Source organism: Aegilops tauschii, chromosome 6, assembly GCF_002575655.3.
Source record: "Aegilops tauschii subsp. strangulata cultivar AL8/78 chromosome 6, Aet v6.0, whole genome shotgun sequence".
In the NCBI taxonomy this organism is placed as follows: domain Eukaryota; kingdom Viridiplantae; phylum Streptophyta; class Magnoliopsida; order Poales; family Poaceae; genus Aegilops; species Aegilops tauschii.
Window position 1 is genome coordinate 369,125,087 of NC_053040.3, and position 72,089 is coordinate 369,197,175.

The 72,089-nt window shown below is 46.4% G+C and overlaps 2 protein-coding genes and 3 pseudogenes across 5 annotated transcripts; 2 read left to right on the top strand and 3 right to left on the bottom strand.

Moving 5' to 3' along the window:
• The first annotated feature begins 17,726 nt into the window (after window positions 1-17,726).
• LOC109747849 (tobamovirus multiplication protein 3) lies at window positions 17,727-21,056 on the top strand. The gene is made up of 8 exons (XM_020306893.4): window positions 17,727-18,174; window positions 18,732-18,822; window positions 18,911-18,963; window positions 19,051-19,215; window positions 19,982-20,100; window positions 20,320-20,437; window positions 20,529-20,606; window positions 20,713-21,056. The coding sequence occupies exons 1-8, from the start codon at window positions 18,019-18,021 to the stop codon at window positions 20,809-20,811; spliced, it is 879 nt and encodes a 292-aa protein (XP_020162482.1). The 5' UTR covers window positions 17,727-18,018; the 3' UTR covers window positions 20,812-21,056.
• A 6,149-nt stretch (window positions 21,057-27,205) lies between these two features.
• On the top strand, window positions 27,206-32,620 carry LOC109747852 (uncharacterized). 4 transcript variants are annotated; one of them, XM_020306898.4, is made up of 2 exons: window positions 27,206-28,061; window positions 32,296-32,620. In XM_020306898.4, the coding sequence occupies exon 1, from the start codon at window positions 27,337-27,339 to the stop codon at window positions 28,030-28,032; it is 696 nt and encodes a 231-aa protein (XP_020162487.1). In that variant the 5' UTR covers window positions 27,206-27,336; the 3' UTR covers window positions 28,033-28,061; window positions 32,296-32,620. The 4 variants fall into 4 exon arrangements, with proteins under 4 accessions (XP_020162487.1, XP_040248588.1, XP_040248589.1 ...); XM_040392654.3 differs by lacking the exon at window positions 32,296-32,620 and adding an exon at window positions 30,264-30,578; XM_040392655.3 differs by lacking the exon at window positions 32,296-32,620 and adding an exon at window positions 29,895-30,191.
• On the bottom strand, window positions 28,412-29,888 carry LOC109747851 (probable methyltransferase At1g29790; annotated as a pseudogene).
• On the bottom strand, window positions 30,693-32,280 carry LOC109747853 (probable methyltransferase At1g29790; annotated as a pseudogene).
• A 548-nt stretch (window positions 32,621-33,168) lies between the features above and the next one.
• LOC109747854 (uncharacterized) lies at window positions 33,169-37,244 on the bottom strand (annotated as a pseudogene).
• Between the last annotated feature and the right edge of the window lie 34,845 nt (window positions 37,245-72,089).

A 72,089-nucleotide genomic window follows, 5' to 3' on the forward strand; every position in this document is an offset into this window, starting at 1 on the left:
GGTATCCGGCTCCTCAAGCTCGGAAATCCGAACATAGTTCGTCCCCAATATAGAGGAAGAGCTATTGTCTTGCTCCTCCACTACCGCTATATGATGGGTGATCGGCGGAGATCTGATTTCTCTCTGGTCAGGTTTAAGCCCAATCCGATCATAGTCTGTAGCGACCCCCAAGGCGGCGATGCGATCTAGGAGTTCGTTTAAAGACGACAACTCCGTCGGATCCATCCGTTTGGAGTATTCGGAGTCAACACGGAGACGATTTTTGATGACTCGAGAGGTCATCGTCGGCTTTAGGGCCGAACAGGCGGTCATGGTAAAGCCGCCAAGTCAGAGGGTTTGGCCCGGAGCCAGGGCTCCTCCGGAGGTGATATTATCCTTGACAACAAGGCGAGCCATCAACCCTGTCTTTGATGTCACAGTGGAACTCTCAATGAAAGCACCAATGTCGTTGTCAAAACCGGCAGATCTCGGGTGGGGGGTCCCGAACTGTGCATCTAAGGTCGATGGTAACAGGAGACGGGGGACACAATGTTTACCCAGGTTCGGGCCCTCTCTATGGAGGTAATACCCTACTTCCTGCTTGATTGATCTGGATGAATATGAGTATTACAAGAGTTGATCTACCCCGAGATCGTAATGGCTAAAACCCTAGAAGTCTAGCCTGTATGACTATGATTATGATGATTGGCCTCTACGGACCTAGCCCCCCGGTTTATATAGACACCGGAGGGATCTAGGGTTACATAAGGTCGGTTACAAAGAAAGGAATCTTCATATTCGGTCGCCAAGCTTGCCTTCCACGCCAAGGAGAGTCCCATCCGGACACGGGAGAGAGTCTTCGGTCTTCATATCTTCACGGCCCATCAGTCCGGCCCATGTATAACAGGTCGGACGCCCGAGGACCCCTTAATCCGGGACTCCCTCAGAGGCCCAGACTTAAACTCGGGAGGGGCGGCCCATGTGGCGTCACGAGGTTCCGTGATATAGAACCACTCCTGTTGCCATCCCTTTATGGTATCCACAAAGGTGCCCTTGGGCCAGGTGACGTTGGGAAGCTTGCTCACCATAGCGCCACCGCACTCCGCGTGTTGACCGTCAACCACTTTTGGGTTCACATGAAGAACTTGAGCCATAGGCCGAAGTGGGGGGATGCAGAAGAATGCCTCACACAGGACGATAAACGTCGAATTGTTGAGGAAGGAATTCGGGGCTAGATCATGGAAATCTAGCCCATAGTAAAACATGAGACCGTGGGTGAAAGGATGGAGGGGAAACCCTAATCCACAAAGAAAGTGGGGGATGAATACTACCCTCTCGTTGGGCTCAGGAGTGGGGACAATCTGCTTTTTGGCCAGAAGCCGGTGGGCGATTTCCTTGGCTAGGTACCCCGCTTCCCGGAGTTCCTTGATGTTTCCCTCCGTGACGGAGGAGGCCATCCACTTGCCCTGCGCTCCAGATCCGGACACGGCTGGAGTGTTTGCTAGGAACGAAAAGGATTGAAGCTTGGGCGCTGGAGCTCGAGGGCGGAGGGGCTGAGGAGGAAGAAGGCGTGGGGTAAAAAGGTGGATCCTTATCCTCTTATAAAGGCAGTGAATGTCAAGCGCCCCCTCCCCGGCCTTAAAATTTGCCTACTGCCAAGGGGTCGTGCGGATGGCACGGTTGGATTACCCAGGCCCTCATTCATGAGAATCCCGTAATAAGGGGGCACGATCTTTGCTTTGACAAGACGTGTCACCAGAGGTTGCGTCTCGAGACGCGAAATGGGAGGTCGAAAAACGATTTGAAATAATGAAGTGGCCGGACGTAACGTCTCACTAGCAAAGCTGTCAGCGAAGACATACCATGTTTTTTGATTAAGTATTATGCCCTCGCGGTTGTGTATTGTAACTGTTAAACAGAGCCGGATATAGTTCTTTTGATCAACTACCTTGAAGTGTTCGGAGGAGGAACCTGCCTTGCAATGCCGAAGACAATCTACGCGCCGGATATATCGTCATTGAAGCCTGGTTCAGGGGCTACTGAGGGAGTCCCCGGGCGTCCGGGCTATGTGACATGGGCCGGACTGGTGGGCCGTGAAGATACAAGATAGAGGGCTCTTCCCCGTGTCCGGATGGGACTCTCCTTGGCATGGATGACAAGCTTGGCGTTCGGATATGAAGATTCCTTTCTCTGTAAACCGACTCTGTTCAACCCTAGCCCCCTCCGGTGTCTATATAAACCGGAGGGTTTAGTCCATAGGGGCAATCATAATCATACAGGCTAGACATCTAGGGCTTTATCTATTACGATCTCGAGGTAGATCAACTCCTGTAACCCCTATACACATCATAGTCAATCAAGCAGGAAGTAGGGTATTACCTCCATTAAGAGGGCCCAAACCTGGGTAAAAATCGTGTCCCCCGCCTCCTGTTACCTTCGATCCTCAGATGCACAGTTCGGGACCCCCTACCCAAGATCTGCCGGTTTTGACACCGACACTCATGTTCTACTACGGGCTAGATTTCCTTGATCTAGCCCCAAATTCCTTCCTCCACATATCGACGTTCATCATCGTGTGCGAGGCTCTTCTCCACATCCCGCCACACTTCGGCCTATGGCTCAAGGTTTTCAATCTGAAGTCAAAGGTGGTCGACGGACAACATGCGGACTATGGCGGAGCCATGGTAAGCAATCTCCCCAATGCCGGCTGGGGCATTTGTGGAGACAGTCAAGGTGTGGCAACAAGAGTGGTTCTACATCACCGAACCCCGCAACGCCAACTGGGCGGCCACACCCAACTTCAGATCCAGACCCCCCCCCCACGAGACTCACCTCATGGACCGCCAAGGGCCTTGACTGGGGGTCCCAACCAGAGGTGCAGATGCTACAGAAACACGTCTCCAATATGTTGAGCAAAAGCGTCGGTCTCACCGATGTAATTCAAGTGATGCTCTTCCGCCGCATTCTTCCCTGCCAGCTCCGGGCCTCCCCCATGTGGGAGTTCAATCCGGAGGAGCCGTGGACCCTGAAGCGCTTCTTCGACACCACGGACGAAGATATATGGAAGCGGCTATTCAAGGCCCAGAAAAATTGGCCGAAGAAGTCACAGGACATCGGACTCGACATTGAGAACCCGGCCTCAGCGGTAAGCATAATCCTTCCGAAGACTTGTTCGGTCAATACGTCGAATATAATAAAGATCATATTGCCTGCCTTCTATACAGGGCTGGACGGCGAAGGCGGAGAGGATCAACTGTCCGGCACCGCTGCCCGAGAACCCGGCCACACCACAGCTAACGAAGATGCTGGTCTCGGCGCCCTATCAAGCGCCGGAGAAGAAGGCCAAGAAGAAGAAAGGCAAGGAGGCCAAGGGTGGGCCCTGCCATAAAGGTCCTTCGGACACGATGTCCGGAGAGATCGAAGCCCTCTCTTCCCACGACGGAGACGAGGAAGAAGAGGAGGAGGAGGTGGAAAGCGACTCCCCGCGTAAGGGGAGAAGAAGAAGAGGGCGGCCTCCGAAGACCCGAAGGGGGAGGCGCCCAAAAGAGGGAAGGTGACCCTCCCAGATAGTTTGGATTCAGATTCTGAACTAGTCTCCAAGAGACCTCCCAGGGTGAAGCCCCTGGCCGAATCATAAGTATTAGGAAACTTACTTGTTCTTTGGTCTTCCCACTTTCATTATATAAGTTATTTTGTCATTTGCCTTTCAGCCCTCCTCGCGAGCTCCCGCAAACTCCATTGTCAGAGGGGAACTCTCTGCCACCCAAAATGGCAGAGAGTGAAACGCCACCGCGAGCCTCCTCGCCTATCACCATAGAGGACACCGAGGTGTTGTCCCAAAGGAGCTCTCCTAGCCGAGGAGGGACGAGCGGGGCCGTCGAGAAGGCGCCCGAGGTTAATACCTCAGTTGCCGAAGACCTAGGGGTGGCGGCCCCTATGACAACCGACGGCGGGGAGCCCCAACTATCCGGGCCCCAGCCGAACACCGTTTCGGAGACCAACACGGCTTTGGGATCGGGTGAGCAGCCCCCTTTGAAAGAGGGGAGAGGAGCATCAGCTCCATCGGCGACCTCCACTAATCTGGAGGCGCCCAACACCCTGGAGGAAGCACTGCAGCGTGCTTCCATCGTGGCGGAGCACCGCACCCTGATGGGTGCGGTGATGGAGAAGGTTCAGTCTGCTAAGAGCGGACTGAACGACGCCTTCACCAGCCTACTGATAGGCTTTGAGGTATGCGATGTAATGTTCTAAGAACTTTTTTATATATAAATGAATGTACCTGTGTATAGACAATAGCGTCCGGTTTGAAGAAACCAGTCAAAGGATCCGCATAGTATTCGGGAGAGTAACATGCCGTGTTGTTATTGTGACAGGCTTCCCTGTTGGCGGCCACTGCCCAGGCCGCAGAAGTTTTCGAACTCAATCGGAAGATTCAGGTGGCAGATGAGGAAATCGACCGCATTAATAAGCGGTTCGACGAAACGCAAGGTATGCATACTATGTTAAAAACTTAGTTGTATATCAGAATTGATATGTATATGTAGAGGTTAACTTATGTAGTGTTTTGATTATGGGCATAGTTGGCGCAGCCGAGGTCGAAACCCTCAAAGGCGCCCTCGCCTAGGCCAAGAAAGAGGCGGAGGCGAATAAGGCAGCCGCTGACAAAGCGGCTGCAGAACTGAAGACCGAGCAGGCTGCCCGCTGCCAACACGAAGCTCGGGTGGCCGAAGTCGAGCAGGAGCTGAAGGATGCCATCAGCAAATGCGAGACCCTGGAGGAGAAGACTTCGGCCCAGTCGTCCGAACTTGCCAAGGATCTCCATGATGCCAAAGAGGCGCGGATCGAGTCCTGGAGTGGTCGCAAAGAGATCCTTCAGGCGAGGCAGATAGCGGCTAGTAAGGCCTTTCTTTTGCAGAGTATTTTTGAAGGTCAAAGATTTGCTTTGCTCACTCGAATATGGAGTTCTCCAGACGCGTTTGCGAATCTTCCGAGGAGTGCTGTCGATGCCGCATAGTTCTTCCGAGCCCAGGAGGGGAACTCGACCGAGAAGCTATTCTCATCGCAATTTCTTGCGCCGGAGCACCCGACACCTCTGAACGACCAGCTGAAGCAGTTGATGGAGCTGCATAGGGTGGCAGATGTGGCCATGAAGGATCTACTAGTCCAGCTTTGGCCGGCCGAGCCAATTCCCAGTAGCTACTTCGGTTTTGGTGAAGCGGCTCATCGACGCGCGGCCTCGGATTGATGCTGTGAAGCGCTCGGCCTGTATAGAGGGTGCCTGGATGGCCTTCGCCCATGTCAAGATGCAATGGGCAAAGATGAAGGCCACCGAAGTGGCAAGCGCAGGCCCGCCCGAAGGCAAAGATCATCTGAAGCCGGAGAGGTACTTCGACGACGTCCTAGAAGGGGCCCGAATAGTAGAGGCCAATGTTCTAAGGACGTAATATTTGATTAGATGTGTTCGGTTGTAAAAACTATGTTATGAACCCATGCTTGTAATATATCTATGTTTGCGCCTTTTGTTTCAAGCGATTTTTTCTCCTGTGTGGTCGTTTATCTCTGAAAGTTGCCAGTCGTCGGCTTCAGCCCCCACGTAGATGTTACGGGGGTGTTCGACGTAACGTGGGGCCATGCTTTACCCAACGTCTTGGTCCGCCAAGGAGGTGTCCACAAGGTGAACCAGGCAATCAGACTATGCGGCTTTATTGCTTTCACTTAGCCATAGGAGTTTGATTGTGGAGCTAAGTACTAGCCCCTAGTGGGTGTGCTGCAATCTGGACTGTGGTGCCTTTTCCACGCGGTTGGACTAAGACCAGCCCCTCATATAACACAGAGTGAATCGCTAATGATTTGTAGTATAATACTAAGTCGCCGAATCGCCGACTAGCTCTCGCTTATCATGACAGTCAGTTTTCGGCTTTCTCTACTGAGGTACTTGACCGGACGAACCAGAATTACAATCGCAGTAGTTCTCCCTTTACTACCTTAGCCGAACGAGCGGAACGTAAGGTGGTAAGCACAGGAGCCGGGCAACCCAACTATAGACCAAAGACATGATTCGGAGTCGATGCATATAATGCAATATCCGGGACGCTGAAGAGTACCCCGTAGGTGTACGGACTTGAAACTGTGCAGGGCCGAATACAGCCCCTGGTGAAGGCCGGACTAAAGCACGTGTGGCAGTCTGAAGTAGGGAGGGAATATAGATGATAATATAAAATAAATGAGTACCAAACAAAAGTGGTGCTCAACTGCTTCCTTTATGCCCTGATTAATATGTCGAGACGTGTTATTACAGATAATGCCATAAATCCGAGGCCATTTTACATGCCAAAAGTTTACACAAGGGAAAGGTTTATACAGGGCTTAAAAAATAGTGGTTTGAAGATCCCAATGATGCCCTGTTGCACGTCTGTGCCGTTTCTCCTTGGTGAGAAATCCTTTGAGAGGAGTAGTCAATGGTCATCTACAATAAAGAGGGACCTAGAAAAGAGCCCCTATACAATCGTATAGTAGGCAGGTTTTAACGAACCTGCAATTGGAAAAAAAATTAAGGTTCGAATAGGGTCAAGCCGTACTATGGACCTTTTCCTTACTGTGCCTCCGGCGCTGCCCAAGGTATTTTAAGTGCGTAGTTATGTACGCTGGTATGTATGCGGCAACCTTATAGGGCAATCGGCGGAGGCTAAACTGCTATTCAATCTCGGGATCCACCGAGCTGCCGCACTATAATGCGGATTGGACTCTCTTAGCAGTGTCCTGGGTCTTGATGACCGATGAGCTGTTCGGCTTGATAAGGCCGCCTTGTACCTCGGCTGCTAGGGCCGCAGTGTGCTCCTCTATGCGGAGGGAGTGCTCCATATTTCCATTTACTGTGATGACGCCACATGGTCCGGGCATTTTGAGCTTCAAAGAAGCATAGTGCGGGACTGCATTGAAGCGGGCGAAAGCAGTTCGCCCAAGCAGTGCATGATAACCACTGCGAAAAGGGACGATGTCGAAGATCAAGTCCTCACTTCGGAAGTTGTCCAGAGAGCCGTGTTAAGGAACCCATGCAACGGGCCTCCACGCCGGGTATCAGTCCTTTAAAGGTAGTGTTACTAGGCTTGATTATTGACGGGTCGATATCCATCTTACGGATAGTATCTTGATAGATCAAGTTGAGGCTGCTGCCGCCGTCCATAAGGACTCTAGTGAGATGGTATCCGTCGATGATAGGATCGAGCACCAGGGCCGCCAAACCTCCGTGATGGATACTGGTTGGGTGGTCCCTGCGATCAAAGGTGATCGGACAAGCCGACCATGGGTTGAATTTTGGGGCGACAGGCTCTACGGCGTAGACGTCCCTTAATGCGCGCTTGCGCTCCTTCTTGGGGATGTGGGTGACATATATCATGTTCACCATTTTCACCTCAGGGGGAAACTTCTTCTGTCCCCCAGTGTTCGGAGGGCGAGGCTCATCATCGTCCTCGCTTTGAGGTCCCTTCCCCTTATGTTCGGTGTTTAATTTACCGGCCTGTTTAAAAACCCAACAGTTTCTGTTGGTGTGGTTGGCAGGCTTGTTAGGGGGGCATGGATCTGGCAGGGCCTATCCAGTATTTTGTCTAAATTAGATGGATCGTCCCTATTTCCTTTGAACGGCTTCTTCCGCTGACCAGGTTTAGAGCCACTGAATCCGGTGTTTACTGTCGTATCCTCTGTTTCTTCATTGTTGTTCCGACGCTTGTTTTTGCTGCGTCGTGGCCTTCCATTGCCATCCCTAGCCTCGGAGGTGCCGGGGTCGGTGGTACTGTTGCTTCTACGAGCTAACCAGCTATCTTCGCTCGCACAAAAGCGGGTCATAAGTGCAGTAAGAGCTGCCATAGTCTTTGGCTTTTCCTGATCGAGGTGTCGGGCGAGTCATTCGTCATGGACGCTATACTTAAATGCCGCTAAGGCTTCAGCGTCCGGACAGTCGACGATTTGGTTCTTTTAATTAAGAACCGAGTCCAAAGTTTGCGGGCTAACTCTCCGGGTTGCTGGACTATGTGACTCAGGTCATCAGCGTCCGGTGGCCGGACATAAGTGCCCTGAAAGTTGTCCCAAAAAGCGTCCTCTAAGTCCTCCCAGCTGCCAATGGAGTTCTCTGGGAGGCTATTCAACGAGTGTCGTGCTGGTCCTTTTAGCTTTAGAGGGAGGTATTTAATAGCGTGGAGATCATCTTCGCGAGCCATGTGAATGTGGAGAAGAAAATCCTCAATCCATACGGCGGGATCTGTCGTTCCATCGTATGGCTCGATGTTTATGGGTTTAAACCCTTTCGGAAACTGGTGATGCATTACCTCATCGGTAAAGCACATAGGGTGTGCGGCACCTCTGTATCAGGCGACATCGCGACGGAGTTCGGATGACGTCTGTGTTCGGTGCTGATCCTGGACTTGGTTGTGCTTATCGCGCCAGGCTTGATGGTCGTCATCTCGTGCTGGGGCACGTCCTCTTGATCCGTAGGTTGATCTGGTCTGGCCGGCTCTATTATCCAGGTCCTGACGTAGGTCATACGTGTATCCCGGAGCCGCTGTCTCCTTGCCTCTATGGCGAGGGGGTGCGGGCTGGTGTTCGGCATAATTAGCCGTTTTGTCCCGTCCACGTGGTGGTCGGTCCGGTTGATCATCCTGATTGTGTTTTGATGGTATTGGCTCAAAGGCCTCGTTGTCGAATTGTGGCAGTAGCCTACGCTTTGGATAGATTTTTTTGGGCGCTCAAAGCCATATCCTTCTTCGGTGGCTAGGACTTTGGTCCATCTGTCGTTGAGCATATCCTGTTTGGCTTGAATCTGCCGCTCCTTCTTTTTTAGGCTCCGTGCAGTAGCGATGAGCCGTCGCTTGAAGCATTCTTGTTCGAGGGGTTCCTCTGGGACGATGAATTCTTCGTCACCGAGGCTAACATCCCTTCGGAGACAGGTAAGTAGTTACTATCCTCTGAATCCTCGTGATCGGCGTGTCCGGGGCTGTATTGACCCTCTTCCCTTTCATCCTGCTCGAACGCAGGCTCAGCCGGGTGATCGGGGTCTTCGGCGTTCTCTGGAGTGTCATTATCTCCGGTGCGGGTATTGCTTTCTCTTGCCCAACACGATCATGAGCGGCGCTGTTGACGCCAGCGTTTTGGTGGTTCATCGACGGGCTTGTCCTCATCTGGATCTTGAGTGCCATCGTCGTCCTTCTTCTCAGGCGTGTCCACCATGTATGCATCGTAAGTAGAAGTGGCCGTCCAACGCCCAGTGACCGGCGGGTTTTGACCTGGCTCGGCTACGACATCGTCGTCCATGCCATCGATGTCTTCGGAGGCGTAGTCTAGCATGTCGATTAAATCCTCGATAGTGGCTATTAAGTGGGTGGTGGGTGGGACGTATAATTCCCCACTATCAGCCCCCCGTCTCAAGCTGGGCGTAGTTCGGAGGTGATACTTCCGTGATGGTGAGAGATCGCATTAGGTCCAGTGTTTCGTTTAAGAGTGAAAGCTGGACAGGCGTCTGGAGGTCTGCGGGGCTAGGTTTGGTGACAACCACTTGGCCGAGCCTGATAGGTGCAGGCCTCAAGAGATCGGAGTTGACGTCTAGAGGCAAATCCGGCTTCCTGATGATGGGGAGAGCCCCGTTTGAGTCCGGGTCTGTTGACGACGTGATCACGTCTGGGTATCCGACTGGGAGCTCCTTGACGGGAGAGAGTCCGGCGGGGTTCACCCTCCCATCTGTTGGGGATCGTTGTAGAAATTAAAAAAAATTCTACGCATCACCAAGATCAATCTATGGAGAGACTAGCAACGAGAGAGAAGGGAGTGCATCTTCATACCCTTGAAGATCGCGATGCGGAAGCGTTACAAGAACGCGGATGAAGGAGTCGTACTCGCAGCGATTCAGATCGAGGTTGATTCCGATCTAAGCGCCGAACAACGGCGCCTCCGCGTTCAACACACGTACAGCCCGGGGACGTCTCCTCCTTCTTGATCCAGCAATGGGAGAGGAGAAGTTGAGGGAGAGCTCCGGCAGCACGACGGCGTGGTGGTGGAGCTTGCAGTTCTCCGGCAGGGCTTCGCCAAGCACTACGGAGGAGGAGGAGGTGTTGGGGAGGGAGAGGGCTGTGGATCCCATGCACCTCCCCACTATATATAGGGGTGGAGGGGCTGGTTTCTTGCCCTCCAAGTCCATTGGGGCGTTGGCAAAGGTGGGGGAAAGAAATCCCATCATTTCCCTTCCCCACCGATTGTTATCCCCCCTTTTAGGGATCTTGATCTTATCCCTTCAGGATATGATCTTATTCCTTCTAAGGGGGGATCTTGGTGTGCCTTGACCAGGGGTGTGGGGCCTTGCCCCCACTACCCACGTTCATGTGGGTCCCCCATGCAGGTGGGCCCCACTCCGGAACCTTTTAGAACCTTCCTGGTACAATACCGAAAAATCCCGAACATTTTCCGGTGGCCAAAATAGGACTTCCCATATATAAATCTTTACCTCCGGACCATTCCGGAACTCCTCGTGACGTCCGGGATCTCATCCGGGACTCCGAACAACATTCGGTAATTGCACACTAATTCCCATAACAACTCTAGCGTCACCAAACCTTAAGTGTGTAGACCCTACGGGTTCGGGAATCATGCAGACATGACCGAGACAGCTCTCTAGCCAATAACCAACAACGGGATCTGGATACCCATGTTGGCTCCCACATGTTCCACGATGATCTCATCGGATGAACCACGATGTCGGGGATTCAATCAATCATGTATACAATTCCCTTTGTCAATCGGTACGTTACTTGCCCGAGATTCGATCGTCGGTATCCCAATACCTCGTTCAATCTCGTTACCGGCAAGTCACTTTACTCGTTTCTTAATGCATGATCCCGCGACTAACTACTTAGTCACATTGAGCTCATTATGATGATGCATTACCGAGTGGGCCCAGAGATACCTCTCCGTCATACGGAATGACAAATCCCAGTCTTGATTCGTGCCAACCCAACAGACACTTTCGGAGATACCCGTAGTGTGCCTTTATAGCCACCCAGTTACGTTGTGACGTTTGGCACACCCAAAGCATTCCTACGGTATCTGGGAGTTGCACAATCTCATGGTCTAAGGAAATGATACTTGACATTAGAAAAGCTTTAGCAGACGAACTACACGATCTTGTGCTATGCTTAGGATTGGGTCTTGTCCATCACATCATTCTCCTAATGATGTGATCTCGTTATCAACGACATCCAATGTCCATGGTCAGGAAACCGTAACCATCTATTGATCAACGAGCTAGTCAACTAGAGGCTTACTAGGGACATATTGTGGTCTACGTATTCACACATGTATTACGGTCTCCGGTTAATACAATTATAGCATGAACAATAGAAAATTATCATGAACAAGGAAATATAATAATAACCATTTTATTATTGCCTCTAGGGAATATTTCCAACACCATCTTCGGACAGAGTGGTCCGCCCCGGATCTAAGGCCAGGGCGGGCATGGGAGTCGACCCCTGAACGGGATTCAATGATGAATCCGAAGGGCCTTCTTCGTACGGGTGGGGAGCGGCGGCTGAGGTCGTGAACCCCTCGAAGATCAAGTCCCCTCGGATATCGGTGATGTAGTTCAAACTTCCAAACCTGATCTGGTGACCAGGGGCGTAGCTGTCGACCTGCTCAAGGTGACCGGTCCAGTTGGCACATAGCACGAAGCCGCCAAACACAAAGAGTTGACCAGGGAGAAAAGTCTCCCCGAAAACAGCGTCATCATTGATGACAAGGCGAGCCATCGATCCTTCTATCGACAACACAACGAAACTCTCAATGAAAGCACCAATGTCGGTGTCAAAATCGGCAGATCTCGGGTAGGGGGTCCCAAGTTGTGTGTCTGAGGATGGATGGTAACAAGGGACAGTAGGGACATGATGTTTACCCCAGGTTTGGGCCCTCTTGATGGAGGTAAAATCCTACGTCCTGCTTGATTATATTCGGTGTGTATGAAGGTTACAAGAGTAGATCTACCTCGAGATCGTAATGGCTAAACCCTAACTGTCTAGCCTATGATTATTCTAATAGCCTCTACAGACTAACCCCTCCGGTTTATATACACACCAAAGGGGCCTAGTGTTGTACAGAGTCAGTAAGTAGGGAAGGAAATAACATATCCAGACACCAAACTTGCCATCCACGCATATAGGAGTCCTACCCGGACATGGGGGAAAGTCTTCTGCCTTTATCTTCACAACCCATCAGTCCGGCCCATATCAAATAGTCCAAACACCCGAGGACCCCCTAATCCAGGACTCCCTCACTTGGGAGCCCTAGAAGGTTGGTGATGTCTCGGAGCTCAATCATTGTGGGGTAAAGCTCCGGGCAAGCGTTAGGGTCTCCAATTAGGTTGTGGAGATTGCCCTGAGCAATTTGTACGGGTTCCGTTGACCGCCCCCAAGGGTTGCCAAAGTGTACGGGTTCCGTGACCGCCCCCAAGGGTTGCCAATTGTACGGGTTTGGTGACCGCCCTCAAGGGTACCTTAGTGGAATCATGGAATCTTGCATTGCGCAAGGGCGTGAGGAGATTTCGGTGGCCCTAGTGGCTTCTTGGGGAGCATTGTGCCTCCACACCGCTCCAAACGGATATTAGCATCCGCAAGAGTGTGAACTTCAGGATACATCATCGTCCCCGCGTGCCTCGGTTATCTCTTACCCGAGCCCTTTACTTATGCACTTTACCTTGTGATAGCCATAGTGTTTCATGATATATATCTTGTTATCAGTTAGTTGTTTATCTTTCTTAGATAAGTTGTTGGTGCACATAGGTGAGCCTAGCTGTTTTAGGTTTTGTGCTTCACAAATTAAACGCTAGTTTTATTCCGCATTTGTTCAAGCCTAAACTGTAATTATTTTAAAGCGCCTATTCACCCCCCCCTCTAGGCGACATCCCACGATCTTTCATCGCGCAACTGGCCTAAGAGTGGTACTCCCCCACCCCTCCCCCCGCCCGCGCCGCCCTCCCCTGGCGGTTCCACGGGGAACCCTAGCCGCATGCTGCCACCCACGAGCGACCTCCCGCCATTTCCCTCGTCTTGCCACCACCATAGGAGCCGCCAGCGAAGCTCGGCTGGTCCCCAGGACGGTGGCAGTAGGGCATCTCCTTCCGCATGGTGGATGCAGCAGTTACGGGCATGAGGGGTGGTGGCGGCGGCTGCTCGAGACATTGCAGCAACACCCACTCTGTGGCACTGCTGCTGCTCGGTGACATGGTGGCATGCCCTAGGGCTGATGGCGCAGGAGTCCTACAGTGGCACGGCAGGGCGGGCCTGATCATGGCAGTCGTCATTGGTGTTGGTAGCGAGTGGCGGCGTCGGTGGGAGCGGCTTGGAGGGTTGGTTGTGGCGGATCCGTTTTGTGGCTGCTCTGAGGTGGTCTTATGAGGTGCTTTGGCCCTGGCCGGGTCACGCTGAGTTTGCATGGGGAGGTGCGGCACAAGGGTCCGGCGGCGAGGATCTGTCGTCGTGAGGTTGGACAAATGTGCGGTGAGAGGCTGCTGCTTGGGCGGCGGGGCAGCCAGTGGGTGGCGTGGTGGAGCAATGCGTAGTGATGGAACAGGAGCGCGCATGCGGCTGTTGGTTCTTCTGCGTTCTCCAGCGGGTGCACGTGCGCGTGGGATCTTGGTCACGGCTGTGAACCAAGGTAGTTCATGGCATCGGTCGGCTTATCTTTGGTCCCTGTCGGCGTGGTACTCGGCAAGGATAGATGGTTCGTGTTGCGTCCGGTGACCCGACTTCTATCGGCGGTTGGGGGATCTAGCAACTAGTGTTGGCCGGTGGCCTTTGCAAGGTGCGGTCGGCTGCTCCGACGATGGGATTCTTCAACTGTGAGTTGGCTCGGTGGTGGTGCTAGGTGGACGCCATGGTGAGATGATGCGTGGATGAGGTGATGTCGTGAGCTTGGGTGAAGAGCCTATATCGGTTGTCGCCATGACCAGCGTTGGCGGTGCCCATGGTCGTCGCTTACCTTCTTGGAGGCATCGTTCCACACCCCTCCCACGCGGATCGTTGCACTCTGGAGGAAAACTTTGATCTTGTTTGATCGGACGATGTCGCTGCCTTGGTGCCCTATTCCTCCTTGGGGGTTTTGTCTTTGCAGCCGAGTATTGGCGAGCGGGCCAGTGGAAGATGGTGGTGTTGGCGTCGAGGCCTCTGTGGCAACGATGATGGGGGAGCAATGTCGGGCACGTGGCTATGGTTGAGGTAGTTGGCTCTTCTCTGGCGTGTCCGCGGGATTGCCTTGGCTGGTTTGTTACTGTGAAGTCAAAGCTGCGGTGGCGGGTCCCAGTGGCGTACGATGAAGGGCAACAGGTTGTTTGTTCGATGATCTTCCGTGGCGCCAGCCATGTCTAGTTCTCCTTGATGACCTACAAGTATAGGGGATCAATCGTACTCCTTTCAATAAGTAAGAGTGTCTAACCCAACGAGGAGCAGAAGGAAATGACAAGTGGTTTTTAGCAAGATAATTTTTGCAAGCACTGAAATTGTCGGTAATGAGTAGTTTGATACCAAGGTAATTTGTAACGAGCAAGTAACGGTAACGGTAAATAAAGTGCAGAAAGGTAGCCCAATCCTTTTGTGGCAAAGGACAGGCCAAAACGGTCTCTTATGATAAGCAAATCGTTCTTGAGGGTACACGGGAATTTCATCTAGTCACTTTCATCATGCTGGTTTGATTTGTGTTTGCTACTTTGATAATTTGATATGTGAGTGGACCGGTGCTTAGGTGCTGTTTTTATTTGAACAAACCTCCTACCTATGATTAACCCCCTCGCAAGCATCCGCAACTACAAGAAAAGTATTAAGATAAAAATCTAACCATAGCATTAAATTTGTGGATCCAAATTAGTCATTTATGAAGCAGCGCATAAACTAGAGTTTAAGCTTCTGTCACTCTAGCAACCCATCATCTAATAACTACTCCACAATGCATTCCATTAGGTCCTAATAAGGTGAAGTGCCATGTAGTCGACGTTCACCTGACACCACTAAAAGAATCACAACATACATATCATCAAAATATCGAACACATATCAAGTTCACATGATTACTTGTAATAAAATTTCTCCCATGACCTCAAGAACTAAAATAACTACTCACAAATGATAATCATGCTCAAGATCAGAGGGGTATTAAATAGCATAATGGATTTGAACATATAGTCCTCCACCAAATAAACCATACAGTAATCAACTACAAGATGTAATCAACACTATTAGTCACCCACAAGTACCAATCTAGGGTTCCGATACAAAGATTGAACACAAGAGATGAACTAGGGTTTGAGAGGAGATGGTGTTGTTGAAGATGTTGATGCAAATTGCCCTCCCAAAGATGGAAAGGTTGTTGGTGATGATGATGACGATGATTACCCTCTCCGGGAGGGAAGTTCCCCCGGCGGAATCGCTCCGCTGGAGGGCAAAAGTGCTCCTGCCCAAGTTCCGCCTCGAGATGGCGGCGCTTCGTCCCGAAAGTCCTCCTCTTATTATTTTTCCAAGTTAATAAATGACTTATATACCAGAAGATGGGCACCGGAGGTGGGCCGAGGATGGAGCAATTAATGCTGAATCCTACCATTAACACAAAACAATACAAGGGAGAACCGAAGCTCGAATGATTCTTGTTCTGTGGTCACAAAGACAGGCCTAACTAGTCGAAAGTGGCTTTTGCATATGAAAGTTACGTATCTTCTCGTTCTGGTTAGTTGATCGTTGGTTTTGTCTGAATGTGTGCCGACGGTGACACAGACCGGTGAGATGGTAACCTCTGTGCTGAATACTCCTTCGGAACTTTCAGCACTCCAAAAAAAAAACCCCCGAAACAAACAACTTGGCAACATGTAGCAGAACAATTCAGCAGTTCACGAGTCGCCTGGCGACAAGGTCCGTCTCCCATCGCACTGGCTGCTACACCAACAACAACGCAAGTGCCGTAGAATATTGGCACGATGCTCATCAGGTTTGACCTGCATTGCTAACACGCTGTAGATACTGAGGTTTGTGGTAGGTTAGGAGGTTGGCGAGTTGCGGGCGTGCTACATGCGAACAAAATCAATCAACACATGGTAGGTAATCGCGAGTTACCTGCTAAAAAACAAAGTAGTATGATCATAATTAAGGTGAGTGTTACTTATCAACTATAGTACTCCGTAAATCTGTGGACAGTGGACTGGACGCTGTCTAATTTCCTTTTTTTGGCCAACCAATACATGAAAGAGACAACAAATATCCAATTAAGCTGGACCCTGGACCTGACCGCGTCGGATTATAATAACCAAACACAAAAACGGGTGTTTTCATGACTCGCCCCGCCAACAAGTATCCAAATGCTTATTTCTTCTTCTTCTTTTTTGCGAAAAGGACCTTAGGATTATATTGATGATTTAGATGTAAATACAAAGCACCCGAAAAGTAAATAAATTTACAACGAGGTCCTCAGACCACCTCACGAAGACTACCCTCACCCGAGCGAGTTGAGGGCGTGCCGCTGCCACTTCTCCTGGAGCCAACACCTTCTTGAAGACAACCATGGCAGATGGGAAGTCTTCAACTTTGGCCACCAAGGACCAGCACACCAGAGCAATAGCCATCGCCGAGGAATCAACACGCAAATCCATAGATCCTCCCACACTTGCACACCAGGACCCTACCACCACGGTGATGATGGGGAATACGCCGGCACCACGACGGGGAGGGAAGGGAGAACAAAACTCACAAGGCCAAGACGTCGACGCCGCTTCGCCGCCCTGTTTGATCAAAGAACCCAAGCGATTGTTGTTCTGCTGCGCTGATCCTACGGGGCCTTAGCACGACAACTTCCCGACTGTCTATCAAAACAAGTTTTGCCTGGCTCCGGCGATTGAGGGGCAATGACGGCGGCGCGTCTTCGACTCGCTTCAGTGCTTATAGTCGTCGCTAGCATGGTCTACGGATCTGGATGTATTTTTTTTATTTTTTGTGTTCGTTGTACTGCCATGATCGAAAATGAATAGACCGAAAGTTTTCTCGCAAAAAGAAAAAGAAAGAACCAGGGCGATCCAGAGACTCACGAGGAGCAAATTTATCCTGGTGTACGTCGCTACCACCAGCGGACATGGGATCCAAACTACCGCTTGATACACAGATCAACGGAGAGCAACGCCGCCCTCATGACGGCACCACCAACACCGACACGGGAGAAGGGAAGTGGCAGATTTATTTCTCCAGATCGACGACGAACCCTTCTCCAAATCGACACTGACATGGCCTAATCCTACCCTATCTACACGCCTAAAGAAGATGAGCGAGATCCTCACCTCCTCCCGCCGCCGAAGCAAGCGGGGAAGGCAGGGATCCGCTTCCTCATGCGGCGGGGAGAGGGGCCTCTTGCAGACACTCCTTATTTCGCTTTCGAATCTCTCGCACACTGAGTTGGTCTGTTTATTTCTTCTTCTAAATGTTAAAAATTCGACGTCGGATTTTTAGCTTTTGCCAGCGAACATCTAGATTTGACATATGAAACAGATAAATTTATCACGCCGCCGTGTAAAATTTACCAAGTTCTAAAATAAAACTATCATGTAGTGTAAAAAATTATCAGGAAAATTGTCGTGCTACAGTAAATAATTGTACTCGTTTGATCAGGATCCGACGTACCTGAGGATTCTTTCCTTTTCTTTTCTTTTTAGGACAACAAGAACATAAAAGCTGATGTTTCCCCGGACTCGGATGGGCTCCCGAGCCGGAGTCCTAATTCTAGCCAAGAACGCGGGCGCAGATATAAGCAGAGCGCGGCTGTACCTGCACTACAAAACTGTACCAAACACGTCGGCTCCGATCCAACCTGTGTTCCCCCTCCCGTCCGAGCTACGAAGGTGACGCGAGCCGCCCCTACAAATCCACGTCGCCGCCAGCGGCACCACCAGATTCCCCAAGCCACCCAATTTTTTTGATTCTACTACCGGAGAGGAAGGCCGTCTGTCTCTCTTTTCCAGGGATCTCCGTGCAGCCTGGCGGCGATGGCGGCGGCGGCGCTGGCACCGGCTCTGGCGCCGGTGCCCTTGCCGGCGGCCTTCGCGGGGTGGTGGGAGCACGTGAACGGCTCGCCGGCGTGGCAGGACGGGATCTTCTGGGCCCTCGCCGCACTCTACGGCCTCATCGCCGCCTCCTCCTTCGTAAGCATCCAATCTGTCCTCGGAACAAACCTGTACCCCTTCTACTGCTAGGTTGGTGCCCTGGTGGCAAGGCAAGAGAATATTTGGCAGGAGTACCGATGAATAAATTTGTGATGTCACAACCAGCGATTTCACTAGAGAATAAAGGCTGTTTTTATTTGCTTTGTCGCTTCAGCATAATACTAGTGTTTTGTGTTAAAGCCGATAGTGCCAACGAATAGCATCTCACAGAGCTTTAGATCAATCAAGGGAAAACTGTGATTCCGAATACGGATTGGTGGCCAAGGACCTGTGTTGCTTTCATGCTTATCTCTCTAATCCATGAAAACCTTGGCGGATAAGAATGCGTTGATATCATCCGAATTATGCATATAATTCTATGAACTGTCAACTGTAAATACCTCGGTTCCTTGCAAATGAATAAATAAATATCTTAGGTTCTACTAGTAAGGTTTATACTTGCCACGTGCACATGCCAATGTTTACAGCTTGATGAATAAATTTACTCGAGGAAGAGAAGGCAATATTAAAACTGAGCTATGTTTGTGTATATGCAGATCCAAGTTGCCAGAATACAGCACAGAGTGCCTGAATATGGATGGACAACACAAAAGGTCTTCCAGTTCCTTAATTTCTTGGTTAATGGAGGTACATTGTTCAGTCTCAACTGGGGTAAAAGTTGCATCCTCATTTATATCCTGTGTAATGCTAATTTTACTCCGTTGCTAATCTGCAGCAAGGTGTTCCATCTTTGCTTTTCGTCGCCAAGTGCAACTAGTGAACCCTCAGGTTTGGATGCCTTCATTATTTTCTGTCACTCGAATGAAATATTCAATTTGATTGACCAGAGTTCTAATCGTGTTTATTTTATTTCAGATCTTTCAGCATGTTATTCTTGATCTGCCGGGGCTTGCATTCTTCACTACCTATGCAATGTTGGCACTTTTCTGGGCTGAAATATCTTATCAAGCACGTGGTCTAGACACTGATGGCCTCAGATCAGGTTTCTATATTATTAATGGTGTCGTTTATGCAATGCAGGTAAAGTAGTTTTTTTAATATAAATTTGCACTATTTGTTACTCCCTCTGTACCAAAATATAAGACGTATGTAACGTCTTTTGAACTGCAAAAATGTCTTATATTTTGGTACATAGGTACTCCCTCCGTATTAAAATATAAGATGTTTTTGTTGTTCAAATTGAACTGCAAAAACGTCTTATATTTTGGTATAGAGGTAGTAGTATTTTGTATAGTTATACGAGAACTGTCTGACCCTAAACCCTATACATGTCAGGATGTTTTCCCTTTTATCGTACTGGTTTATTTGTGAAAACTCTTTTTAATATGAAAAACTATGATACACTTGACCATCGGTTAGACCAATAGTATATGTGGGTCATGTATGTCATGCATTTCGAGGTTTAACTTTGACCATCAATGAGACCGATAATATATATGGGTTCTGTACTTATCTGCAATGGAAATTATAGCATTGAGGCAGATAAATTATATTGGTGGTCAAAGTTATGTGTGGATGCCGTATGTTTTGTCAGAGGGAGTAGTGGATATCTGGAACAGTATAACAGAAACAATGCATGAAGGTAATAGGGAAATAGTTTGCACTTAGTCATTTATTGTAGTCTTTGATGGTTGATGTTTTTTAATTAAATACTGACCCCTCACATGCCTGTTCTACATGAGTTCTTCTCACTTAACTAACTGCTCTGTTCATCTGTTTTTATTATGTGTGCTCAATCACCGTTTGACTGCCTTGGCTGAAAATACTCGAATACATTTGCTTTCAGGTTTTGGTGTGGGTATTGTTGTGGTTGAATCCAAATCCATCTATGCTTGTGCTTTCAAAGTTATTCATTGCGGGACTGTCATTTTCCGCTGCCCTGGGTTTTCTGCTGTACGGAGGGAGGTAAGAATACCTCTTTCATAAAGTTTGAATTATGATTCATTTAGATCATGTTTACAGTCAAATTAATTAGTGAGGCTAGCCGCAGTCTAGTAACGGTTCTGTAGTTTGGTACTGTAGACTATACCCATTTGGTTCAGGGTTTGATCTATTTAATTATACAATACAACTATAACACTATGGTTACTAACTGTATCCGTGTGCTTCTGATTTGTTTGGCAGGCTATTCCTCATGTTGAAGCGTTTCCCTATCGAGTCTAAAGGGAGGCAACAAAAGCTGAGCGAGGTCGGCAGAGTGGCCACTATTTGTTCCTGTTGCTTCTTGGCAAGATGCGTAATGGTAAGGATGTCTGTCCTCCGATCCTTGAACGAGATTGCAAGTCATATGGTTCATTTCTCACTTTTGCTGACGCACTTTTGTTTTTCTGCAGATGTGTTTCGCTGCCTTCAATAAAGATGCTGATCTGGATGTTCTTGACCATCCAATTCTGAATTTCATATATTACCTCGTATGTGTGACTTTTGCAGCCCATAGTCACCACCTCGTTTTATTTTTTGCCTAGTCTATAAATTGAAACCATCATTGGCATTGATGTTAACCTCTTTTTTCTACAGCTTGTCGAAATTGTTCCTTCGGCTCTTGTCCTGTACATTCTGCGGAGGATCCCTTCGAAGCTAAAGCTCGCACATTACCATCCCCTCAGCAGCGGCTAGAGATAAAAGCGGTGTCCCCTTCTGAGCTGAAATATAGAGATGTTGCTGCAAACATAGCTGATTGCGACCCCAAGACTTAAAAAAGGCTGGTCTATGGTCTGATCGTTCAAAATGTGTACAGACAGGGATCTGAAATCTACGCGTTAACTTACCTTGTGTAGCCGCTAACTTGGTAGTTTAAGGGTGCTAATTCCATGTACTTAATTAGAGATAATTGCACGTATAGTCACGGAAGTTGGCGGCAAGGTCCAACATGGTCTTGGATGTTGAGAAGTGATCCAATACGGTCCTGATACAAGGAAATACGTTGCCAATACGGTCCTTGATTTTGGACCGACAGTCCTGGCTCTACTTGTCGCATACATATCGCGTATTCTCTCGTATGACATGTCTGTACGGGGCCATGCCTGCCAGGGACCCACATGTCAGTGGCGCCAGAAATAACAAAAATAATATGGGCCGGCTTGGCGAGGATCTCAAACTGGCGACCCCGGGCTAAACTTCGCCCTGCGCTAGCCACCGCACAAAGTATATTTCTCTGTTCAATATAGGATGCACCGCCTAGTAAATAAATCGCGTAGTCTTTTTCGCTGTAGCACGCACAGACTTGTAGATGCACATGGTTTCGAACCATAATTTTTTTCTTTTCCGTTTTTTCTGCTTCATTTTTATTTACTTCCTTTTCTGTTTATTTTAACGAAATATTTATATGGTAACCGTGTGGTAGATTGCGAAACTGCCACACGCATCCAGCTCCGTCAGTTCCCTCCCGATCTCATTTCTTTCCCGCACGTCCTCCCTGACCGACCTCCCGATTTCTTTCCTTTCCCGCACGCCTCCCGATCTCCTTCCTTTCCCGCACGCACCTCGCCTATGACACTCATTGTTGAACAAGCTAAGAGAAATACTGTTTTTGACATGTTTTTGCCTTTAATATGTTAGCACTGAAAAACTTTTTGTTTCAAGCATCGTGGTAACTTTGATTACTGGGAATAAATTTGTTGAACCCGCCCCCCGGTAATTTCTGTAAATAGCACGATAACATTCACGCCATAGACCTGATAATTTAGATACAAACATCGTGATAACTTTAACCATCGCGGAAGACAAATGTGAAAAGATACCCGATAATTTATGTGTAAATAGATGATAATATACGCAGCGCACATCTGATAACTGAGGTAAAAACACCATGGTAACTTTGACCGTAGGGATTTTTTTTGAAAAGATACTCCAGTATCTTCTGTGTAAATAGCACGGTAGTATATATACCTCCCTCCCCTGGCATTTTTATGTGTAAATAGCATGAAAAACATATGCACTGCGATAACTAAACACCATGATAAGTTTTTGACCTGGGGGGGGGGAGGGGAATTTGCTGAAACATACCCCTGATAAATTTTGTGTAAATAACATGATATTTTAGCACTACGGGCTTGATAGTCTACCTAGAATCACCATGATAACTTTTTGTCCCAGGAAAAAGTTATTTAAAACATCCCCAATATTTTTTGTGTAAATAACATGATAATATAAGCACCGCATAACCGATAACTTGCAATATAAACATGATGGTAACTTTTTTACCGAAGAAAAATAAGTTGTTAAAAACATACACTCGCCTTGCGCGTGGGCCTCTTGGATGAACACAACACATGGCGTGCCACCGGAAAGTCACATAATGTTTAGTGTCATGAAGGGAACACGTGCTATAGGCATGATAAGTTACGCAAAAACATCGTGGTAATTTTTGACCTATGGAAAAAGCTACCGAAACACACCCAGGTTTTTAGGTGCAAGTACCATGATAATATACGAACTGTAGACCCGGTAACTCATGTACAATCTCCCATGGTAACTTTGACCGGGGGGGGGGGGGGGGGGAGGTTGATGTACATATACCCTGATAACTTATGTGTAAGTACCACGGTATTTTACACATCAAAGACCTTATAACTTGTGTACAAAACACAGTGGTAACTTTGAAGGGGTGTAGTTGTTGAAGCATAGTACCTAGTACGTTCTATGTAAATAGCACGGTAAGTTACGCAACATAGGCCTGATAACTTGCATACGAATACCATGGTTGAAGGAAATATGCCCTAGAGGCAATAATAAAGTATTATTTATTTCCTTATATCATGATAAATGTTTATTAGGCTAGAATTGTATTAACCGGAAACATAATACATGTGTGAATACATAGACAAACAGAGTGTCACTAGTATGCCTCTACTTGACTAGCTCGTTGATCAAAGATGGTTATGTTTCCTAGCCATAGACATGAGTTGTCATTTGATTAACGGGATCACATCATTAGGAGAATGATGTGATTGACTTGACCCATTCCGTTAGCTTAGCACTCGATCGTTTAGTATGTTGCTATTGCTTTCTTCATGACTTATACATGTTCCTATGACTATGAGATTATGCAACCCCCGTCTACCGGAGGAACACTTTGTGTGCTGCCAAACGTCACAACGTAACTGGGTGATTATAAAGGTGCTCTACAGGTGTCTCCAAAGGTACTTGTTGGGTTGGCGTATTTCGAGATTAGGATTTGTCACTCCGATTGTCGGAGAGGTATCTCTGGGCCCACTCGGTAATGCACATCACTATAAGCCTTGCAAGCATTGTAACTAATGAGTTAGTTGCGGGATGATGTATTACGGAACGAGTAAAGAGACTTGCCGGTAACGAGATTGAACTAGGTATCGAGATACCGACGATCGAATCTCGGGCAAGTAACATACCGATGACAAAGGGAACAACGTATGTTGTTATGCGGTCTGTCCGATAAAGATCTTCGTAGAATATGTGGGAACCAATATGAGCATCCAGGTTCCGCTATTGGTTATTGACCGGAGAGGTGTCTCGGTGATGTCTACATAGTTCTCGAACCCATAGGGTCCGCACGCTTAACGTTACGATGACAGTTATATTATGAGTTTATATGTTTTGATGTACCGAAGGTTGTTCGGAGTCCCGGATGTGATCACGGACATGACTTGGAGTCTCGAAATGGTCGAGACATAAAGATTGATATATTGGAAGCCTATGTTTGGACATCGGAAGTGTTCCGGGTGAAATCGGGATTTTTCCGGAGTACCGGGAGGTTACCGGAACCCCCCCGGTAACTTAATGGGCCTTGGTGGAAGAGAGGAGAGGAGGCTAGGGCAGGGCCGCGCCCCCCTCCCCCCCCAGTCCGAATAGGACAAGGAGAGGGGGGCGGCGCCCCCCTTCCTTCCTTCCCTCCGCCTCTTCCCCCTTCCACTCCTAGTCCAACATGGAAAGGGGGGGAGTCCTACTCCCGGTAGGAGTAGGACTCCTCCTGGCGCGCCTCTACCTCCTAGGCCGGCGGCCTCCCCCTTGCACCTTTATATACGGGGGCAGGGGGCACCTCTAGACACACAATTGATCAACGATCTTTTAGCCGTGTGCGGTGCCCCCCTCCACCATATTACACCTCGATAATATCGTAGCGGAGCTTAGGCGAAGCCCTGCGTCGGTAGAACATCATCATCGTCACCACTCCGTCGTGCTGACGAAACTCTCCCTCAACACTTGGCTGGATCGGAGTTCGAGGGACGTCATCGAGCTGAACGTGTGCTGAACTCGGAGGTGCCGTGCGTTCGGTACTTGATCGGTCGGATCGTGAAGACGTACGACTACATCAACCGCGTTGTGTTAACGCTTCCGCTTTCGGTCTACAAGGGTACGTGGACAACACTCTCCCCTCTCGTTGCTATGCATCACCATGATCTTGCGTGTGCGTAGAATTTTTTTGAAATTACTACGTTCCCCAACAATGGTAACTTTGTCCCGAGGAGAAATCATGTGGTAGACGTGAAGAAGTGGCAGTTTTCTCGGGGGTGGGCGCACGAGATGTGCGGGAGAAGCAGGTTTCTCGGGCGAGCTTGCGGGGTCGTTTGGGAGGAGGCGAGGTCAAAGGACGGGGGATCGTGTGGTACTTAAAAATGAAAGAAGTAGAGGTGTGACAGTTTTGCTTATATGGCACATGTGTGCCAAATATCACAGTCCTTTTTTAACAAATCACATTTTTCGAAAATAGTTGAAGTTTCAAAATTTGGTCACAGTATACGAAAATATTAGAACTTTAAAAAATGTCTCCATTTCCAAATTTTTGTTCACGCAATCAATAAATATTTCAATTTTTTATTTTTTGGATGTTCAAATGTTTCTCAGTTATAAATTCTTGTTCTGAATCTCAAATTTTGTTCAGCAATTTTAAAAATGCCCCCTTTTCAAAAAATGATCCGGAATTTAAAATAACATTAGTGTTTTTGATGAATTTTTGTTCAACAATTCTTTTTTCATGTATTTATCTTTTCTGTATCTCTCACATGCAAGCACATATATTGATGAAATTTTACATAGTTACATTACACAACTATAAATGCATATACATAAAATTTTAGAAATTTTCAGGCATTAAAATCCATTTTTCTTAATTAGAAATAACAGGCGCAATGTGCTCATGCTCCAAAGCCATTATTTGCAACATGTTGAGCAATTGAAAAAATATTTGCAATTTTTTTTGGATTTCCAGATTGTTCTCGGTTATAAATTCTTGTTCTGAATGTCAAATTTTGTTCAGCAATTCATAAAATGATTCGTAATTTAAATAATGTTAGTGTTTTCGATAAATTTTCGTTCAACAAGTCTTTTTTTCATATATTTGTCTTTTTTGTATCTCTCACATGCAAGCACACGTATATTGATAAAATTTTGCACAATTATATTACACTACTATATTCTATACACGCATATACATAAAACTTTTGGAATTTTTCAGGCAGTAAAAATCCATTTTTTTAGTGAAAAATAACAGGTGCAATGTGCCCCGTGCTCCAAAGCCATTATTCACAACATGTTGAGCTATTCAAAAAAAAAATTACAATTTTTTTTCGGATTTTCAAATTGTCCTCGGTTTTAAAATCTTGTTGTGAACCTCAATTTTTGTTCAGCAATTGACAAAATGTTCCCCTTTTCATAAAATGATTTATTTCGCGGCTATCCTAGCATGCGTAGAACAAATCGCAAGAATAGGATCCTTCTGTTTCGTTTGTTGTAACGTACGCGTGTGCTGCCGTCTTTCATCTGGGCCATAGCTTAGAAAAAGAAAACAGGCTCGTCCGGCTCAAAAAGACCATGTGCACCTTATTAGTAGCAAAGTCCTACTGTTTTTCGCAACAAAAAAAACAAGTATGTGCGTGCTACAGCGGAAAAGGTAACGTGATTTATATACTAGGCCGTGCAGTCCTATAGAAACCAGTTAAACATAATTACTGTGGTAGCTACAGCTCGGAAGTTCGGCCCGTGGTCGCGAGTTCGAAACCTCACGACGCGTTTGTCTTTTTGTTATTTCTCACGCCATTAACACGTGGGTTCTAGGCAGGCGTGGCCGCGTACTGACGTGTCATACGATAGAATACGCGATACATATGCGACATGTAGAGCCAGGACTGTCGGTCCAAAATCCAGGACCATATTGGCAACGTATTTCCTTGTATCAGGACCGTATTGAATTACTTCTCAACATCCAGGACCATGTTGGACCTCGCCACCAACTTTCAGGACTATACGTGCAATTATCTCACTTAATTACTGTTGGTGTGATTAGAAATCAAGCATCTTCACTTGTTGAGCAGGCAAAATTCCTCATGAAGCTTTTTTTGTTTTGAAAAACACAAAGCTTTATTCATTCAAAATAACAGTTTGCATAGTTTATGAGGGGGTACAATTTTGCTTAAATGTTCCTCAAACCAATCAAAACACAAAGAGGGGGTACAATTTCACTCAAGGCAACCTTATTAGCTTCCTTATTACAATGTTTGAAAGTAGTGAGAGAAAAATCACAAGCAATGAAATAGAAAACGTTAAAAACAGTCACCGCCGCTCTATCAGAACGTCCTCCATTCTTCATGATTATCAAAGTTAATAACGAGGCGATTACACCCCATCTTTTATGCAAGGGATAGGCCAAAAGTTAGCCAAGGCTTCGGCTATCAGGATGTTCGCGCACCAATCAATTTTCCAATTTCCTCTAGCAATGAATTTGCCGTTATCATACCTTAGGACAACTCAAAAGAAAAGTGTAAGTGTATTCAGTCGAAAAGTTCAACTGAAAAATGTAAGGACGAAATGTTAAATCATGTGCAGAAAAATTAAATAATCTTATGTCCATTTTAGGTATTTTTAATTTGTGTACCCCTAAAAAAATTCAATTTTGTGTGCATGACACAGTAGAGGAGTACTATTCAGTTTTAGTCGGTTTTCATCGAAAGAGAAAAAGGAAATAAAAACAGAAGTAAAGAATAGTCGGAGGCGCCGACGCCACCAACCGCCAGGCTACCAAACAGCGTACCAACCGAAATTTTAATTCTTTTCTCCAGCAAACAAAACAAAACTCCGCCGTTGCTCTCTCCACCTCTGTTCGTTCGTGACTTGCAAACTCAAACCTTGGTAATCTCCGCGCCGCAAAAGAAAACCCTAGCCGCCGCCATGGCCTTCCTCGCCGGCGCAGCCTCCATCCGCAGCCCCTTCGCCCTCGTCTCCTCCTCCCGGCGCCGGTACGATCTACCCACGGCCGTGAAGGCCACCACCAATTCGAATTCGGTTCCTCCCCACCCAATCATCTCCTCCCTCCGCCTCGCCGCCTCCGCCGCGGTCCTCCTCGCGGCTACCTCACCGGCCATCGCGTGCACACCGTCCCCGCCTCCGCCCCCCGCGCTCACCGTCACGGTCTCGCCCGAGGACGCCATCCAGGACGACTCCCACCCCTTCGAGAAGCTCATCGTCGAGACCGCCGCCCTCTCCCGTTTCGGCGGCGCGGAGGCCGCGCGGGCCCGCCTCTCTGCCGCCGGAGGCGGCGAGCAACATGCCCGGCTCCTCGCGGCGCAGTCGCTCTTCGTGGACGGCAAGGCCGACGAGGCGATCGCCGCCTTCGAGGAGCTCGCGCGGGAGGACCCCGGCGACTACCGCCCCCTGTTCTGCCAGTACGTCCTGTACTCTGTTCTGGGCAGGGCGGCGGAGTCGGAGTCGATGCTCGAGCGCTGCCAGGCGATCGCCGGCGACAAATTAAGCGCCAATTTGACAATGCCGATCTCGGCGACCAAGGAGGTGGAAGCAGGAGAGGAGGCAGATGCTGAGCCCGTGACAGAGAAGACGGAAACAGAGGCGGAGGGGGAGAAGCTGTGAGTGCAGTGGATTTGGAATCGCCAAATAAGGTAGGCATTTGCTCCCTTCCATTGAAGGAAAAATATAGGATGGAACGCCATGATGCTCTAATGGTACAGTAGAATCATACAAACGGAGAGAAATTCGAAACGGCAATTCCTGTTTTGCAGTTCTGATATGTAGGCTAAGAATTATGCAATTTACATGGTTTGAGAATAAGTTGAAGCGATCATGGCAAGGTGATCGATTTTGATAGTGTTGATAAGTACAGTCTATGCTTATGCTGTACACCACTAATTTGTGGAATGGATACATTGCTTCATTTATTTGTTCTCTTACATCATGATGAAATTGCTGGAATATAATGTCAGGGAGTGAAAAATCTATAGGAAATGGTCACCTAGGCCGTGGGCTTCTCGAGCAGCGCTGAGAGGTACCACTCGTTTCCTCTTGATCCCTTGGTCCAGCTTCCGTCTGGCATTCCACCGCACCTTGTTGAAACCTATTTGATTGATCATGGACACATATGTCGTGTTCATTTGTGTGCCGAGGCAGAAGAAGTGGTCGAGCCAGAACAATCCTCCAGGCCTCAGCACTCTGTAAATGTCGAACAAGGTGAACTCTGAGCATGGCATTGGGGATCCAGTGGCTAAGCACATGCATCGAATGCACAATATCGAGCGTGCCATCAAAGAACGGTAGCCGGTGCGCGATGCTCAGGTGCATGGGGACAAGACCCCGCGAAGCTATGAAGCTATTGAATGGGCCACCGAAGTTCATGGACGTGGTCACTACGGTCACCCCACGCTCCTGCATCCGCGCAGCGAACGTGCCTGACCCACCCCCAATGTCGAGCCCGATGCGCACTGTGCCATTTGGCTTTGTCGCAAGCACCGCGTCGATGGAGTATGAGAGTGCACCGTCGTCGCGCATCCACCGGCCCTTCTCCCGGCCGCTGAGCAGGTCGAAGCAGTCTTTGCAGTCGTAGGAACCCTTGGTCTTGCGGCGGTTAACAAGGCAGGAGTAGTTCTTGCACGTGTACGCGTCCCACACGATGCTGGTGTCTGGCGGCGTGGCCCACAGGCTCGCCGGCAGTGGTGTGGGCTCAACATACCCTGCCGGGCGGCGTGGCCGGCATCTCCGTCGTGGCAATGGCTCGCAGCCCTTGAGCATGAGCCGCTGTGCAAACTGCTCATCGGACGGACACTCGCCACCGGGCTTGTAGTCCATATAGCGCTCCAGCTCGTCCGGGAAATGGCGGCACGCTTGCCCCACTGTCGGGAACAGCTGATCGGACCCCAGGTTCTTCGTGAAGCCTAATGGCAGTTTGTGGGGGTCGACGGCCAGGTGGAGCTCGCCGGTGAGCTCCCATTGCCACAGTCCATCAACCCCCACATGCTTTTGCTCATCCCTGGCGGCTGCCATGTCGCTCGCAGTGGCCTTTAGGCCCAGGAGCGTCTCGACAAGGGAATTTGCCGTGGCGAGGTGGTCGTGCAGGTGCATGAGCTTGTCGTGGCTCGCGGCCAGAGCGTAGTCCGTGATGTTACCGGAGTTCCAGAAGGGGACGCTGCGGTCGTGCTCGCCGGAGCCATTGTCGACTTCGTAGCTGGCATTGGAGAAGAGGAGGAAGGTGGCTGTGTTGGTGGCGACGACGATAAGTAGAACCAGGGCCCTGGACCTGCAGCTCTTGTGCTGCTGATCTCTAGGTTTCCTGGACATGTGGTAGTCCATGCTGCGCATGTTGCAACAACTAAAGCAGCACAAACTGGAAACTCAAAATGCCTCTTCTTGTTCTTGTGTTTGTAAAGAGGATGATGCTTTATAGAAACTGTGCTATCCTCACCTCACAGTTGACAGTTTAGAACTGGGGTGTTGCTTGACAGGTGAGAAAAGTAGATGGGCTCAAGTTGGAATCTCGTGATTCAACGGCTCAATGCTGGTGATTCGGCTAGGCTCATGGACTTTCAGTATGAGCGTGCATTGTTCACTGAAACCCGGCGCTTAAGATGAGCCAGTGGGCTTTGACGCGACAGTTAGGATACTTGTGTGGATGCTCGTCATCCGCCCTTCAAGGCATATATATCATACTAATAATAAAGATTGCTGCACTAAGAAGTGTAAATAGTTGTGACAATGAAGCATGTTCTTGAGGCAATCTTAAAGAGTCTTCCAACACATCAGCACAAGACAGACACTAGGTAAAGGTTGGTTGCAGTCGTCGCTGCATAATTGTTACTACTACCGTCTTGCAGAGCACATGGCTGGTAATTCCCTCTGCTCGTGATGGCCGGCGACAAATTCAGCGCCAATTTAACAATGCCGATCGGGAGAGTCTGTGACAGAGAAGATGGAAACAGAGGCGGAGGGGAAGAAAATGTGAGTGCAGTGGATTCGGAATCACCAAATAAGGTAGGCATTTGGTCCCTTCTGTTGAATTGAAGGAGAAATATAGGATGGAACACCATGATGCTCTCATGGTACAATAGAATCATACAAACAGAGAGAAATTCGAAACGGCAATTCCTGTTTTGCAGTTCTGATATGCAGGCTAAGAATTATGCAATTTACATGGTCTGAGAATAAGTTGAAACGATCATGGCAAGGTGATCCATTTTGAGAGTGTTGATAAGTACAGTCTATGCTTATGCTGCACAGTGCACACCACTAATTTGTGGAATGGGTACATTGCTTCATTTACTTGTTCTCTTGCATCATGATGAAACTGCTGGAGTATAATGTCAGAGAGTGAAATAGCAAATGGTCACCTAGGTAGTGGGCTTTTCGAGCAGCGCTGAGAGGTACCACTCGTTCATCTCGATCCCTCGGTCCAGCTTCCGTCTCGCATTCCACCGCACCTTGTTGAAACCGATTTGATTGAACATGGGCACATACGTTGTGTTCATTTGCGTGCCGAGGCAGAAGAAGTGGTCGAACCAGAACAATCCTCCAGGCCTCAGCACTCTGTAGATGTCGAACAACGCGAACTGAAGCATGGCATCAGGGATCCAGTGGCTGAGCACATGCATCGAGTGCACGATGTCGAGTGTGCCGTCGAAGAACGGTAGCCGGTGCGCGATGCTGAGGTGCATGGGGACAAGACCCCGCGAAGCTATGAAGCTATTGAATGGGCCATCGAAGTTCATGGAAGTGGTCACCACGGCCACCCCACGCTCCTGCATCCGTGCAGCGAACGTGCCCGACCCGCCGCCAATGTCGAGCCCGATGCGCACTGTGCCGTTGGGCTTCGTCGCAAGCACCGCGTCGATGGAGTATGAGAGCGCACCGTCGTCGCGCATCCACCGGCCCTTCTCCCGCCCGTTGAGCAGGTCGAAGCAGTCTTTGCAGTCGTAGATCCCTTGCTCTTGCTGCGATTAGCAAGGCAGGAGTAGTTCTTGCACGTGTACGCGTCCCACATGATGCTGGTGTCCGGCGGCATGGACCACAGGCTCGCCGGCAGTGGTGTGGGCTCAGCGTACCCTGCCGGGCTGCGTGTCCGGCACCGCCGCCGTGGCAGTGGCTCACAGCCCTTGAGCATGAGCCGCTGTGCGAACTGCTCGTCAGACGGACACTCGCCGCCGGGCTTGTAGTTCATATAGCGCTCCAGCTCGTGCCGGAAAAGGCGGCACGCTTGCCCACCGCCGGGAACAGCTGATCGGAACCCAGGTTCTTCGTGAAGCCTAATGGCAGTTTGTGGGGGCCGACGGCCAGCTGGAGCTCTCCGGTGAGCTCCGGCTGCCACAGTCCGACGGCTCCCGCATGCTTCTGCTCGTCCCTGGCTGCTGCCATGTTGCTGGAAGTGTCGTTTATGCCCAGGAGCGTCACGACGAGGGAGCTTGCCGTGGCGAGGCGGTCGTGCAGGTGCAGGAGCTCGTCGCGGCCAGCGGCCAGCGCATACTCCGTGATGTTGATGTCGCGGAGCGACAGCTTAGTCGAGTTCCAGAAGGCAATGCATCGGTGGTGCTCACCGGAGCGAATGCCGATTGCGGAGCTGGCGTCGGAGAAGAGGAGGAAGGTGGCTGTGTTGGTGGCGACGACGATAAGTAGAACCAGGGCCCTGGACCTGCAGCTCTTGTGCTGCTGATCTCTAGGTTTCCTAGACATGTCGTAGTCCATGCTGCGCATGATCCAGCAGCTAAAGCAGCACAAACTGGAAACTCAAAACGTCTCTTCTTGTGTTTGTAACGAGGATGATGCTTTTATAGAAGCTGCGCTATCCCATTATCTTTTTACTGCTAAAAAATGTTCATAGTCCAACCTCGCCTCACAGCTCACAGTTTGGAACAGCATGCAGGGTCTTTGGACATCAGTCAGAACTGGAGTGTTGCTTGACAGGTGAGCAAAGTAAGATGGGCTCAAGTAGGAATCTCGTGATTCAACGGCTCAATGGTGGCGATTGGTAGACTTGAGGACTTTTAGGGGGTGTTTGTTTCCAGGGACTTTTTTTGTAGGGACTAGAAAAAGTCCGGGTGGTGTTTGTTTCCAGGGACTTTTTTATGTAGGGACTAGAAAAAGTCCCTCTTAGAGACTTTTTTACCAAACGGGAGGGACTTTTTAGGGACTAAACTAGGCATTTAGGACTAAAGGAAGAAGACTCTCAAGGAGAGTCTTTTTGGGACTTTTCCAATAATGCCCCTCCATGCACCCATTGGCCCGCCACCCCATGGTGTTGTTTGATTGTTATTTTTCTATATACTAGGGGCAACATGGTCATTTAATAACCTCTAAGAAGGAACTAGGGACTTTACAAACAGGGATGGACTTTTTAGGGATTAGGGACTTTTTAGTTGAGACTAGAAAAAGTCTTAGGACTAGAGAACCAAACACCACCTTAGTATGAGCGTGCATCGTTCACTGAAACCCGGCGCTTAAGATGCGCCAGTGGGCTTTGACGCGACAGTTAGGATATTTGCGTGGATGCTCGTCATCCGCCCTTCAACACATATATCAGTATTAATAAAGATTGCTGCATTAAGAAGTGTAAATAGTTGTGACAAAGAAGCATGTTCTTGAGACAATTTTAGGAGTCTTGGGACACATCAGTACAAGACAGACACTAGGTAAAGGTTGGTTGCAGTCGTCGCTGCACCCAAGAGTTACTACTACCGTCTTGCAGAGCACATGGCTGGTAATTCCTTCTGCTCGCCGACGACCAGAACTTCATACGTACTTTGTCTTGGATTTCTGCAGGGAAAACATGGCGTTTATTTAGAGAGAGAAGAAATGTCTGAAGTGAAAAAAAAACGCCGTCAGCTAATTGGCACTAGGATTTGTGCACGGGCTAGGTTGTTGCGTACCCCAGACCGTGACCCGCCGATGCGGAGGTTGCCCATCTCCATGCTCAGCGCGCTCTCCACTTCATCGAGCTCGATGACGGCCTTGACGATCGCGCCCGAGAGGTCCGTGTCGTCGTTGGCGTTGAAGAAGCAGCCCCTCTCCTTGGCGTCCGCCACTATCTTCTGCCACACCGTCTTGCTGCTCACCAACGTGGTCGCGTTCCCCACGATCCACAGACAGTGCCTGCGCAATCAAACACAACGACAACACAAAATCACATGCTACTTACTCATGGAGAAAAATGCTGCAGGCAAACCGGGGACGGGGAGCTCGACTCGACTCACTTGGCCCGTGTGAGCGCCACGTTGGTGCGGTTCACGTTGTTGAGGAAGCCGACGGAGCCGGTGCTGTTGCTCCGCACGGTGGAGAAGATGATGATGTCCTCCTCGGCGCCCTGGAACCCGTCCACCGACCGGACCTTCACCGAGAACCCGCCGTGCGTCTCGTACGTCTTGCCCAGCTTCTCCTGGATGGCGCGGACCTGGCCCTTGTACGGCGACACCACGCCCACGCTCAGCTTCCTCCTCGTCTCCACCGACTCTACGCGCATGCACAAATCTTGGATGGTGAAAGAATTCATCCATGGATTCAGAGTGAAGCTAGCTAGGTACCAGCGTGCGTACCTCGGAAGAGCCTCTGCACGATCCGGGTCACGGCGGCGACCTCGATGGTGTTGATGAGGCTCTTGTCGTGCTTGCCGGAGCTCTCCTTTCCACCTTCGATGTTGATGAAGGAGTAGGACCCGTACATCGGGCCGGTCAGGTGCTTGCGCTCGTAGTCTCTGCGCAGGACGTTCTCACCGTCGTCGATCTGGCCGCCGTAGAAGCTCGAGACCGGGAACTTGCTTATCCCCGGGTGCATCCTGTACTGCACATTAAGAAGGTGCTTGGGGTGCCCCAGCGAACTCAGCCTCTCGAACAGGCTCCTCCCGAAGTCGGCTTCATAGCACACCTGCACGCAACGAAAGAGTTAGCTAGCGATCAACGGCCAAAACAACCAACAAAAGCACCAAGGACAATGCCGGATCACCTGGCTCTTCACGAGCGCCGGCAGCTGGTATTCATCGCCGATGAGAACAGCGAGCCGGATCCCAGGAATCTGCAGAGGTATCATCGACTCGCACTCCTTGAGCTGCGCCGCCTCGTCGACGACGAGGATGTCGAACGGCTCCGCCTTCTGCAGGTAGTGCAGGCGGGCGGAGCTGGACGCGGTGCAGAGCACGCTCTTGCTCTTCTGCAGCAAGAACTCCTCGATGGACCGCTTGTCGAAAATGTCCGGGAGGTCGAAGTTGTTGGACAGGTAATTCAGCTTCTCGATGCACTGGGCTCTCGCCTGCTTAAGCTCTGAGCGCACGCTGTCTTCCGCGTATGACACCAGACTCTGAAACAGGCAGCTGTTCTTCCCGTCCGACGTATCTCTGAACAGCGTCTGCAGCTGCTTCTCTGGTTCGGACTGCACTTGTTTCCCAAAGTCTGTAAGCAGGTGCAGAACCTCCGTCATGCAACGGAAATTCTGTCTAGATGTGGCGGATCTTGGGAGATCGTCGCAGAAAGTATCGATGCAGGTGCGCAGATCATCCTTGATTCGTTTGTAGCTACTCATGAAATATTCTTTGAACGACTGTATCTTTATGCTCTTCTTATCTGCTTCCTTCTTAGTAAGATCCTCCTTCATCTCCACCACTTTGTTCTTCGCCTTCTTCTTCGCAAGTTCCTCCTTTTCCTTCTTGGCAAGTTCCTCGATCAGCCTTTTAGTCTCCTCAACGTAGGAAGCATACTGAACCAAAGGTTCCTCGAGAATCCGTACCATGGAGCTCAGGCAACTGGTCCACCCTGAACTTGGCATCAAGCACTTCTGGAGACGGCGAACACGCTTCTCCAGGAAGATCTTCGTGAGGTCCTGGTCGACGTTCATCCGGTCCTCGTTTCCGAACAGCACAACATCACTCAGAAAGCAGCCATTTCCACCGCCGGCGGAGGATTCCTCGATGAGGCTGAGGATCCGAGAAGCCACCTCCACCACCGCAGTGTTGGTCGGAGCGCAGGTCAGCGTTCTGTGGTTCTTGACCATCATGGACAACAGGAGGGTGCTGATCGTCTTCGTCTTCCCTGTGCCGGGAGGCCCCCATATCAGACGCACCGGATATGTACCCTGCTGCTCCATTGCTGAAACACAGTCAAGTACTGCCATCTGCTGTGACTTGTTTAGCCTAAATTTCTCAAGGCCAAGTGATCTGTCTGGCAAATGTAGAGGTAGTTCTGAACTGTCATCCTGGCCAACCAACCAACAGAAAAGAAAACACACATTACATAGCTCAGAAGATGTAGTTCCTAAAAGATGAAAATAAAGCATGTCGAAGGTAAATTGGAGTACAAACCTTTGGTGCATAATTGACAATCTTCTCAATGATGCTGGTGTTGCTAAGGCCAGCAACATGCATGTCCAGTGCATTCCATATACGATTGTACGTTGTCATGTTGATCAGGAACACCGCGACGAGGGGCGGCACCAGGTCTCGTTTCCCGCCTGACAGCCTCACTATCGCATTGCCGTTGGCATCCTCTGCTTTCAGTACCGAGGCAATCACGTAGGGCACCTTGCTGCGACCCAAGTCCGAGATGTGCCTCGGCTTCCGATCCAAGAACACAAGTATGTCTGCATCCTTGAGGGCATAAACTTCCCCCGGGTTTGTGTTCATAGGGTCAGCCTTCTTGACCAAGATGCTGAAGATGGACTGCTTTGAACAAAGCTCGTTGATCCGTTTCACTTCGGTGGCTGGTGCGTGTTTGATACACTCCAGCGCAGAGTAGAGATCGGCACGAGTTTCTTCAATCAGTGGTAGGGTAAATGATCCCATGTACTCCTCTAGTGAAGTGAAAGTTCTTGGTACCTTCTTAACCTGATGTAAATGCAACAGAATAAGGCTAGAGCACATAACACAGAATGCCGGACTGAGCCAACTGTGCACAACAAAACAGTAGTACTCCTTACAGTTATTAAGAAAACTAACATATTTACAGCTATTAAGAAAAGCTTAATAGATCCAAGAGAACGATTGAAGAACAAAATATAGGAGATACATAAGAAGAAACCTAGCTGGTCCATGAATTGTATGGGCTTCAGGGCGAATATATTTATATTTGTTCCATGAATGTGTATTTGAACTTTACAGTTTGATGAACATACTATGCTCAGATTGATAGATCTTTTATCAAGCCTTATTGACCAGTTATGTTTCCTTTCAGACGTACACTGGTATTTTGGCACGACGCATTTCAGATACTTATTTTCTAACAAAAACCAAAGCATTTTACATAATCCTCTAAAAGATGTACTGAAAATTCTAACGGAAACGAAGTGCATGCTTTGACACTAAAACACCTATAACAAATCTGTCTGCACAAAAGATACATGCTTATTTTTTGACGATCGAACATGGGTTGATTATTCAGAAGTAGAAGAGGCATCTGCTAACTTTCCTATGTAACACCTAGGCAATCATCTGGAAAACAAAGGAAGATAAACAGGTAGAACAAGCCAACTGAGAAGAATTACCTTTTTCTTGAGAAGATTCCTGTTGCGCACCTCCTCAAGTGACCACGAGAACATCTGCTTCTCCATCTCGGTCTGCGTCCACATGCTGTACCTGCTATCATTTGCCGCCCGTGCCGTCAATTCGCTTCCCTGCCGCACGAGCACGAGGTCGTCGTCGTCATCGTCACTGTCGTAGCTGTAGAAGCTCATCTTGCCACTCCCGCGCCGCCGGGCTCCGGCGAGAGAAGCTTTTGATCGGTCGCAGGCTTTGCAAATGCGTGGGGCTAGGTTTCAGATTGCAGCAAGGTGTATCGCCGTCGATGATGGATATATAAAAGGGCACGCACGCACGCACGCACGGGAGCAGGCCAGTGAAATTCCGTCTGCCTGCCAATTAATTCTGGGTTGGGATGCGAAGAGCCAAACGCTTAAGGTTGATTACGCGTTTGCACGTTTCAGCTTCCCGGCAGCCGCATCGAATAGGACGAGTAGAGGGGAGTACTAAAAGATGGAGAATCAAATCCTAACCGTCAACTGATTGAGGGTGAATTCGAATAGTACTAAGTTTTTTTTAACGAAACTACTTTATGGACGACAGTTTGCTAGCCGACCCTTGCACAAAGACTGATCCAAGGGTGCTAATCCATGCATCAGACGTAATGAAAGGCTCAGCCCAGTCATTGTGCATAAATCGTACAGATAGTGTCGTGTGTGTAGCATTGCTTTTTTTAAACACTTCTTTAAAGCGCGAATAGTGCAAAGTATTTTTGAGAGTTCATATTTCGCCCTCTCTCCTTCCAGTCTAGAGAGTTCCATACATTCTATGCATGCATTTCATGCAAAGTAAAATGAACCATGCTTGCACCTATATCCTATTAGTATGTTATAATATGTTGAAACTCGACCTTTTATCATTTTACAATGTGACATGCTTTGTACAAGAAGTATAGGGTTACAGTTAAGAGATAAAAGCTCCTCAATACAAGGCTCTGTGCCGCCGTATTTGTTCCTTACGAAACTTTGATGGAATAAACTCCTTATCTCCCATCAATGACTGGATCTCAGCAACAAGGAGTTTATTCGTGTGATGGCGTTGGTTCATGAAAGTCTTGCAAGTAGACCATCTTACATACAATCATGAAAGTCAACAATGTGAGCATAACTCACAAAATTAGACACAACTACAGTTAAAGCGGTATGGCTTCGTGAACACTTTATGGACTTGTCGGTGATTGAGAAACCCACGTCAGCTATCCTTATGAACTGTGATAATCAAACTATAATTGTCAAAGTGAACAATTCAAATGATAAGGTGAAGAGTTCAAGACATGTGAAAATAATATTATAATATATTATAATGTTGAACTCTCCAGAGTAATGACGCTGGATTATGTTCCAACTACTAAAAAGTCTGGCAGATCCTTTTACAGAAGGTTTATCAAGGAATGTGATAGACTTTGCATCAAAGGAGATGTGTTTGAGACTCACAACAGTTGTCGAAAGGGAAACACAACTAATGTGATCTTTGCAGTTGGAGAGAACATTTAATAAACTCACTTCGTTGAAGATGCAATTTTCTCGCTAATACTGTAAGACACGTTGATATGTGTTATGTTTGCTTATGAAAGTGAAGATGCCAACCTATAGGGTTGTCTTTAAAGAGCACGCCTATATGAGCTAGACTACTGGTCATAGTCTATGAGATCGAGTAATCTTTAATAAACTCATGAAAAGACAAGAGTACGACTTATATGCTCCACATGCATGGTAGCCATGACACCGGTAGCGACATTCAGTAAAATTTGTTAGTACAGGACTGACAATTTAAGGCCTAGTCCATCGTTTGGTTGTGAATAATTTTAGTTGCTTGAGTTGTCAGTCATGCAGTTAATATCAAATAATACAATTGAAACGAATGCAATCCGATATGTCTATTAGATCTGATGGGAATTATTATATCTTATGGGCCTCGACCCACTAAATCTTGTGCCTCGGCCAAGTAAAAATTATTGAAACTGAAAGGCCCTTTTGAGTTGAATGGTAAGTGTATAAGTTGAGTATTATATTGCTAGTTGAGGAAGAGTGACACCAATAAAAAAGGTGGGTTGTTCCACTACTTCTTGTAGCACGAGAAAATAGAGCAACACCGCGCACTCATTCACTCAGTTCACGCCACGCCATTGAACACGCCTACGTCGCGGCTCGTGATTTGAGTTCGAGCTAATGTTTATGGCTTTATGCGCCTTGCTGGAAGAAATAATTTTTTGCACAACAATGCATTGTCTAGCTCTGGGTGTATGTGTCAATACTTGAGCTTGTTACGAATGCGTTTTATACTTCTCGAGAGTTCTTCCACCGCATGTTAGTTGCATCTCTTCACTCTCCCATGTGCACCTTACATCTCCAACGTATCTATAATTTTGGGATAATTGATTTTATGCCCCTAGTTGGGTCACACTCGGAAGGTTTACCCCTGATTTTCAAAAACACTCGTTCACATCCAAACCACTTTGTTCGTCTTGTACTTTTGCCCTTTGACCGTTTGACCATGAATTAAAAAAACTCATAACATATTCATACTAACTCAGAAAAATGTGAATAAGGTATCAAAATGTTAAGAAAAAAATCATCTATATGTGCATGTTATTTACACTCATGAAAAAATCGTTGGGAAGTCCCATCTCAGTCTGAGCTCATATGATCTCAGCACGAACATTAATTTCTGAATTTTTTTAAAACAAATTCAAAAAATTCTTATATTTTTTGTGCCAAGTTTCATCAGGGAATGACATTCATGGAAGTCGTGGTCAAATAACAAAATTAGCACTCCAAAATGCTTTTGTTTTCGAGCATCAGTTTTGTTTTTTTACCACGACTTCCACGAATGCCATTCCCTTATGAAACTTGGCAGGAACTCAAAACATTGGTCAATGTTTGCCACCTAAAATATTTAGAAATTCTAGAATTACTTTTCATTTTTTTTTCAAATTTTACTGTTCAAGCTGAGATCATAGGAGCTCAATCTGAGATGGGGACCTCCTAACACATTTGTCATGAATGCAAATGACATGCACATATAGGTGATGTTTTTATTAAAATTTTGATATCTTATTCACATTTTTCTAAGTAAGTATGAATTTGTTATGACTTTTTTAAGTGATGGTCAAACGGTAAAAGGGTAAAAGCATAAGACGAGCAAACTGGTTTGGGCAGGAATGAGTGTTTTCGGAAACTAGGGGTAAACCGGCCGAGGGGGACAAAACTAAGGGCACAGAATTAATTATCCCTATAATTTTTTATTGTTCCATGCTGTTATATTATCATTCATGGATGTTTTAAATTCATTTTCTAGCAACTGTATGTCATTTTCTGGGACTAACCTATTGACATAGTGTCAAGTGCCAGTTGCTGTTTTTTGCTTGTTTTTTACTTCGCAGAATATCCATATCAAACGGAGTCCAAACGCGACAAAACTTTTTGGAGATTTTTTTTGGACCAGAAGACAACTTGGGAACCAAGGAAGTGGACGAGGAAGGCCCGTGGGGCCCACCACCCACCAGGGCGCGGTAGAGGCCCCAGGCGCACCCTGGTGGGTGATACGTCCATTTTGCATCATGTTTTCCTACTGTTATTTATAATGATTTTAATGCCTTTTCTCTCATAATATGCAAGGTTTACACAAAGAGCGAGAATGCCGACAGTTGGAATTCTGAGCCTGAAAAAGCTACGCCAGAGTTACCTATTCTGCACATCTCCAAATGAGCTAAAAATCTACGGATAATTATTTTGGAATATATAAAAATACTGGAGTAAATAACTACCGGAAGGGGGGCCACCTGGTGAGCACAAGAAACCAGGGTTGTGCCTAGCACGGCCCACCTCCGGTGCCCATCTTCTGGTATATAGGTCACTTTGACCTAGAAAAAATCAGGAGGGGACTTTCGGGACGAAGCACCACCGTCTCGAGGCGGAACTTGGGCAGGAGCACTTTTGCCCTCCGGTGGAGTGATTTCGCCAGGGGAACTTCCCTCCCGGAGGGGGAAATCATCGCCATCGGTATCACCAACTGTTGGGGAACGTTGCATGGAAAACATAAAATTTCTACGCACACGCAATGATCTATCCATGGAGATGCATGGCAGCGAGGGGGAGAGTATGTGTACGTACCCTCGTAGACAGTAAGCGGAAGCGTTTCACAATGCGGTTGATGTAGTCGAACTTTCTTCGCGCTCCAGGTGATCTAGTACCGAACGTACGACACCTCCGCATTCTGCAAACATTCAGCTCGGTGACGTCCTCCGTCTTCTTGATCCAGCAAGACGACGAGGTAGTAGATGAGTTCAGGCAGCACGACGGCGTGGTGACGGTGATGGTGATGTGATCTCCGCAGGGCTCCGCCTAAGCACTAGGAAAATTTGACCGATGGAGTAAGCGGTGGACGGGGGTGCCGCACACGGCTAAGACAATGTTGTGTCTCCTTGTGTGGCGCCCCTCCCCATATATATATATAGGTGGGAGGGGAGGGGAGGCAGCCAGGCGCACCCTAGGGCTGGCCGTCGGCCCCTAGGGCCCCTGCCTTGCCCTGTGCCCCCTTTCCTTGTATCAACAAGGTGGAAGGAAAGAGGGGGGAGAGGGAAGGAAGGGGAGTCCTACTCTGCAGTTTCCTTTCCCTCCCCTCATTCCTTCCCCTCCTCATAGGGCCGGCCACTATAGGGGCGCACCAGCCCCTTGTGGGCTGGTGTGTTCCCTCACTTGGCCCATAAGGCCCATATCTTTGCCGGGGGTGCCCTCCTTTCCGGTGACCCGATAAGTACCCGGTACCCTCCGAAACACTTCCGGTGTCCGAATACCATCGTCCTATATATCAATCTTTACCTCTCGACCATTTCGAGACTCCTCGTCATGTCCGTGATCTCATTCGGGACTCCGAACAACATTCGGTCACCAAATCACATAACTCATATAATACTATATCGTCAACGAACGTTAAGCGTGCGGACCCTATGGGTTCGAGAACTATGTAGACATGACCAAGAAACCTCTCCGGTCAATAACCAATAGCGGAACCTGGATGCCCATATTGGCTCCTACATATTCTACGAAGATCTTTATCGGTCGAACCGTTATGACAACGTACGTAATTCCCTTTGTCCATCGGTATGTTACTTGCCCGAGATTCGATCGTCGATATCTCTATACCTAGTTCAATCTCATTACCGGCAAGTATCTTTACTTGTTCCGTAATACATCACCTCGTGACCAACTCCTTAGTCATTTGCTTGCAAGCTTATGATGTGTATTACCGAGAGGGCCCAGAGATACCTCTCCGATACTCGGAGTGACAAATCCTAATCTCGATCTATGCCAACACAACAAACACCATCGGAGATACCTGTAGAGCATCTTTATGATCACCCAGTTACGTTGTGACGTTTGATAGCACAAAAAATATTCCTCCGGTATCTGGGAGTTGCATAATCTCATAGTCGAAGGAATATGTATTTAACATGAAGAAAGAAATAGCAATAAAACTGAACGATCATTATGCTAAGCTAACGGATGAGTCTTGCCCATCACATCTTCTCCTAATGATGTGATCCCGTTATCAAATGACAACACATGTCCATGGTTAGGAAACCTTAACCATCTTTGATCGACGAGCTAGTCTAGTAGAGGCTTACTAGGGACACGGTATTTGTTTATGTATTCACACATGTATTTAAGTTTTCGATCAATACAATTCTAGCATGAATAATAAACCTTTATCATGAATAAGGAAATATAAAATAACAACTTTATTATTGTCTCTAGGGCATGTTTCCTTGAGTCTCACACTTGCACTTGAGTCAATAATCTAGTTCACATCGCCATGTGATTAACACCCATAGTTCACATCGCCATGTGATCAACACCCAAAGAGTGTACTAGAGTCAACAATCTAGTTCACATCGTCATCTGATTAACACCCAAAAGAGCACTAAGGTGTGATCATGTTTTGCTTGTGAGAGAGGTTTTAGTCAATGGGTCTGCAACATTCAGATCCGTATGTATTTTGCAAATTTCTATGTCTACAATGCTCTGCAAGGAGCTACTCTAGCTAATTGCTCCCACGTTCAATATGTATCCAGATTGAGACTTAGAGTCATCTAGATCAGTGTCAAAGCTTACATCGACGTAACTCTTTACAACGAACTCTTTATCACCTCCATAACCGAGAAACATTTCCTTAGTCCTCTTTAAGGCACCTAAGGATAATTTTGACTGTCGTCCAATGGTCCACTCCTGGATCACTCTTGTACCCTCTTTGCCAGATAAGTGGCAAGACACACATCAGGTGTGGTACACAACATGGCATATCGTATAGAACCTATGGCTGAGGTGTAGGGAATGACTTGCATTCTCTCTCTATCTTCTGTCGTGGTCGGGCTTTGAGTCTTACTCAACTTCACACCTTGTAATACAGGCAAGAACCCCTTCTTGGACTGGACCATTTTGGACTTCTTCAAATCCTATCAAGGTATGTGTTTTTTGAAAGTTCTATTAAGCGTCTTGATCTATCCCTATAGATCCTGATGCTCAATATGCAAGTAGCTTCATCGAGGTCTGACATTGAAAAATTGTTATTCAAGTATCCTTTTATGCTATCCAGAAATTCTATATCATTTCCAATCAATAATATGTCATCCACATATAATATCAGAAATGCTACAGAGCTCCCACTCACTTTCTTGTAAATACAGGCTTTGATCACCTTATCAAAGTGTATATTCCAACTCCGAGATGCTTGCACCAGTCCATAGATGGATCGCTGAAGCTTGCACACTTTGTCAGCACCTTTAGGACCGACAAAACCTTCTGGTTGCATCATATACAACTCTTCTTAAGATATCCATTAAGGAATGCAGTTTTGACGTCCATTTGCCAGATTTCATAATCATAAAATATGTCTATTGCTAACATGATTCGGACAGACTTAAGCATCGCTACGGGTGAGAAAGTCCCATTGTAGTCAATTCCTTAAACTTGTTGAAAAACCGTTTGCGATAAGTCGAGCTTTGTAGATAGTGACATCACATTCAGCGTTAGTCTTCTTCTTGAAGATCCATTTTTTCTCAATGGCTTGCCGATCATCGGGCAAGTCCACCAAAGTCCACACTTCGTTCTCATACATGGATCCTATCTCAGATTTCATGGCTTCAAGCCATCTGTCGGAATCTGGGATCATCATAGCTTCTTCATAGTTCATAGGTTCTCCGTGGTCTAATAACATGACTTCGAGGACAGGATTACCGTACCGCTCTAGTGCAGAACGTGTTCTAGTTGACCTACGAAGTTCTGTAGTAACTTGATCTGAAGTTTCATGATCATCATCATTAGCTTCCTCTCTAGTTGGTGTACGCATCACGGGAACGATTTTCTCTAATGTGCTACTCTCCAATTCGAGAGAAGGTACAATTACCTCATCAAGTTCTACTTTCCTCCCACTCACTTCTTTCGAGAGCAACTCCTTCTCTAGAAATGACCCATTCTTAGCAATAAAGATCTTGCCCTCGGATCTGTGGTAGAAGGTGTTGGGGATCGTTGCAGAAATCAATATTTTCTACGCATCACCAAGATCAATATATGGAGATACTAGCAACAAGATAGAGGGGAGTGCATCTTCATACCCTTGAAGATCGCGATGCGGAAGCGTTACAAGAACGCGGATGAAGGAGTCGTACTCGTAGCGATTCAGATCGCGGTTGATTCCGATCTAAGCGCCGAACTACGGCACCTCCGCGTTCAACACATGTGCAGCCCGGTGACGTCTCCCACGCCTTGATCCAGCAAGGAGAGAGGGAGAGGTTGGGGAAGACAACTCCAGTAGCAGCACGACGGCGTGGTGGTGTTGGAGCAGCATGGTACTCCGGCAGGGCTTCGCCAAGCACCGCAGGAGGAGGAGGAGGTGTTGGAGAGGGGGAGGGCTGCGCCTTGGATGTGGTGCGGCTGCCCTCCCACCTCCCCTCTATTTATAGGGGCAAGGGAGAGGGGGCCCAGCCCCCTCCAGATGGATCTAGAGGGGGGGGGGGCGGCCAAGGGGGGAAGGCTTGCCCCCCAAGCCAAGGGGGCGCCCCCTTTAGGGTTTCCCCCAAACCCTAGGCGCATGGGCCCTAGGGGGTTTTGGCGCCCAGCCCACCTAGGGGCTGGTTCCCCACCATATTCAGCCCATAGGGCCCTCCGGGGCAGGTGGACCCTCCCGGTGGACCCCCGGAACCCTTTCGGTGGTCCCGGTACAATACCGATAAACCCCCGAACACTTCCGGCGACCGAATAAGGACTTCCCATATATAAATATTTATCTCCGGACCATTCCGGAACTCCTCGTGACGTCCGGGATCTCATCCGGGACTCCAAAAAACATTCGGTAACCACGTACAAACTTTCCCTATAACCCAAGCGTCATCGAACCTTAAGTGTGTAGACCCTACGGGTTCGGGAGGCATGTAGACATGACCGAGACATCTCTCCGGCCAATAACCAACAGCGGGATCTGGATACCCATGTTGGCTCCCACATGCTCCATGATGATCTTATCGGATGAACCACGATGTCGGGGATTCAATCAATCCCGTACACAATTCCCTTTGTCTACCGGTATGATACTTGCCCGAGATTCGATCGTCGGTATCCCTATACCTTGTTCAATCTCGTTACCGGAAAGTCTCTTTACTCGTTCCGTAACACATCATCCCGTGATCAACTCCTTGGTCACATTGAGCTCATTACGATGATGTCTTACCGAGTAGGCCCAGAGATACCTTTCCGTTACACGGAGTGACAAATCCCAGTCTCGATTCATGCCAACTCAACAGACACTTTCGGAGATACCCGTAGTGTGCCTTTATAGCCACCCAGTTACGTTGTGACGTTTGGCACACCCAAAGCATTCCTACGGTATCCGGGAGTTGCACAATCTCATGGTCTAAGGAAATGATACTTGACATTAGAAAAGCTTTAGCAGACGAACTACACGATCTTGTGCTATGCTTAGGATTGGGTCTTGTCCATCACATCATTCTCCTAATGATGTGATCCCGTTATCAACGACATCCAATGTCCATGGTCAGGAAACCGTAACCATCTATTGATCAACGAGCTAGTCAACTAGAGGCTCACTAGGGACATGTTGTGGTCTATGTATTCACACATGTATTACGATTTCCGGATAACATAATTATAGCATGAATAATAGACAATTATCATGAACAATGAAATATAATAATAACCATTTTATTATTGCCTCTAGGGCATATTACCAACAGTCTCCCACTTGCACTAGAGTCAATAATCTAGTTACATTGTGATGAATCGAACACCCATAGAGTTCTGGTGTTGATCATGTTTTGCTCGTGGAAGAGGTTTAGTCAACGGATCTGCAACATTCAGGTCTGTATGCACTTTACAAATATCTATGTCTCCATCTTGAACACTTCCACGAATGGAGTTGAAGCGACACTTGATATGCCTGGTCTTCTTGTGGAACCTGAGCTCCTTGGCCAGGGAAATAGCTCCAGTGTTATCACAGAAGAGAGCCATCGGGCCCGACGCATTGGGAATAACTTCTAGGTCGGTAATGAACTCCTTCATCCAGATTGCTTCATGTGCTGCCTCCGAGGCTGCCATGTACTCCGCTTCACATGTAGATCCCGCCACGACGCTTTGCTTGCAACTGCACCAGCTGACTGCCCCACCATTCAAAATATACACGTATCCGGTTTGTGACTTGGAGTCATCTAGATCTGTGTCGAAGCTAGCATCGACGTAACCCTTTACGACGAGCTCTTCGTCACCTCCATAAACGAGAAACATATCCTTAGTCCTTTTCAAGTACTTCAGGATATTCTTGACCGCTGTCCAGTGTTCCATGCCGGGATTACTTTGGTACCTTCCTACCAAACTTACGGCAAGGTTTACATCAGGTCTGGTACACAGCATGGCATACATAATAGACCCTATGGCCGAGGCATAGTGGATGACACTCATCTTTTCTCTATCTTCTGCCGTGGTCAGGCATTGAGCTGTGCTCAATCTCACACCTTGCAATACAGGCAAGAACCCCTTCTTGGACTGATCCATATTGAACTTCTTCAATATCTTGTCAAGGTACGTGCTTTGTGAAAGACCAATGAGGCGTCTCGATCTATCTCTATAGATCTTGATGCCTAATATGTAAGCAGCTTCTCCAAGGTCCTTCATTGAAAACACTTATTCAAGTAGGCCATTATGCTTTCCAAGAATTCTATATCATTTCCCATCAATAGTATGTCATCAACATATAATATGAGAAATGCTACAGAGCTCCCACCCACTTTCTTGTAAACACAGGCTTCTCCATAAATCTGCGTAAACCCAAACGCTTTGATAATCTTATCGAAGCGAATGTTCCAACTCCGAGGTGCTTGCACCAGCCCATAGATTGAGCGTTGGAGCTTGTATACCTTGTCAGCATTTTTAGGATAGACAAAACCTTCCGGCTGCATCATATACAATTCTTCCTTAAGGAAACCATTAAGGAATGCCGTTTTGACGTCCATTTGCCATATCTCATAATCATAGAATGCGGCAATTGCTAACATGATTCGTAAGGACTTCAGCTTCGCTACGGGTGAGAAGGTCTCATCATAGTCAACCCCTTGAACTTGTCGATAACCCTTAGCGACAAGCCTAGCCTTATAGATGGTCACATTACCATCCGCGTCTGTCTTCTTCTTAAAGATCCATTTATTTTCTATGGCTCGCCGATCATCGGGCAAGTCAGTCAAAGTCCATACTTCGTTTTCATACATGGATCCTATCTTGGATTTCATGGCTTCAAGCCATTTGTCGGAATCCGGGCCCGCCATCGCTTCTTCATAGTTCGAAGGTTCACCATTGTCTAACAACATGATTTCCAGGACAGGGTTGCCGTACCACTCTGGTGCGGAACATGTCCTTGTGGACCTACGAAGTTCTGTAGTAACTTGATCCGAGGTTTCATGATCATCATCATTAACTTCCTCTCTAGTCAGTGCAGGCACCACAGAAACATCTTCCTGAGCTGCGCTACTCTCCAGTTCAAGAGGCAATACCTCATCAAGTTCTACTTTCCTCCCACTTACTTCGTTCGAGAGAAACTCTTTCTCCAGAAAGGATCCATTCTTGGCAACAAAGACCTTGCCTTCAGATCTGAGGTAGAAGGTATACCCTATAGTTTCCTTAGGGTATCCTATGAAGACGCATTTTCTGATTTGGGTTCGAGCTTATCAGGTTGAAGTTTCTTGACATAAGCATCGCATCCCCAAACTTTCAAAAACGACAGCTTAGGTTTCTTCTCAAACCACAATTCATACGGTGTCGTCTCAACAGATTTCGACGGAGCCCTATTTAAAGTGAATGCGGCAGTCTCTAAAGCATAACCCCAAAATGATAGCGGTAGATCGGTAAGAGACATCATAGATCGCACCATATCTAATAGAGTGCGATTATAATGTTCGGACACACCATTACGCTGAGGTGTTCCAGGCGGCGTGAGTTGTGAAACAATTCCACATTTCCTTAAGTGCGTGCCAAATTTGTGACTCAAATATTCCCCTCCACGATCTGATCGTAAGAACTTTATTTTCCTGTCACGTTGATTCTCAACCTCACTCTGAAATTCCTTGAACTTTTCAAAGGTCTCAGACTTGTGTTTCATTAAGTAGACATACCCATATCTACTTAAGTCATCAGTGAGGGTGAGAACATAACGATAACCTCCGCGATCCTCAACGCTCATTGGACCGTACACATAAGTATGTATGATTTCCAATAAGTTGGTTGCTCGCTCCATTGTTCCGGAGAACGGAGTCTTGGTCATTTTGCCCATGAGGCATGGTTCGCACGTGTCAAATGATTCATAATCAGGAGACTCCAAAAGTCCATCTGCATGGAGTTTCTTCATGCGTTTGACACCAATGTGACCAAGGCGGTAGTGCCACAAGTATGTGGGACTATCATTATCAACCTTACATATTTTGGCATTCACACTATGAATATGTGTAACATCACGTTCGAGATTAAATAAGAATAAACCATTGACCAGCGGGGCATGACCATAAAACATATCTCTCATATAAATAGAACAACCATTATTCTCAGATTTAAATGAGTAGCCATCTCGCATTAAGCGAGATCCAAATACAATGTTCATGCTCAAAGCTGGCACTAAATAACAATTATTGAGGTTTAAAACTAATCCCGTAGGTAAATGTGGAGGTAACGTGCCGACGGCGATCACATCGACCGTAGAACCATTCCCGACGCGCATCGTCACCTTGTCCTTCGCCAGTCTCCGCTTATTCCGCAGCTCCTGTTTTGAGTTACAAATATGAGCAACCGCACCGGTATCAAATACCCAGGAGCTACTACGAGCACTGGTTAGGTACACATCAATAACATGTATATCACATATACCTTTGGTATTGCCGGCCTTCTTATCCGCTAAGTACTTGGGGTAGTTCCGCTTCCAGTGACCGTTTCCCTTGCAATAAAAGCACTCAGTCTCAGGCTTGGGTCCATTCTTTGGCTTCTTCCCGGCAGCTTGCTTACCGGGCACAGCAACTCCCTTGCCATCCTTCTTGAAGTTCTTTTTACCCTTGCCTTTCTTGAACTTAGTGGTTTTATTCACCATCAACACTTGATGTTCCTTTTTGATCTCCACCTCCGCTAATTTCAGCATTGAATATACCTCAGGAATGGTCTTTTCCATCCCCTGCATATTGAAGTTCATCACAAAGCTCTTGTAGCTAGGTGGAAGCGACTGAAGGATTCTGTCAACGACCGCGTCATTCGGGAGATTGACTCCTAGCTGAGACAAGCGGTTGTGCAACCCAGACATTTTGAGTATGTGCTCGCTGACAGAACTGTTCTCCTCCATCTTACAACTGTAGAACTTGTCAGAGACTTCATATCTCTCGACTCGGGCATGAGCTTGGAAAACCATTTTCAGCTCCTGGAACATCTCATATGCTCCGTGTTGCTCAAAACGCTTTTGGATCCCCGGTTCTGAGCTGTAAAGCATGCCGCACCGAACCAAGGAGTAATCATCACTACGCGACTGCCAGGCGTTCATAACGTCTTGAGTTGCTGGGAAAACAGGTGCGTCACCTAGCGGTGCTTCAAGGACATATGCTTTCTTGGCAGCCATGAGGATAATCCTCAGGTTACGGACCCAGTCCGTGTAGTTGCTACCATCGTCTTTCAACTTGGTTTTCTCTAGGAACGCGTTGAAGTTGAGGGCAACATTAGCGTGGGCCATTTGATCTACAAGACATATTGCAAAGATTTTTAGACTATGTTCATGATAATTAAGTTCATCTAATAAAATTATTTAATGAACTCCCACTCAGTTAGACATCCCTCTAGTCATCTAAGTGATACATGATCCGAATCGACTAGGCCGTGTCCGATCATCACGTGAGACAGACTAGTCATCATCGGTGAACATCTTCATGTTGATCGTATCTTCTATACGACTCATGTTCAACCTTTCGGTCTTCCGTGTTCCGAGGCCATGTCTGTACATGCTAGGCTCGTCAAGTCAACCTAAGTGTTTTGCTTGTGTAAATCTGGCTTACACCCGTTGTATTCGAACATTAGAATCTACCACACCCGATCATCACGTGGTGCTTCAAAACAACGAACCTTCGCAACGGTGCACAGTTAGGGGGAACACTTTATTGAAATTATAGCGAGGGATCATCTTATTTAAGCTACCATCGTTCTAAGCAAATAAGATGTAAAAACATGATAAACATCACATGCAATCAAAAAGTGACATGATATGGCCAATATCATTTTGCTCCTTTTGATCTACATCTTCGGGGCGCCATGATCATCATCGTCACCGGCATGACACCATGATCTCCATCATAGTGTCTTCATGAAGTTGTCTCACCAACTATTACTTCTACTACTATGGCTAACAGTTAGCAATAAAGTAAAGTAATTACATGGCGTTTTCATTGACACGCAGGTCATACAATAAATTAAGACAACTCCTATGGCTCCTGCCGGTTTTCATACTCATCGACATGCAAGTCGTGATTCCTATTACAAGAACGTGATCAATCTCATATATCACATATATCATTCATCACATCCTTTTGGCCATATCACATCACACGGCATATGCTGCAAGAACAAGTTAGACGTCCTCTAATTGTTGTTGCAAGTTTTTACGTGCTTGCTATAGGTTTCTAGCAAGAACGTTTCTTACCTACGCCAAAACCACAACGTGATATGCCAATTTCTATTTACCCTTCATAAGGACCCTTTTCATCGAATCCGATCCGACTAAAGTGGGAGAGACAGACACCCGCTAGCCACCTTATGCAACTAGTGCATGTCAGTCGGTGGAACCTGTCTCACGTAAGCGTACGTGTAAGGTCGGTCCGGGCCGCTTCATCCCACGATGCCGCCGAATCAAGATAAGACTAGTAACGGCAAGTAAATTGACAAAATCGACGCCCACAACAACTTGTGTTCTACTCGTGCATAGAAACTACGCATAGACCTAGCTCATGATGCCACTGTTGGGGATCGTTGCAGAAATTAAAATTTTCTACGCATCACCAAGATCAATCTATGGAGTGCACTTCATACCCTTGAAGATCGCGATGCGGAAGCATTACAAGAACGCGGATGAAGGAGTCGTACTCGTAGCGATTCAGATCGCGGTTGATTCCGATCTAAGCGCCGAACTACGACGCCTCCGCGTTCAACACACGTGCAGCCCGGTGACGTCTCCCACGCCTTGATCCAGCAAGGAGAGAGGGAGAGGTTGGGGAAGACAACTCCAGCAGCAGCACGACGGCGTGGTGGTGTTGGAGTAGCGTGGTACTCCGGCAGGGCTTCGCCAAGCACCGCAGGAGGAGGAGGTGTTGGAGAGGGGGAGGGCTGCACCTTGGATGTGGTGCGGCTGCCCTCCCACCTCCCCTCTATTTATAGGGGCAAGGGAGAGGGGGGCCGGCCCCCTCCAAATGGATCTAGAGGGGGGGGGGGGCGGCCAAGGGGGGAAGGCTTGCCCCCCAAGCCAAGGGGGCGCCCCTTTTAGGGTTTCCCCCAAACCCTAGGCGCATGGGCCCTAGGGGGTTTTGGCGCCCAGTCCACCTAGGGGCTGGTTCCCCTCCATATTCAGCCCATAGGGCTCTCGGGGGCAGGTGGATCCTCCCGGTGGACCCCCGGAACCCTTTCGGTGGTCCCAATACAATACCGATAAACCCCCGAACACTTCCGGCGACCGAATAAGGACTTCCCATATATAAATCTTTATCTCCGGACCATTCTGGAACTCCTCGTGACGTCCGGGATCTCATCCGGGACTCCGAACAACATTCGGTAACCACGTACAAACTTTCCCTATAACCCAAGCGTCATCGAACCTTAAGTGTGTAGACCCTACGGGTTCGGGAGGCATGTAGACATGACCGAGACATCTCTCCGGCCAATAACCAACAGCGGGATCTAGATACCCATGTTGGCTCCCACATGCTCCACGATGATCTCATCGGATGAACCATGATGTCAGGGATTCAATTAATCCCGTACACAATTCCTTTGTCTACCGGTATGATACTTGCCCGAGATTTGATCGTTGGTATCCCTATACCTTGTTCAATCTCGTTACCAGCAAGTCTCTTTACTCGTTCCGTAACACATGATCCTGTGATCAACTCCTTGGTCACATTGAGCTCATTACGATGATGTCTTACCGAGTGGGCCCAGAGATACCTTTCCGTTACACGGAGTGACAAATCCCAGTCTCGATTCGTGCCAACTCAACAGACACTTTCGGAGATACCCGTAGTGTGCCTTTATAGCCACCAGTTACGTTGTGACATTTGGCACACCCAAAGCATTCCTACGGTATCCAGGAGTTGCACAATCTCATGGTCTAAGGAAATGATACTTGACATTAGAAAAGCTTTAGCAGACGAACTACACGATCTTGTGCTATGCTTAGGATTGGGTCTTGTCCATCACATCATTCTCCTAATGATGTGATCTCGTTATCAACGACATCCAATGTCCATGGTCAGGAAACCGTAACCATCTATTGATCAACGAGCTAGTGAATTAGAGGCTCACTAGGGACATGTTGTGGTCTATGTATTCACACATGTATTACGATTTTCGGATAACACAATTATAGCATGAATAATAGATAATTATCATGAACAATGAAATATAATAATAACCATTTTATTATTGCCTCTAGGGCATATTTCCAACAGAAGGTGTACCCAAGTGTTTCCATAGGGTGTCCTATGAAGACACACTTCTCCGATTTAGGTTCGAGCTTATCAGGCTGAAGCCTTTTGACATAAGCATCGCATCCCCAAACTTTAAGAAAACGGCAGCTTAGGTTTCTTGCCAAACCATAGTTCATACTGTGTCGTCTAAATGGATTTAGATGGTGCCGTATTTAACGTGAATGCGGCTTTCTCTAATGCATAACCCCAAAACGATAGTGGTAAATCGGTAAGAGGCATCATAGGACGTACCAGATCCAATAAAGTACGGTTACGATGTTAGGACACACCATTACGCTGTGGTGTTCCAGGTGGCGTGAGTTGTGAAACAATTCCACATTATTTTAAATGAAGGCCAAACTCGTAACTCAAATATTTGCCTCCGCGATCAGATCGTAGAAACTTTATGTTCTTGTTACGATGATTCTCCACTTCACTCTAAATTCTTTGAACTTTTCAAATGTTTCAGACTTGTGTTTCATCAAGCAGATATACCCATACCTACTCAAATTATCTGTGAAGGTCAGAAAATAACGATACCCACCGCGTGCCTCAACACTCATCGGACCGCATACATCGGTATGTATTATTTCCAATAAGTCATTAGCTCACTCCATTGTTCCGGAGAACGGAGTTTTAGTCATCTTGCCCATGAGGCATGGCTCGCAAGTATCAAATGGTTCAGAATCAAGTGATTCCAAAAGTCCATCTGCATGGAGTTTCTTCATGCGCTTTACACCAATATGACCGAAACAATAGTGCCACAAGTATGTTGCACTATGATTATCAACTTTGCATCTTTTTGGCATCAATATTATGAATATGTGTATCACTACGATCGGGATTCAATAAACCATTCACATTGGGTGTATGACCATTGAAGGTTTTATTCATGTAAACAGAACAACAATTATTCTCTGACTTAAATGAATAACCGTATTGCAATAAACATGATCTAGCGACCAGACCTCAAATGGTCTGTGCTGCTGTGCACCAGTGTCATCCCTGGATCAGTAATGCTGACACGCACAGTACAAATGGAGGATTTATAACAGAGTAGCAATCACACACTTATTACATCGAATATCTCCAAAGAGAATAAGTATGATAAATATGGCTTAAGGCCATCTAATAACGATAACAGCGGAAGACTTGGAAGATAAGTGAGTCCATCAACTCCAGTGGCATCACTGAGTATAAGACCACGACCTAAGGCACCTTACTCGTCGTCTGAAAAGTCTGCAACATGAAACGTTGCAGCCCGAAAACGGGTCAGCACATAGAATATGCTGGCAATATAACACATAGAGAATAATGAACAATAATAATGCTATACTACATGCATATATGGCTGGTGGAAAGCTCTATGGTTACAGTTTTGCGAAAAGCCAATTTTATCCTACTTCAAAGGAATAAATTTTATTTAACTATCATGGTGGTTGTGAAACATTGAGATGGTTGACAGCATCTCAATCCCAATTAAATGTCATCAATAACCCAACAAAATTAATTAGAAGTAACATAGTGATGAGATTCACATGATAATCCAAGTACTAGATACTCAAGTTGTCCATAACCGGGGACACGGCTAACCATGATTAGTTTGTACACTCTGCAGAGGTTTGTGCACTTTTCCCCACAAGACTCGGTCGCCTCCGTTGGATTACTCGCACTACATGGTGTTTGAGTAACGGATGGCCGAGACACAGTCTTTCAGAAGTGTTTGCACCTTACGTATGGGTAGACAGTTACACCTACTTTCCCCTACATCTGCTAGTCTACCACTGTAAGAGTTCACACAACTTAGTCAACTATGCTAGAGCCCATAATAGCTTGCGGCTGCACACGGAAGTTTCTAGCATGAATAATCTTATGATCCCTTTGAACCTGGGTGGCGGTCCAAAAGAAAAACAGGCAATCCTGGAATACCCAGGTACCTCAATCCACCCAGATGTGAGTTTTAGTTGCCACCTTAGGTAAACCATTAATTAACAATCTCACATCTGTCATGGAAAATCTCTCAAACCCAATCCACGTCTACGAGCATAGCATGGCAATATAATAGCAACGTAGAAGTAACTCCCAAGGGTTTGATAAATAAAACAGGTAATAGGTACTACCTCAGCTACTTCCCAAAACCCTCAATTTAATTAGATCCTAATCATGCAAGTGTTTGAGGAAAATAGATCTAATGCAATAAAACTGGGTATGGAAGGTATATGATCAAAGTGTTACTTGCCTTGCTGATGATCCGCGAAACCTAGCGATTCGAAGTAACAAGCGGCACACTCCGGGTACTCTATCGCAAACAAACAAGCAAACAATAAGTACTCATCTAATGCACAGGTAAAACTCGAATGAAAGATCCAACCAGAAAGTTCAACTTAAGAACTCCGGTTTGCAAAAAGAATCAACTCGAAAGAAGCAACGAAAGTCAAACGGCGAAAGAAAGAAGCTTCGTTTACTAATCTGGATCTAGGTCAAATTTTACAGTAGCAAAAACTTGTTTGAGTAGGTTAAACGGAAAGAGAATTTCGAGACGAAACTCTAGGCGCTTGAATCGCCTGATTCCGATAAACGAGCGAAAAGTTAAACAGAAACGAAGATTCGATCAGAAATCGAGATCTGAGATAATCGCGAAAAAATCCGACGAAAAAGAAAAACGGACGAACGGTTAAAGAATGGACGTTCGTTAACAGAGAAAAAAAACCGACGAACGCGTTCGTTAAAACGAATAGTTCGGTGAACGCTCGCAATAAAACCGAAAAAAAACCGATCTAGGGTTTTTTTTAAACGAATGGTTTTTTTAAAAAGAAAACCGGCAAAACGAGGCGAGGCAGTACTTCGTCGGGCGGGGCTCCGGCGGGGCTTGGCCGGCTCCGGCGAGAGGCGGCGAGGGCGGCGGGGTGCGGGGTACTCGGGGAAGGGCGAGGGGCGGCGGCTCCCGTGCGGGCGGCGGCGGCGGGCAAGTGCGGCGGCGGCGGGGGTGAGGTGAGAGGGGGGGTGCGGGGGTATATAAAGGGGGGGGGGCGCTCGGCTTGGAGGAGGGGGCAAGCTCCGGCGGCGGGGCTCAGACTCCCGTGTCCATGGCGGACACGGCGCGGCGGCGCGCGCTCGTGCGCGAGGAGGACGACGCGGGCGGGCCGGCCTGCGGCTCGACCGGGCTCGGCCCAGTCGGCGCGGCGCAGTTTTTTTTAAATACGTTCCGTGGAAAATAATTCGTAGAAAAATAAATAAAAGTCCAGAAAATATAAAATAAATTTTCCCCGTCTAGTTAGAAAATCTAGAATAGGGTGAACATTTTTTTAACACAAAATAAATATTTTGAAAACATGCAATATTTTTAATGCAATAAAAATTGCAAATAAAATCCGAATAAAATCCAATAAATGATTTTAACATTTTTCCTCCAGTATTTCAATTGTTTTGGAGAAGTCATATTTCCTCCTCTCATTTATTTTGCTTAATGAAATATTTTTCCGGAGAGAAAATAATTAAAACCAAAATCCTCGTCTTATTATTTGATGAAAATCAAATATGAAAATTCGAGAAAATCCCCAACTCTCTCCGAGGGTCCTTGAGTTGCTTAGGATTTATCGAGGATTTGTCAAAATGCAATAAAACATGATATGCAATGATGATCTATGTATAACATACCAAATTGAAAATTTGGGATGTTACATAATCATATTCATGCTCAACGCAAGCACCAAATAACATTTATTTAGGTTCAACACTAATCCCAAAGGTAGAGGGAGTGTGTGATGGTGATCGTATCAACCTTGGAATCACTTCCAACACACATCGTCACTTCGCCCATAACTAGTCTCTGTTCATTTTGCAACTCCCGTTTCGAGTTACTAATCTTAGCAACTGAACCGGTATCAAATACCCAGGGACTACTACGAACACTAGTAAGGTACACATCAATAACATGTATATCAAATATATCTTTGTTCACTTTGCCATCCTTCTTATTCGCCAAGTATTTGGGGCAGTTCCGCTTCAAGTGACCATTTCCTTTGCAGTAGAAGTTCTCAGTTTCAGGCTTGGGTCTAGTTTTGGGCTTCTTCATGGGAGTGGCAACTTGCTTGCCATTCTTCTTGAAGTTCCTTTTCTTTCCCTTGCCCTTTTTCTTGAAACTAGTGGTCTTGTTAACCATCAACACTTGATCCTCTTTCTTGATTTCCACCTTTGCCGATTTTAGCATCGCGAAGAGCTCGGGAATCGTTTATGTCATCCCTTGCATATTATAGTTCATCACGAAGTCTAGTAGCTTGGTGATAGTGACTAGATAAGTCTGTCAATCACTATCTTATCTGGAAGATTAACTCCCACTTGATTCAAGCGATTGTAGTACTCAGACATTCTGAGCACATGCTCACTAGCTGAGCTATTCTCCTCCATCTTGTAGGCAAAGTACTTGTTTGAGGTCTCATACCTCTCGACACGGGCAGGAATCTGAAATACCAATTTTCAGCTCTTGGAACATCTCATATGCTCTGTGGCGTTTAAAACATTTTTGAAGTCCCGATTCTAAGCCGTAAAGCATGGCGCACTAAACTATCAAGTAGTCATCATATCGAGCTTGCAAAACTTTCATAACGTCTGCATTTGCTCCTGCAACAGGTTTGTCACCTAGCGGTGCATCAAGAACATAATTTTTCTGTGCAGCAATGAGGATAATCCTCAGATCACGGACCCAGTCCGTATCATTGCTACTATCATCTTTCAACTTAGTTTTCTCTAGGAACATATCAAAAATATATGGGGCTATATCGCGAGCTATTAATCTACAACATAGATATGCAAAACTATAAGACTAAGTTCATGATAAATTAAGTTCAATTAATCAAATTACTAATGAACTCCCACTTAAATCAACATCCTTCAAGTTGTCTAAGTGTTACGTGATCCAACTTAATTAACCCATGTCCGATCATCACGTGAGATGGGGTAGTCATGGTGAACATCTCTATGTTGATCATATCTACTATATGATTCACATTTGACCTTTCGGTCTCCAGTGTTCCGAGACCATGTCTGTACATGCTAGGCTCGTCAAGTTTAACCCAAGTATTCTGCATGTGCAAAACTGTCTTACACCCGTTGTATGTTAACGTAGAGTCTATCACACCCGATCATCACGTGGTGTCTCGAAATGACAAACTTTCACAATGGTGCATACTCGGGGAGAACACTTATATCTTGAAATTTAGTGAAGGGATCATCTTATGATGCTACCGTCGTTCTAAGAAAAATAAGATGCATAAAAGATAAACATCACATGCAATCAAAATATGTGACATGATATGGCCATCATCATCTCATGCTTTTCATCTCCATCTCCAAAGCATCGTCATGATCTCCATCGTCACCGGCTCGACACCTTCATCTCCAGCGTTGCGTCGTGGTCGTCTTGCCAACTATTGCTTCTACAACTATTGCTAACGTATAGCGATAAAGTAAAGCAATTACATGGCGTTTGCACTTCATACAATAAAGAGACAACCATAAGGCTCCTGCTGGTTGCCGATAACTTACAAAACATGATCATCTCATACAATAACGTTTATCACATCATGTCTTCACCATATCACATCACAACATGCCCTACAAAAACAAGTTAGAGGTCCTCTACTTTGTTGTTGCAGGTTTTTACGTGGCTGCCAGGCTTCTAGCAAGAACCGTTCTTACCTACGGTATAAAACCACAACGGTGATTCATCAAGTTTTATGTTTTAACCTTCTTCAAGGACCGGCCGTAGTCCAATTCGATTCAACTAAAGTAGGAGAAATAGACACCCGCCAGCTGATGTCGCTTGAAGCTACGTCAGTATTTCCCCAAAGAGGAAGGGATGATGCAGCACAGCGCCGGTAGGTATTTCCCTCACATATGAAACCAAGGTTATCGAACCAGTAGGAGAACCAAGCAACACAACGTAAACAGCCCCTGCACACAAATAACAACACCTTGCAACCCGATGTGTAAAAGGGGTTGTCAATCCCTTTAGGGTACGGCGCCTCAAGATAGGCAAACAGACGTGAGGTAAATTTGTAGTAGATTGATAGATAGATCAGAAATAAAATAAAGTGCAACAAAGTATTTTTGTATTTTTGGTTTAATAGATCTGAATAAAAAGTGCAAATAAAATAGATCGTAAAGCAAATATATGAGAAAGAAGACCCGGGGGCCGTAGGTTTCGCTAGTGGCTTCTCTCGAGAAAGATAGCAAATGGTGGGTAAACAAATTACTGTTGGGCAATTGATAGAACCTCAAATAATTATGAAGATATCCAGGCAATGATCATTACATAGGCATCACGTCCAAGATTAGTAGACCGACTCCTGCCTGCATCTACTACTATTACTCCACACATCGACCGCTATCCAGCATGCATATAGTGTATTAAGTTCATGTAAAAACGGAGTAATGTAATAAGAACGATGACATGATGTAGACAAGATCTATCTATGTAGAGATAGACCCCATCGTTTTATCCTTAGTAGCAACGATACATACGTGTCGTTTCCCTTTCTGCCACTGGGATCAAGCATCGTAAGATCGAACCCACTACCGGGCACCTCTTCCCATTCCAAGATAAATAGATCAAGTTGGCCAAACAAAACCCAAATATCGGAGAAGAAATACGAAGCTATAAGAGATCATGCATATAAGAGATCAAAGAAACTCAAATAACTTTCATGGATATAAAAAGATATGACTGATCATAAACTCAAAGTTCATCAGATCCCAACAAACACACCGCAAAAGAGTTACATCATATGGATCTCCAAGAGACCATTGTATTGAGAATTCAGCGAGAGGGAGAAAGCCATCTAGCTACTAACTATGGACTCGAAGGTCTACAAAGAACTACTCACGCATCATCGGAGAGGCACCAATGGAGGTGGTGAACCCCATCCGAGATGGTGTCTAGATTGGATCTGGTGGTTCTGGACTCTGCGGCGGCTGGATGAATATTTCGTCGACTCCCCTAGGGTTTCTGGAATGTTGGGGTATTTATAGAGCAAAGAGGCGGTCCGGGGGGCACCCGAGGTGAGCACAACCCACCAGGGTGTGCCTGGGCCTCCTGGCGCGCCCTGGTGGGTTGTCCCCTCCTCGGGACTCCCCCCAGGTGCAAGCAGGGCCCAATAGCTTCCTTCTGGTCCATAAAAAATCCCCGTGAAGTTTCGTGGCATTTGGACTCCGTTTGATATTGATTTCCTGCGATGTGAAAAAAACATGGTAAAAACAGCAGCTGGCACTTGGCACTATGTCAATAGGTTAGTACCAAAAATGATATAAAATGACTATAAAATGATTATAAAACATCCAAGATTGATAATAAAACAGCATGGACCAATCAAAAATTATATATACGTTGGAGACGTATCAGCATCCCCAAGCTTAACTCCTGCTCCTCCTCGAGTAGGTAAGTGATAAAAACAAATTTTTTGATGTGGAGTGCTGTTTACCATATCATATCATATTCTTTTGTTTGTAGCATGGACATTTGGACTTTTATGTGATTCAAAGCAATAGTCTAGTTTTGACATAATAATTTAGATACTCAAGCATATCAACAAGCAACCATGTCTTTCAAAATATCAATGCTAAAATAAGTTATCCCTAGCACATCATGCTCAAACATTGATCCATTCATGCAACACACTCGAGTATTAGCTACACCCAATACTTAAGTACAATCATATTGCCTCTTAGTTGGTGCTTTTTGTGAGAGAAGATGGAGACTCAAATTCAAACATAAAAATTGCATAAAGTAATAGAAAGGCCCTTCGCAGAGGGAAGTAGGGATTTGTAGAGGTACGAGAGCTCAAAGCAAAAAAAAATAGAGATAAAAACATTTTGGGAGGTGTATCCATCCCACCAACGAAAACGACTCAGAGTTCCGAACACTTTCCATGCTAGATATGCCATAGGCGGTTCCCAAACAGAAAATAAAGTTTATTCCTTTTTCCACCATTCTTTCACTTTCCATGGCTAGCCGTATCCACGGTTGCCCTCCATGCCAACACGTTCCAAGGAATTTATTATTTGACAACATAAAGTAAATTCATTTTTGCATTTCGGGACTGGGCATCCCTAAAACCTTTGCCTTACTCGGGTGCAATGACAAGTCAATAAACACTCATCGTGAGAATAACACATCCAACATGGAAAATATTAGCCACCCGTTACCGTTCCGCGAGCGAAACAAACACACAAAAGAGAAGTTTATTTTCAAAATTAGAGATGGCACATGCAAATTTGCTTAGAACGGAAAAAGAATACCGCATATAGGTAGATATAGTGGACTCATTTGGCAAAACTGGTATAAAGGATTTTGGATGCACAAGTAGAGGTCATACTTGGTGCAAAATGAAGGCTAGCAAAAGATTGAGAAGTGACCAACCAAGAAACGAATAATCTCATAAGCAAGCACTAAGCATAATTAACACCGAATAATGCACCACAAATAGGATATAATTTCATTGCATGACTATTGACTTTCGTACATGCATAGGGAATCCCAAACCTTAACACCAACATTCTTACTAAAACATAATTACTCATCAACATAACTCACATATCACATCATCATATCTTAAAACTATTACTAAGAATCAAGTTTATTTTGTCCAATGATCTTCATGATTTTTTAATTATCCTTCTTGGATATCTATCACTTTGGGACTAATTTTCATGTGTTGGTTTTCATAAGCTCAAACAAATATAAGTGAAGATCATGAGCATAATTTTTTTATTTCTCTCAAAATAATTTAACTGAAGCAAGAGAGAATTTCTTCAAAAAATTTACTAACTCTCAAATAAATCTAAGTGAAGCAAGAGAGCATTTCTTGAAAAATACTAAGCACACCGTGCTTAGAAAGATATAAGTGAAGCACTAGAGCAAGTCCTAGCTCATAAAAGATTTAAGTGAAGCACAGAGAGCAATTCTAACAAGTCATGACATAATTTTGGCTCTCTCAAATAGGTGTGTCCAGCAAGGATTGATGACCTAAAACATAAACTAAAACAAGAAAAGACTCATATCATACAAGACGCTCCAAGCAAAACACATATCATGTGACGAATAAAAATATAGCTTCGAGTAAAATACCGTTAGTTGTTAGAAGAAAGAGGGGATGCCACTCGGGGGCATCCCCAAGCTTAGTTGGTTGCTCATTTTTGGATTATAGCTTGGGATGCTGGGTCATCCCCAAGCTTAGGCTCTTCTATCCTTCTTTCATCCATCGTAAGATAACCCAAAACTTAAACTTCAATCACACAAAACTCAACAAAACCTTCGTGATATCCGTTAGTGTAAGAAAAATAAATCACTACTATAAGTGATGTATCAAACTAATTCTTATTTTGTTTTTGTATTATATCTACTGTATTCCAACTTTTCTACGGCAAAAACTCATCAAAGAAAACCATAGAGCCATCAAAATAAGCACACAACACAAAGAAAACAGAATCTGTCAAAACGGAACAGTCTGTAGCAATCTGACTTTTGCGAATACTTCTGGAACTCCAAAACATCTACCAAATTAGGACGACCAGGGTAATTTGTACATTAATCTTCTGCAAAAAGAATCAGGGCAAAATAACTTTTCTGTGATTTATGAAAATTATTTTCGTGAGCGCAAAGTTTATGTCTTTTTCAGCAAGATCAAACAACTATCACCCAAGAAGATCCTAAAGGCTTTACTTTGCACAAACACTAATTAAAACACAAAAAACACAATCATAATAGTAGCATAATTTGTCTAACACTCAAGAACAGAAAGCAAAAAGCAAAAATAAAATTTATTCATTGGGTTGCCTCCCAACGAGCGCTATAGTTTTACGCCCTTAGCTAGGCATAAAGCAAGGATCTAAGTTTTGTTATCTTTGGTTCGAGATCCATAAGATGCCCTCATGATTGATTCATAAGGTGGCCTAATTTTTGTTCTAAGAAAGTGTTCCATACCCTTCCTCAAAGGAAATTGAAACTTAATAGTGACTTCTTTCATATCAATCACGGCACCAATAGTGCGTAAAAACGGTCTACCAAGAATAATTGGACAAGACGGATTGCAATCAATATCAAGAACAATAAAATCTATGGGCACATAATTCCTATTTGCAAGAATAAGAACATCATTAATTCTTCCCATAGGCTTTTTAATAGTAGAATCCGCCAAGTGCAAATTTAAAGAACATTCTTCAAGATTAGTAAGTCCAAGCACATCACATAAAGATTTTGGAATTGTAGAAACACTAGCACCCAAGTCACACAAAGCAAAACACTCATAATTTTTAATTTTGACTTTGATAGTAGGTTCCCACTCATCATGCAATTTTCTAGGAATTGATACTTCTAATCCCAGCTTTTCTTCCAAAGCTTTCATCATAGCATCAACAATATGTTTAGTAAAAGCTTTATTTTGTTCATAAGCATGGGGTGAATTTAGCATGGATTGCAACAAAGAAATACAATCAATGATAGAGCAACTATCATAATTAAAGTCTTTGTAATCCAAAAGAGTGGGTGCATCACTAGCTAAAGTTTTGACCTCTCCAAACCCACTTTCATCAATTTTCTTATCAAGATTTTCACCCTCCGAAATATTGGGACGCCTTCTACCTAAAGTTGACTGTTCTCCAGTGCCTTTTGCATCAATATTAATTTTACTAAACAAGGAATCAATAGAAGAAACACCAATCATTTTAAGATCTTCATCACTTTTGCGAAAGAAATCACTAGAAAACGTTTTTTCTAAAAATTCTCTTTTAGCTCTAAGCATAGCGGTTCTTTTCTTATTTTCATCCATAGAAACATAAAGAGCTTTAATTGATTCATCTACTTTAGGCACAAAAATTTTCATCTTGAGATTTTCCACATCAAGAGCAATTCTATCAACACTTCTAGGCAAATCATCAATCTTATTCAACTTTTCTTCTATGGAAGTGTTGAAAACTTTTTGTGTATTGATAAATTCCTTAATATTATTCTCAATATCAGAGGTGTTCCTATTATTATTATAAGATTTATTTCCATAGGAATTACCATAATTATTGGAGGAATTACTAAGAAAAGGCCTAGGATTAAAATTACCTCTATAAGCATTGTTGTTGAAATTATTTCTAGAGATAAAATTCACATCAATGGCATCACTATTTTGCTCAATCAAAGTAGACAAAGGCATATCATTAAAATCAATAGGAGCACTTTTACTAGCAACCAATTTCATAAGAGCATCAACTTTTTCACTCAAAGAAGAAATTTCTTCAACCGAATTAACTTTTTTACTAGTAGAAGCCCTTTCGGTATGCCATTGTGAATAATTTGCCATGATATTGTCAAGAAATTTGGTGGCTTCTCCCAAAGTAATTTCCATAAAAGTACCACCCGCGGCGGAATCTAAAAGATTACAAGAAACAAAATTCAATCCCGCATAAAAAATTTGTATGATCATCCAAAGATTTAACCCATGAGTTGGACAATTCCTTAACATCATTTTCATCCTTTCCCAAGATTGTGCAACATGCTCATGTTCAAGATGCTTGAAATTCATGATCTGGGTTCTAAGGGAAATAATTTTTGTGGGAGGAAAATACTTAGGGATAAAAGCATCTTTGCACTTATTCCAAGAATCAATACTATTGCGAGGCAAAGAAGAGAACCAAATGTTTGCAGAATCACGCAAAGGAAACGGGAATAATTTCATATTCACCACATCATTGTCCATATCTTTTTTCTTTTGCATATCACATAATCCCACGAAGGTATTAAGATGGGACGCGTCATCCTCATTAGGAGTACCGGAAAATTGATCTTTCATAACAAGATTCAACAAAGCAGTATTAATATCACAAGTCTCCGCACCAGTGGCGGGAGGAGCAAGCGGAGTGCCAATAAAACCATTGTTGTTGGTATTTGACAACTCACATAATTTGGTGTTCTCTTGAGTCATGATGACCACACAACAAGATTGCACTCAAAAACAGATCCGGCAAGAAAACGACGAACGGAAAAGAGGGGCGAATAAAACGGCAAATTTTTGTGAAGTGGGGGAGAGGAAAACGAGAGGCAAATGGCAAATAATGTAAATTGCGAGGAGATGAGATTTGTGATTAGGAACCTGGTATATGTTGAAGATCCTCCCCGGCAACGGCGCCAGAAAATTCCTTTTGATGTCGCTTGAAGCTACGTCGGTATTTCCCCAAAGAGGAAGGGATGATGCAGCACGGCGGCGGTAGGTATTTCACTCAGATATGAAACGAAGGTTATCGAACCAGTAGGAGAACCAAGCAACACAACGTAAACAACCCCTACACACAAATAACAACACCTCGCAACCCGACGTGTAAAAGGGGTTGTCAATCCCTTTCGGGTACGACACCTCAAGATAGGCAAACAGATGTGAGGTAAATTTGTAGTAGATTGATAGATAGATCACAAATAAAATAAAGTGCAGCAAAGTATTTTTGTATTTTTGGTTTAATATATCTGAATATAAAGTGCAAATAAAATAGATCGTAAAGCAAATATATGAGAAAGAAGACCCGGGGGCCGTAGGTTTCGCTAGTGGCTTCTCTCGAGAAAGATAGCAAACTGTGGGTAAACAAATTACTATTGGGCAATTGATAGAACCTCAAATAATTATGATGATATCCAGACAATGATCATTACATAGGCATCACGTCCAAGATTAGTAGACCGACTCCTGCCTGCATCTACTACTATTACTCCACGCATCGACCGCTATCCAGCATGCATCTAGTGTATTAAGTTCATGGAAAACGGAGTAATGCAATAAGAACGATGACATGATGTAGACAAGATCTATCTATGTAGAGATAGACCCCACCGTTTTATCCTTAGTAGCAACAATACATACGTGTCGTTTCCCTTTCTGTCACTGGGATCAAGCACCGTAAGATCGAACCCACTACCGGGCACCTCTTCCCATTGCAAGATAAATAGATCAAGTTTTCCAAACAAAACCCAAATATCGGAGAAGAAATATGAGGCTATAAGAGATCATGCATATAAGAGATCAAAGAAACTCAAATAACTTTCATGGATATAAAAAGATATGACTGATCATAAACTCAAAGTTCATCAGATCCCAACAAACACACCGCAAAAGAGTTACATCATATGGATCTCCAAGAGACCATTGTATTGAGAATTCAACAAGAGACAGAAAGACATCTTGCTACTAACTACGGACCCGAAGGTCTACAAAGAACTACTCACGCATCATCGGAGAGGCACCAATGGAGGTGGTGAACCCCATCCGAGATGGTGTCTAGATTGGATCTGGTGGTTCTGGACTCTGCGGCGGCTGGATAAATATTTCGTCCACTCCCCTAGGGTTTCTAGAATATTAGGGTATTTATAGAGCAAAGAGGCGGTCCGGGGGGCACCCGAGGTGGGCACAACCCACCAGGGACGGACCCACGCGGCCTGGTGATGATGCAGTTCAAGGAGCGCCCCCAACAGAGTAAGTTAAAGATGCAAAAGGATACATGTCGCAGGGACAGGCCCATGCGACTTGGGGATAATGCAGCCCGAGGGGCGCCCCCAACTGAATAAACGGAAAAGAGTCACCTGGCACCGTTGCTGGAGAGAGGTTGGAGCAGCCGAAGACGTGTGTTGAAGAAGCCGCTCCTTACGGGCCGCCTGGGTCCTGAGCCTCGGGAGGCTCTGGGGGATCGGGAGGCTCATGAAGGACCGTCGCCATCTTCACCAGGACTGCGTGATGCCTGGGCTCCTGAGCCGCCAAAACGATCCGCAGGTGACGCTGGAAGGTAACAGCCGCGTTCGGCAAGCCGAATGGCATGCGAACATAGCTATGAGGTGGACCCTCGCATCGGCCAACGCGCGAAGGCCAGAAGCGCTCCTAGGATGTGTCCCTGTTGAGCCCTGGGATGTTGACACAGACGCGCAGCTCGTCATCCTCGCCAGGACAAGGAGCTGCGCCAGGTGGTGGGTGGCGGTCGCCGCGCATGGCTCTTGCCTCTTGAAGCTCCTCGGTCGCCTTGGTGATGAATTCCTGAGTACCAGGCACTCCATGCCTTGTGCCCTCATGAGGGAAGCGTGTGATGAAGCATGCCTCCATGTGGTGCCCGAGCGCCTCCCTCATGACATTGGCTAAGTCAGAGGCCCTCCAGAAGAGAGCCCCCGAGCCCAGCCTGAGGAGGGCGCCGGGCGCGCCTTCCTATGCGAGAGAGGGAGGCACCCCATCCGTGGGCGCTGGTCCTGAGGTGGTGCCGCTGGAGAAAACGCTCTCCTGAGGCTCTTGGCGGCGCAGCCGCTTCTTCTTCTTGGGGACTGCCTCAGGAGAGTAGATGGCGCCTTGTTGTCTGGGTCTTCAATTGCTGCAGCTTGGTAGGCGCGCTCGAGGGAGCACACTGCGTCCTTCTCCTCGCAGGCAACCGTGATGATGCCGCAGCTTCCTGGCATCTTGAGGACGTTGTAGCCGTGGTGGGTCACCGCCATGAACTTGGCCAGGGCCGGATACCCAAGGATGGCATTGTACGGCAGGCGGATGTGGGTGACGTCGAAGTCGATGAGCTCGGTGCGGTAGTTGTCGCACTGGCTGAAAGTGACAGGGAGGCGAATCTACCCCGTGGATGAACAACCTCAGGAGGTGAGGTGTTCTTGAGCTCGATGAGCTGGTGGGTGTGAGGATGCTCTGAATGATCCGTTCGTACTCCCCTGCTATGGTGGTGGCTAGGTCCTACTTATAGTGGACTTGGTCCTCTTCCCAAATGTAGGCGGGAAGGGATCCCACAACAGCTAAATTTGAAGGGAGACAACTAGTACAAGCTATCCTGACAAAAGTAGTCTTCGCCTGCAAAGGCTCTGGTGGTGACGCTGCGGTGGGCTCCGTGATGAACTCTGTTCTGCCGTCCTGGCGGTCTTGGTCTTGTTGCACCGATAAGGAAACCTTTGCTTGATTCCTCGGGACCCCGCGCATGCGCTTCCCTCCTTAGCACCAAAGAGGAAACTGGTACACTGCGCCCGCTGGCGCCGGCCTGGCCTTGGTTGTCATAGCTCACGTCACGTGAACCTCACGAGGTGCACCTTGCATAGATATCTCCGCTCCTCGGGAGCCAGCCAAGTGAGGCTGCCCCCAGGGAGGTCTTGGTGTCGCCCGCCTCGCGAGGCTTGGCCCCTCGCGAGGGTCTTGAGTTGTTGCTGCTGAAGCTGGGCCGTACCGGGTCGTTGATGAAGCCACGTTGCGGGCCGCAGGCAGGTAAGTCTGGGTACCCCCGTTCCTAGGACGCCGACATTCCCAAAATTGGCCCATAAGGCCCATGTCTTTGCCGGGGGTGCTCGAAACTCCTTTCCGGTGACCCGATAAGTACTCGGTACCCTCCAAAACACTCCCCGTGTCCGAATACCATCGTCCTATATATCAATCTTTACCTCTCAACCATTTCGAGACTTGTCGTCATGTTTGTGATCTCATCCGGGGCTCCGAACAACATCCAATCACCAAATCACATAACTCATATAATATTATATCGTTAATGAACGTTAAGCGTGCGGACCCTACGGGTTCGAGAACTATGTAGACATGACCGAGACACCTCTCCGGTTAATAACTAATAGCAGAACCTGGATGTCCATATTGGCTCCTACATATTTCTACAAAGATCTTTATAGGTCGAACCGTTATGACAACATACGTAATTCCCTTTGTCCATCGATATGTTACTTGCCCGAGATTCAATCGTCGGTATCTCTATACCTAGTTCAATCTTGTTACTAGCAAGTCTCTTTACTTGTTCCGTAATACATCACCTCGTGACCAACTCCTTAGTCATTTTCTTGCAAGCTTATGATGTGTATTACCGAGAGGGCCCACAGATACCTCTCCGATACTCGGAGTGACAAATCCTAATCTCGATCTATGCCAACTCAACAAACACCTTCGGAGATACCTGTAGAGCATCTTTATGATCACCCAGTTACGTTGTGACGTTTGATAGCACACAAAGTATTCCCCCGGTATCCGGGAGTTGCATAATCTCATAGTCGAAGGAATATGTATTTAACATGAAGAAAGCAATAAAAATAAAACTGAACGATCATAATGCTAAGCTAACGGATGGGTCTTGTCCATCACATCATTCTCCTAATGATGTGATCCCGTTATCAAATGACAACACATGTCCATGGTTAGGAAACTTTAACTATCTTTGATGAACGAGCTAGTCTAGTAGAGGCTTACTAGGGACACGGTATTTGTTTATGTATTCACACATGTATTTAAGTTTCCGATCAATACAATTCTAGCATGAATAATAAACCTTTATCATGAATAAGGAAATATAAAAAAACTTTATTATTGCCTCTAGGGCATATTTCCTTCACCAACAACTATCTCATCTTTGGGAGGGAAATTTGATGACCCACAAGTGTAGGGGATCTATCGTAGTCCTTTCGATAAGTAAGAGTGTCGAACCCAACGAGGAGCAGAAGGAAATGACAAGCGGTTTTTAGTAAGGTATTCTCTGCAAGCACTGAAATTATCGGTAACAGATAGTTTTGTGATAAGGTAATTTGTAACGGGTAACAAGTAATGAAAGTAAATAAGGTGCAGCAAGATGGCCCAATCCTTTTTGTAGCAAAGGACAAGCCTGGACAAACTCTTATATGAAGGAAAACGCTCCCGAGGACACATGGGAATTATCGTCAAGCTAGTTTTCATCACGCTCATATGATTCGCGTTCGTTACATTGATAATTTTGTATGTGGGTGGACCGGTGCTTGGGTACTGCCCTTCCTTTGTAGCGATCCGACCTCAGACGGTCAAATCTCTGTGTTCAGTGTCATCCCTGGATCGGTAATGCTGACACACACAGTGCTCGAAGGATTTATAACATAGTAGCAATCACACACTTATTACATCGAATGTCTCCAAAGAGAACTTATTACAATAAATATGGCTTAAGGCCATCTAAATAAGATAACAGCGGAAGGCTTGGAAGATAAAGTGAGTCCATCAACTCCAACGGCATAGCTGAGTGCATGACAAACGAGCTATGGCACCTTACTCGTCGTCTGAAAAGTCTACAACATGATACGTTGCAGCCCGAAAACAGGTCAGCACATGGAATATGCTGGCAATATAACACAGTAGAGCAATGAATAGATAAATGCTATCACTACATGCATATATGGCTGGTGAAGGCTCTAAGGTTATAATGTTTTGCAAAAAAGCCAATTTTTTTCCTACAACAAAGGAATATATTTTATTTAACTATCATGGTGGTTGAAACATTGAGAATGGTACCCCCATCTCAATCCCAATTAGAAAGTAATTATCAACCCAACAAATTAATTTAGAGTGATGAGATCAAATCAATAATTCAAATACCAGATACTCAAGATGTCCATAACCGGGGACACGGCTAACCATGATTAGTTTGTACACTCTGCAGAGGTTTGCGCACTTTTCCCCACAAGACTCGATCTCCTCCGTTTGATTTCTCGCACTACATGGTGTTTGAGAAACGGATGACCGAGACACAGTCTTTCAGAAGCATTAACTCTAACCCCGGGTAGAAAGTACCAACCTACATCCCCTACATCTGCTAGCCTACCACTGAAAGAGGTCATGCAACATACTCAACTATGCCAGAGCCCATAATGGCTTGTGGCTGCACACAGAAGTTTCTAGCATGAATAATCTTATGATCCCTTTGAGCCTGGGTGGCGGACCATAGGAGGATCACACGGTATAACCCCGGGATCTCCTAGGACAACACTGGTATAACCCCAGGTGCCCAAGACCGGCAATCCACCCAGATGTGTATTAAAGTTGCCACCTTAAATTGAACCATTAATTAACAAACTCACATCTGTCATGGATTCACTCAAACCCAATCCACGTCTACGAGCATAGCATGGCAATATAAGCATAACGTAGAAGTAACTCCCAAGGGTTTGGTAATAAAACAGGTAATAGGTTCTACCTCATCATCTACTTCCCAATACCCACAAGTTAATCACATCCTAATCATGCAGTTTTTGAGGATTGTAACTAATGCATAAAAACTGGGTATGAAAAGAGTATGATCAATGTGTTACTTGCCTTGCTGACGATCCACAAAACCTAGAGACTCGTAGTAGCATGCTTCACACTCCGGGAATTCTATCGCAAACAAACAATAGCATACATAAGCACTCAAGCAAAGATGCACGGGTAAAACTCAAATAAGAAGATATAACCAGAAAGTTCAACTGAAGAACTCCGGTTTGCAAAAAGAATCAAATCAAACGGAGCAACGAAACTCAAACTGCGAAAGAAACATGGTCCGATTACTAATCTGGACTAAAGTCAAATTTACAGTACCAAAATCTTGTTCAGGTTGGTTAAACAGAAAGAGGGTTTCGAGACGAAGATCTAGGCGCTTGTTTCACCTGATTTGGATAAACCAGCGAAAAGTTATACTAGATCGAAGATTAGGGCAGAAATCGCGATCGAAAATAATCGCGGAAAAACCCTTGAAAAAGAAAACCGACGAACAGGCTAACGAACGAACGTTCGCTGTCTGTGACTAACGGACGAACAACGTTCGTTAAAATGAATGTACGGACGAACGTCCGCTATTTAACCGAACCGAGAAAAACCGAAACAAAACCGATCTATTTAAAAAAACAAACGGTTTTTCTGAGAAACCCGACGAACGGCGGCGGCAGCGGCTACCTCCGGCGAGGTTTCGGCGGGCGGGCGGTCGGCGGCGGCGGCGCAGCGCGAGGCGGCGGCGGGGCGGCGCTAGGGTTTTGCGGGCGGGGCTGGCGGCTCGATGGGCCTCGGGGTCGCGGGGGCGCGGCTTATAAGGCCGGCCGGTTCAAGTGTCCAGGTCAGACACGGCCCGGTAGGT

What these genes read in the sequence shown, in the direction of transcription:
- LOC109747849 (XM_020306893.4), top strand. Translation starts at nt 18,019, where the DNA reads ATGGCGGCGGCGGCGCTGGCACCGGCTCTGGCGCCGGTGCCCTTGCCG. An exon ending in TGCAACTAGTGAACCCTCAG is followed by an intron (nt 18,964 to 19,050) that starts GTTTGGATGCCT and finishes ATTTTATTTCAG; the next exon opens with ATCTTTCAGCATGTTATTCT. An exon ending in TTTCTGCTGTACGGAGGGAG is followed by an intron (nt 20,101 to 20,319) that starts GTAAGAATACCT and finishes TTTGTTTGGCAG; the next exon opens with GCTATTCCTCATGTTGAAGC.
- LOC109747852 (XM_020306898.4), top strand. Translation starts at nt 27,337, where the DNA reads ATGGCCTTCCTCGCCGGCGCAGCCTCCATCCGCAGCCCCTTCGCCCTC.